The 69658-nt window shown below is 48.2% G+C and overlaps 3 protein-coding genes across 3 annotated transcripts in view; all 3 read right to left on the bottom strand.

Annotated features, from left to right (window-relative positions):
* LOC108931922 (alpha-tectorin) overlaps positions 1 to 6111 on the bottom strand; it is a 15611-nt gene extending 9500 nt beyond the window's left edge. Inside the window, exons 1-9 of the mRNA XM_029246722.1 lie at positions 5464 to 6111; positions 4436 to 4560; positions 3476 to 3754; positions 3137 to 3229; positions 2664 to 2811; positions 2084 to 2484; positions 1315 to 1894; positions 581 to 1170; positions 1 to 401 (exon numbers count right to left, since the gene is read on the bottom strand). The exon at positions 1 to 401 is cut by the window's left edge and continues 161 nt beyond it. Coding sequence (XP_029102555.1) covers positions 1 to 401; positions 581 to 1170; positions 1315 to 1894; positions 2084 to 2484; positions 2664 to 2811; positions 3137 to 3229; positions 3476 to 3754; positions 4436 to 4560; positions 5464 to 5779 — 2933 coding nt within the window. The 5' untranslated portion in view covers positions 5780 to 6111. The remainder of the gene's footprint in view (positions 402 to 580; positions 1171 to 1314; positions 1895 to 2083; positions 2485 to 2663; positions 2812 to 3136; positions 3230 to 3475; positions 3755 to 4435; positions 4561 to 5463) is intronic.
* A 41003-nt stretch (positions 6112 to 47114) lies between these two features.
* Positions 47115 to 55693, bottom strand: LOC114909214 (mucin-2-like). The gene is made up of 12 exons (XM_029246939.1): positions 55001 to 55693; positions 54685 to 54874; positions 53779 to 54456; positions 52866 to 53433; positions 51139 to 52586; positions 50895 to 51049; positions 49998 to 50296; positions 49444 to 49551; positions 48934 to 49130; positions 48565 to 48679; positions 48199 to 48306; positions 47115 to 47140 (listed from the first exon to the last, which is right to left on the bottom strand). Exons 1-12 carry the CDS (start codon positions 55627 to 55629, stop codon positions 47115 to 47117), a joined length of 4521 nt encoding a protein of 1506 aa, XP_029102772.1. The 5' UTR covers positions 55630 to 55693.
* An 80-nt stretch (positions 55694 to 55773) lies between these two features.
* Positions 55774 to 65184, bottom strand: LOC114909213 (mucin-2-like; the record flags this gene model as incomplete). The annotated part of the gene is made up of 6 exons (XM_029246938.1): positions 61762 to 65184; positions 60790 to 60937; positions 60345 to 60477; positions 59747 to 60079; positions 56861 to 57475; positions 55774 to 56215 (listed from the first exon to the last, which is right to left on the bottom strand). Coding segments are annotated over exons 1-6 (5094 nt in total), but the record flags the coding sequence as incomplete, so codon positions are not given.
* Between the last annotated feature and the right edge of the window lie 4474 nt (positions 65185 to 69658).

Genomic DNA, 69658 nt, shown 5'->3' with positions numbered 1-69658 from the left:
CTGCACTGGTCAAATGGCCCACCAGACAAAGACATGATGCTGCATGAATTCTGGTACTGACTGGTATCATTTCCTCTTTGAACTGTGTCATGAAATGTTTCAGTGCAAAGATTGGAAAGAGATCCGTTGCGCCAACTGTCTCCAAAAGCTTGAGCGCTGGTAGCTAGGGTACCGTTTGGAGTCTGAAATTCATCGGCAGGATTCCCGTTGAAGTTACCACACAGTCCTCCGAGCGTACCGTTGTAGGAACTCGGCACAGTTATGCGGATCAGGTATGGCCAGTCAACTTGTAGGGCCACACCGAAGTCTGTCTTCAACCTAATGCTTGTTACACTGCTGTGATACACAGAAATCCGACCAGGCTGTGTGCTGAAGGGAAGACTGGCTGCCTCCCCATTCACCTGTGTAAAGGAATTGTATAAAGAGGGAAAATGAGTTCTAACATCAAAATGTATCTCATGTTTATTGTTATAAAACACTGCTATTTTCATAAATGGAGGTCAAAGTGCAAATGCTTTCCAAATTTCCATATATGTGTCCATAAATATTAACCTATGCGAGAGATTAACATTGAACCTACCTTCACCAAACTGATGGGCCCAATCTCGATGGAAACTGAAATGTTGTTTGCTTCAAAATTCAATATTCTGGTAAAATCAGTGCCCTGTGGCCCACTAGGAACCATCTGAGTAGTTATTCTAAATTGCTGCTGCTGGGACCATTCCATGACCTTTGATATGACAAGTCCACAAGCTCCTGGATACTGGAATGAAGGTCCATCAAAGGTGCGGTAGAACTGATGCCCTTCCACCCAACAGGTAGAGTAGCTCAGCGGTTGACATCCTCTCACCCCATCCTGCACTCCACATGTCTCCATTGGTCCACATGAGTGGGCCGTACAAGTCATCGTACCAAGGTTACAGCTGCACTGTCGCCCGCAGTTTTCATCCAGTAGGACTGTGTCCCCCGAGCTATAGTACCGACCTTCAAAAGTGCACCCACACTGTCCTAGGGGAACACATGTCCCTGCACTCAGGACATACCCTTGGTTACATACGCAGCTTTCCCTGGGAGGAATGACGCAGTTGGAAGGAGATGTTGGGTTGGAGCATGAAGCAGGGCATCCAGTGCCATTAGATTCAAAATGACTATTAGCAGGACAAGAGATTTCTGGAAGAGAAAATCAATCATTAAAGTATCGGTTAAGTTACATTTCTTTTTACAGTGCATCGTATACTCTTGCTTTTATGTTTCCTGAGACAATCAGTTTGAATTTGTCAGATATTTTCCCAGTATGTATCTGGTGATACCTACCACAGAAACCCTGGCGCCTCCAAGGACCTGGCTGAATACCGAGTTGTTGACACTGGGTGGAGTAGGCACTGAGCGCCTGACAAAGGATTGGCTGGTATCCACCACCCACACATAAGTCTAAGACACAACTGTCTGCATAGTTCTGAGGTGGGAGCTGTTGCTGGCAGGGAGCAAAAGGCCCATTTGGGTCTTGGAGAATACCACACTGGCCTGCACTGTGGAACAGGGTTCTCTGGTCAGAGCTACAGTCAGAGCAGCCCAGCCCTACACATGGAGCTCGTTGACACTGAGGATCAGGGTCTGTGGACACTTGCCAGCTGTTGGCAAACTCTAAATCCGAGCTCATGATTTGTCCTGAGGAAGACAGGAAATCATCCCCTGGATTTAAGTTGAAGACGCCACACAGTCCACAGGTGCTGTTGTAGTAGTCATATGGAACATTGACTGTAACATAGTGGTAGGCATCGTATGTCACCAGGAGGCCAAAGTCGGTGCTGATCGCCAAGGAGAATCCAGACTGATAAACCTGGATGCTCCCATTTCTGAGGGAGAAAGGTGCTGCAACAAACGTCCCATTCACCTAAAATGAAATATAAGGTGATAGCTGCAGTAAGATTTCTGTGATGTTACAACCGGGAGCAAAGAAAAGAAAAACACGAGTATTAAGATCTTCTTTACATATGTTTATTAGTGTTTTTAAACATAATAAGCTACCATTGTTAAACAGGAGAAGGTTGCAAAAAAGTTAATCTGGAGCAAAAGTACTGACCAGAGCATGGGCTTGGTACCCTTTCACCATCTCTATTTCCTCATCATAGACGATAACCCGCACCATCCGTGTCCAGGCCACTTGAGTGCTCCCCCGGTTCTCATTCTTGCCTTCAACACGGTAATATGGCAGTGTTGTGTTACAGGCCTGTGACAGAACATAAGTGCAGGTGCCCTGGAAGTGGAAAACCTGGCCATCGAAGGTGTAATAGTGGGGGTCACCGGCGATGGTGCAGGTTCTCCTCTGCACAGGCTGGCAGCTATACCTGAAGGTATCAGGCCGACATGCCTGGGAGAAGGTGCAAGGATTGTACTGGCACTGCAGGCCACTGCGTGTACAGGTGCACTTCTCCTGGCAGGTTCTGTCACTCCAGAAAGAGTAACCCACCTGGAATGTTGCACCTATGACAGAGAAGACAGTAATTTCTCTAATTTAGGTGTACATTTTCTTATTACTGAATTTTTTCTTGCTTGGAAGGCCCAGTGAAATGCATAGCGATAAGATTTCAAAAAACATAGTTTGTAACCATTTCACAAGAAGGAAACAGTGTAGATTGTAGGACAAGATGGCATTAATTTACCATTATACTGACAGTTTCTTGCATCTCCATCAGTACGAAATGCCCAACGGCCTTGAACATTGATGTTGCTGCTGAATGCGAGATTTGTGCTGTCATAGGATGTCGGGATAGAAAAGTAATGGATGGAGTTTATTGTGTCATAACCTGCCTGTTAAATGAAAGAAAAAAAAAATACTGTCACTTCAATGGGTCAACAGAACATCATGTTTCATTTTTTGGATAGTTTCACAGTTTCTTGGAATTTCAGTGTCAAGAAATACTGTCATCTGTTTTTTTCACGCATTTAGTTTAAAGCTGTGCATGTGTGCATATTAACTCCTACAGTACTAATGACAATATGGAAAACAGCTCTTTTCACATTTTCAGTACTCCTTATTATTGCTCTTTATAAGAAAGGCCTGTTACAGTTAAGTAATTACCTCTGTATACAAAAAGAAAACAGAAATGTTGTTTTGTTCCTATGTACTCCTCACCTGTACAGGACTTCTGGGGGCAATGGCTCCATAGTTGAACAGAACAAATGATCTGTACCCATCTGAGATCAGCACTGCTTGGAAGGATGTTTCCTGAAAGATAACATTTGTCTTGATTTTAGATGTGACATTAAAAACTCCAAGGCCCCATAATGTAAAAATGCCAAAGCAGCAATCTTTTCAGATAGTGACATAGCGACATGACATACATTATTAAATATCACTATCTCACTGTGGGACAAGAGCGGTCTATAAAAATAAACTGAATTAATAATAAATTGAAAATATCTGGGGTGTAACTTCTAACCTCTCTTTTCCTGCTAACAGGGATGAACTTACTGTGTTTGTCACAGGGAAGTATGCCACCCTGTCCCATGTGGCAATGAAGACCCAGGTAGCAGTGAAGCTCAGCTGAGGAAAGTACTGGTTTATATCATTAGTGGCCTGTTGGAGAACACTGCCACTGGTGACTTGACGGTAGGAAACAACACCATGACCCCTGGTATCCAAATCCGTCCAGAAAGGAGCAATAATGTCTTTGCTACCAAAGGCTGGAAAGTGATAAGGAATGTAACTGTACCAGGCTGAGTCAAACGTCAGATCACCATTGTTATTCACCTGAAAGAAGTGAAATAATCACATAATTAGTATTTCAAAACTTCATAATTTCTACACACACTGACTGAAGCTACTTGTCCTGAGCAGGGTCGCGGCAAACTGGAGCCTAACACGGCAACATGGGGCGCAGGGCTGGGGACACACCCAGAGTGGGATGCGAGTCCTTCGCAAGGCACCCCAAGCGGGACTTGACCCCCAAACCCACCAGAAAGCAGGATCAGGCCAAGCCCACTGCGCCCATGCACCCTCCAAATCTTCAGTAGGTTATCAGAAGTTTATTGTACTTCCTCATGTAATAAACACTAGAGTACCTTAAGGAAACACTGAGATCTTCCAAGAACACAAGTGGCTGAGAACACCGAGCTGTTATTTATGATCACTGATTTGGTGGGCATCGAATATTTAAAAACTGTGATAAAGGAATTCAGATAAATTCCATTTTTTCAAGGAATTTTTAAAAAATCCAGATTTCTTTTTGAAAATGCTTAAAAGTTAGAGATACCAAGAAACACATAATGAAAAAATATAATTTTCAATCAGTGTGAATGCTTGCGAAAATGTATTCAACTGAACTGAAAAAATTGTGATATATAAAGAGAGATTTCTGATGCAATTAACCACAAACAAACAAGCATATATAAAAAACACATTTATTTTCAGTCATTGCTTTCTTTTACTTACATATATTTGGTGGTAGGCAGTTCCAAAGAAGACAAATGTCTGTTGCAATGGAATCACAGAGGAACTTCCGTCGTCTGTGCGAGGAATTACTGCGTCTCCATTACCCACACCAAATGGGTAAAAAGCTGCAAGGAACAGTGGAGAGGTCAATATAAAAATGAACGGAATGTAAAGAATAGTAAAACAATTAATGCATAGAACTTTATTTATATATGCACGATTTTAACATTAACATTAACTCCAAGGAAGCTTTGACTGTGTGCACCATTTAATATTTCTGTGCTCGCTATGAAAGGTTTAGTTCTCGATGCTAAATACAGAGCAATATTTAATATTCCATGAAGAATATTTTTACTTTTCTCACTTTCAGTATCTTTGTTTTTGTTGAATTTATTCCCACCCTTTTGCTGCAATCAGATAATAATGCAGATTTTACCAGTTTTTCTAGCACTTTTTGTGTGGCTCACTGGTTTCATGATCTGGGAGTTCATTGTATATTGCCTGTCATTCAATGTCTGATGTTTTTTAATCCTTCCTTTAAATTGAGAACAGTGGTAGATTTGTTTATCTAGTTGTTTGCTTGTTTATTTAACCTTAGCTCCTACAAAAATAACATTTATAACATGCAGTATAGTGCCTTTGTGCTTTCATTATATTGTAACGACCCACATTACTGTTTTGAGCGGGAAATGTGTTTATTGTAATTGGTTGGCATTTGGTGATGTACGGGGAATATAATGGGGTGATTGCGTCTGCTAAGGAGAGAAAGAGGAGAGAGCCTGGGGGCACTAAGCAGGCTGGGAAGACTGGCTAGACGTGCGGGTCCTGGAGGAAACGGGGTCCTCGGGCCGAGAGCGTTATTTCCCTGTGTGCCGGTGTTCTAATAAAATGTTCGACATGAACGCTCCCTCTGCGTCCTTCTTCGCCCCATCCAAACCCACAATGCTGTGCACTAGAATATATAAATCACAGTCCTTTAAGTTTTCGCCACCCATTAGCAAATTTCATTAACATAAACATTCACTGACCTCCCCAATTGACTGCGCGTGTGGTAGTTGTTGGGTACTCAGAAGAGGTCTCCACAGTGGTTATAGGTGTGGTGGTCGTTTCGGGCTCAGGCGTGGTCGTCGTTTCAGGCTCAGTAGTGGTCTCCGGAGTGGTTGTATATGTGGTGGTCGTTTCGGGTTCAGTAGTGGTCTCCGGAGTGGTTGTAGATGTGCTGGATGTTTGGGGCGCAGTTGTGGTCATCGGAGTGGTTGTTGGTGTGGTGAATGTTTGGGGGGTAGTAGTGGTCGTTGGAGTGATTGTAGGTGTGGTGGATGTTTGGGGTGTAGAGGTGGTCATTGGACCTGTTGTAGGTGTGGTGGCCAATTGGGGGGCAGTAGTGGTTGTTGGTGTGGAAGATGTTGGAGGCACAGTAGTGGTCGTCGGAGTGGTTGTAGGAGTGGAGGATGTTTGAGGTGTAGCTGTGGTCGTCGGAGTGGTTGCAGATGTGCTGGATGTTTGGGGCGCGGTAGTGGTCGTCGGGGTGGTTGTAGATGTGCTGGATGTTTGGGGCGCAGTAGTGGTCGGTGGACTCGTAGGTGTGGTTGTTGTACGGGGCGCAGTTGTGGTCGTCGGAGTGGTTGTAGGTGTGCTGGAAGTTTGGGGCGCAGTAGTGGTCGTCGGAGTGGTTGTTGGTGTGTTTGTCGTACGGGGCGCAGTAGTGGTCGTCGGAGTGATTGTAGATGTGCTGGATGTTTGGGGCGCAGTTGTGGTCGTTGGACCTGTTGTAGGTGTAGTGGCCAATTGGGGGGCAGTAGTGGTTGTAGGTGTGGCAGATGTTGGAGGCACAGTAGTGGTCGTCGGAGTGGTTGTAGATGTGCTGGAAGTTTGGGGCGCAGTAGTGGTCGTCGGAGTGGTTGTTGCTGTGGTGGATGTATGGGGCGCAGTAGTGGTCGTTGGACTTGTTGTAGGTGTGGTTGATGATTGGGGTGAGGTAGTGGTCGTTGAAATCGTTGTAGGTGTGTTCGTTGTACGAGTCGAAGTAGTGCTCATCGTATTGGTTCTAGATGTGAAGATCGCTGCAGTGCGGGAAGAATTTGTCAGTCACAACTTCCTTTAACATTTTTTCATTTGTCCAAAACTCAAATCACATGCATGTTATGGAATAACTGATGTACAACTGGCTACTAACATTGAGACTAAAAGCAAGTGTCAATTTTGCCTAAACTGCCTTTTTAATCGCATATCAGATAGGTGAAACAGGCTGTTGTCTGCAGTGTACATAAAACACTCTTCTCTTTCTATGTGTTCATGCAGACTATTTACATATAAAGCTTCATGTACATTCAGTGCAGCATAAATTAACATAAAATATGCTCTGTTTTCCCCCTCTGCAAACTGCCACCTTAATGTGGTGGAGGGGTTTGAGTGCCTGAATGATCTCAGGAGCTATGTTGCCTGGGGCTATATGCCCCTGGTAGGGTCTCCCAAGGCAAACAGGTCCAGGGTGACAGATGAGACTAAGCGTGTTTCAAAACCCCCTTATGACTATTAAATCAAGGTTCTCGTTTACCCCGCCCGGTATGGGGTCACCGGGGCCCCACCCTGGCGCCAGTCCTGGGGGGGGGCTCACATGCGAGCGCCTGATTAGCAGGTCTATGCCCACGGGGCCTGGCCGGGCTCAGCCCGAAGCCATGACGTGGAGCCGCTCTTCAGTGGGTTCACCACCTGCCGGAGAGGACGTAAGGGGCCGATGCGTTGTGATTTGGGCGGTGGTCGGGGCCGAGTGCCCGACTGACCCTAACCTCGGGCGCCAACTCTGGCTTTTGTGACTTGGAATGTCACTTCACTGGCGGGGAAGGAGCCTGAGCTAGTGCAGGAGGTTGAGAGATACCGTCTAGATATAGTCGGGCTCACTTCCACTCACAGCTTGGGTTCTGGAACCACTCTTCTCGACCAAGGGTGGACTCTCCACTATTCTGGCGTTGCCCAGGGTGAGAGGGGGCGGGCGGGTGTGGGCTTATTAATAGCCCCCCAGTTCAGCCGCCATGTGTTGGAGTCTACCCCGGTGAAAGAGAGGGTTGTCTCCCTGCGCCTTCGGGTCAGGGAACGGTCTCTCACTGTCGTTTGTGTTTATGCGCCTAGCGGCAGTGTAGAGTACCCGGCCTTTTTAGAGTCCCTGGGGGGCGTGCTGGAAAGCGCTCCCACTGGGGACTCTGTCGTTCTACTGGGGGACTTTAACGCCCACATCGGAAGCGACAGTGACACCTGGAGGGGCGTGATTGGGAGGAACGGCCTCCCTGATCTGAACCCGAGCGGTGAGTTGTTTTTGGATTTCTGTGCTAGTCACGGTTTGTCCATAACGAACACCATGTTCATGCATAAGGGTGTCCATCAGTGCACTTGGCACCAGGACACCCTAGGTCGGAGGTCGATGATCGACTTTGTAGTCGTTTCTTCTGACCTTCGGCCATATGTCTTGGACACTCGGGTGAAGAGAGGGGCTGAGCTGTCAACTGATCACCACCTGGTGGTGAGTTGGATTCGATGGCGGGGGAAAAAGCTGGACAGACCTGGCAGGCCCAAACGCATAGTGAGGGTCTGTTGGGAACGTTTAGCGGAGGCCCCTGTCAGAGAGGTCTTCAACTCCCACCTCCGACAGAGCTTCAACCAGGTCCCGAGGGAGGTGGGGGACATCGAGTCTGAATGGACTATGTTCCACGCCTCCATTGTCGGGGCGGCGGTTTGGAGCTGCGGCCATAAGGTCTCCGGCGCCTGTCACGGCGGCAATCCCCAAACACGGTGGTGGACACCGGAAGTAAGGGATGCTGTCAAGCTGAGGAAGGAGTTCTATCGGGCCTGACTGGCTCATGGGACTCCTGAAGCAGCTGACGGGTACCGGTGGGCCAGACGGAACGCGGCTCTGGCAGTCGCCGCGGCAAAAACTCGGGCCTGGGAGGAGTTCGGTGAGGCCATGGAGGAAGACTTTCGGTCGGCCTCAAAGAGATTCTGGCAAACCGTCCGGCGACTCGGAAGGGGGAAGCGGTGTTCCACCAACACTGTTTACAGTCGAAGTGGTGCACTGCTGACCTCAGCTGAGGATGTCCTCGGGCGGTGGAAGGAGTACTTTGAGGATCTCCTCAATCCCTCCGACACACCTTCCGTAGAGGAAGCTGAGGCTGGGGACTTGGAGGGGGACTCGTCCATTACCCTGGCTGAAGTTGCTGAGGTAGTCAAAAAACTCCTCGGTGGCAAGGCTCCGGGGGTGGATGAGATCCGCCCCGAGTTTCTCAAGTCTCTGGATGTTGTGGGGCTGTCTTGGCTGACACGCCTCTGCAGCATCGCGTGGAGTTCGGGAACGGTGCCTCTAGACTGGCAGACCGGGGTGGTGGTCCCTCTTTTTAAGAAGAGGGACCGGAGATTGTGTTCCAACTATAAGGGGATCACACTCCTTAGCCTCCCTGGGAAAGTCTATGCCAGGGTGCTGGAAAGGAGAATCCGACCGATAGTCGAACCTCGGATTCAGGAGGAGCAATGCGGTTTTCGCCCTGGCCGTGGAACACTGGACCAGCTCTATACCCTCACTAGGGTGTTGGAGGGTTCGTGGGAGTTTGCCCAACCAGTCCACATGTGTTTTGTGGACCTGGAGAAGGCATTCGACCGTGTCCCTCGCGGCATCCTATGGGGGGTACTTCGGGATTATGGGGTTCGGGGCTCGTTGCTACGGGCTGTTCGTTCCCTGTATGACCGGAGCAGGAGCTTGGTTCGCATTGCCGGCAGTAAGTCAGACCTGTTCCCGGTGCATGTTGGACTCCGCCAGGGCTGCCCATTGTCACCGATTCTGTTCATTATCTTCATGGACAGAATTTCTAGGCGCAGCCAGGGAACGGAGTGTGTCTGTTTTGGTGGCCGTGATATCTCGTCTCCGCTTTTTGCAGACAATATGGTCCTGTTGGCTTCATCAAGTCAAGACTTGCAGCGTGCACTGGGGAGGTTTGCAGCCGAGTGCGAAGCGGCGGGGATGAGAATCAGCACCTCCAAATCCGAGGCCATGGTTCTCAGTCGGAAAAAGGTGGATTGCGCCCTCCGGGTTAGGGGGGAGTTGCTCCCTCAAGTGGAGGAGTTTAAGTATCTCGGGGTCTTGTTCACGAGTGAGGGAAAAATGGAGCGGCAGGTTGACGGACGGATCGGTGCGGCGTCCGCAGTAATGCGGTCATTGTACCGGTCTGTTGTGGTGAAGAGGGAGCTGAGTCGTAAGGCGAAGCTCTCAATTTACCGGTCGATCTACGTTCCTACCCTCACCTATGGTCACGAACTCTGGATCATGACCGAAAGAATGAGATAGCGGATACAAGTGGCAGAAATGAGTTTCCTCCGCAGAGTGGCTGGGCGCACCCTTAGGGATAGGGTGAGGAGCTCGGTCACCCGGGAGGAGCTCGGAGTAGAGCCGCTGCTCCTCCGCATCGAGAGGAGCCAGTTGAGGTGGCTCGGGCATCTGTTCCGGATGCCTCCTGGACGCCTCCCTGGGGAGGTGCTCCGGGCTTGTCCCACTGGGAGGAGGCCTCGGGGCAGACCCAGGACACGTTGGAGAGACTACGTCTCCCGGCTGGCCTGGGAACGCCTTGGGGTTCCCCCAGAGGAGCTGGAGGAGGTGTGCGGGGAGAGGGAAGTCTGGAGGACTCTGCTCGGACTGCTGCCCCCGCGACCCGGCCCCGGATAAAAGCGGAGGAAGATGGATGGATGGATGGATGGAACTTTTTGAACACACTTGTCCATCTGTACTGTAAGACTGAACTGAAAGCTTCTATTTCATGAACTATTGTACCATTGTGCTTATAAGTATGTCAAATATCTGCTACTTAATTCAAGCAGAAGTAAATTTCCTAGAAGTTGATGGACTTACAGAGGAGGAGCAGCTGCAGCATGCACAGATTTACCAGGAAACCCATAGTGCCTCACAGGGGGTCTAGTGTGGTTAAAGGAAACAACAGGCATCTTCAAATTCATTCATTCATTCATTCATTCATTCATTAGAACATGTTAAAAAAAATTCTGCACAACATTCTGCACTTGAACAATATTGCTACTTTCTTACCCTCCAAATAACACAAATTATTCGCCTGCACAAGCATGGACTGTTCAGCTAAAAATTAGTTGGGTCAACATTACATGTTTAGTGTGAGTTTTTTTCTGTAATTTTGTTTGCCTGAACACAGTGAAACTGTAAAAACAATCTAATCAGCTCATTTTATTTCTGCAACATTAATCTCAAATTTTTGATTGCTGTAACCCTGTTACACTACCATGGTAATTAGTGCATACCATTTAACTGGATCTGTGAGGTACATATTTAATTTGTCACCATCAGTGCTTGAAGCATCTGTGAGGGAAATACAGCCCTACAAACATCTTGTATTGACATTAACAGAAAAGCTGAATTATTACGTACTGCAAACCACATTTCTAAGAACTACTCATTCGCGGGTTAAATGAGATACTTTCTTTCATTGTCTAAGTTTACATGTAAAGTGATATAACGTTATTTCCTTATGTAATTTGGATTTTCTGTCTAAAAAGGTAAGGTGCTATGGCCAGATATGCTTCTTCACGTTTATTATATATATATATAATACATTAGTACAGCAAAATACAAAATCATTCGTTCTAACAGGACCTGGACAACATTAAACAGAGTTCAGGCTCACGCTATGAAAAACTTTAGTTTCAGATCTTAACCTTTGTATAGATGTTGTCATGTTGGCAATGAATGTGAAACTTTACTGGTTATATCTTACTTTAAATTTTACAAATAAACGGACAGAATCGTGATTTAAAATTTGGTTACAGATTAATCACACAACTCTAATTAAGCAAACGATTTTTTTTTTTACACTTGATGCAGACAACCCCAAAAACATTTCAGTTAAACTATTACTATACTAAATCAATAAATATATAAATGAATAAAATCACCAGTGCTCCTTTCACAAGAAATCTGTATATGATATACTACAGAATGAATACTTTCCTTACCTGCAAGAACTATGTGATTATGAAAAATAGGTGTTGGTAGTGTCATTTATAGTCTTCTGTATGGGTGGGTTCTGGTATGAAAAAAAAATATTTCCTTGTCCGTTTACTGGAAAAGAAAGTAAAAGTAAATCCTTAGAAATCACTATATGAAAAAATTAATGTCTTCATTATGTACATTTAGTAAAGCAGTTTTTTCTCTCTCTGACACTGAAAATATTTGTGATGAAAAATAATAATATATATAAAGTTTATCACAAAAAAGCACTGAAACTGTAATTTGGTCAATTTTAATTACATCTGGGGAACAAAACTGATTGATAATAAAGTCAATAAAATATTTATATTATATTTTTCCTTTTTGAATCATAAGTGTATTGTACATTTATGTTGCAAAATAGTTCTCTCCTGGGGGTGCATCCTCAGAAAAAAAATTCCTTGCCGAACTGGTAAGACCTGATTGTAAGGATTTTTCCATCTCTGTCAACATCCACTTTGTTCAGTCATTAGAACGTGCTGCAATCCTCAATTATTTCTAAACTCCCCGCGTTTTACGAAAAGTGTCAGAGTGCTTAGAGGGCAATCAGTTTCCTATATGCGGGAAACCTTTTGTTTCCATTGTTATCATGATCCTGTGAGGACAATTCGCTCTGCTGGTAAAAGCTATAAGCACATCTAAACCTGCGTGGTGCCCAGCTCCACATGCGCCTCTGAATGCATCAATGTACCATTACAGCAATCAAGGGTTACAAGACACAAATTACAATGCCTGCTTTGATCTTTAATCTGGACTCTGGCTCAATTGTGGTGGAAGGACCTCCCAACATCGTTCAGAACTGCTGAATCTCTGTCCACATTTAAAAAGGGTCTTAAAACTCTTCTCTTTTGGAATCACTTCTCCTATCTTCTCTTACGTTCATGTAATGTGTAAATGTTCATAATCTTTAACTTTGAGATCATAACTGTTGAACATGTTGGGAATTTTGCAGAGAAGACCAGGAGACCTGGAAGTATCTTCAGCAGGATTCTTTATTGCAGATGAGAGCATCAGAGCATCGCAATGTGCTGTTTCGAGCGGTAGTCATCGAGTCTAACTAAGGGAGACATAGATTGTGGCTTTATAGGCATTCAGTGGGCAGTCCTTAAAGGTGTGACCTTACACAAAGCTTTAGAGGTGATACCTTCAAACAAGGCATCAAAGGCAAGGAAGCCTTCACAGGAATCAACCCCCGACTGCTAGCTACCCAAGACCTACATTTACATTTACATTTAATCATTTAGCAGACCCTTTTGTCCAAAGCGACGTACATCTCAGCAAAAGTACAATTTATGTGTTACATTAAGAGGAAGAGACATAGCTGCAGACATGAAAGTCTCAAGCAAACCTAGTTTGTTACCTACCACTTGCTACACCGAGGTTCATTGTTCGAGTAAGTGCATAAAACACAAGATAGACAAAACCTGACACCCTCCCACCAATTTTTTTTTTTAAATATTATAAAATACAAATAAGCAAATACAATGCCGGAGTAGTGGCTGAATAAAGGCTATATTTGGCGATGCTCATGAAGTTATGGTGCATGAACAATTACACAGTTAATGAGCCGAAGAGATCTTGGGCGAAGTGGGTCCGGATAACTTCCTTATCACCAAATGGTTTGACAACCAATAAGTAACAAGAACTGGGATATGTCAACATTCTCACACAGTTTTATTTAGATGCAAATAATCACAAGTAATCACTGTAATCACATAAACAGGCAGACCTAGTCAACTGTAAATTTGATCTAATCATCCAACAGATGTTGTTTGGAATGCCTACGAGCAATGTGCATTACCCTGATGTTTTTAAATGACAACATGGGATAGACAGATTGTCAACTGATCTTGAAGTGACCCTGAATTGTGGATTCCTGCAAACAACAGATAAAACTTCATGCAGCTACTTGTGTAATGTAATGTAAACACACACACACACATTTTCTGAACCGCTTGTCCCATACGGGGTCACGGGGAACCGGAGCCTAACCCGCCAACTCAGGGCCTAAGGCTGGAGGGGGAGAGGACACACCCAGGATGGGACGCCAGTCCGTCGCAAGGCACCCCAAGTGGTACTCGAACCTCAGACCCACTAGAGAGCAGGACCTGGTCCAACCCACGGTCCTACAGATACATCCTGCGTAATATTCGTAGGATCTGTCCCTACCTCAGTACTGACTCTGCCCAACTACTTGCACAGGCCATGGTGACTTCTCATCTGAATTACTGCAACTGTGTGGCCTGTGTGGCCTTCCTGCTACTGCCATCAAACCTCTGCAGCTTTTACATAAAGCTGCTGCACGAGTTGTGTTTGATTTGCCAAAGCGTTTCTATGTATCTCCTCTACTCATTTCTCTGCACTGGCTTCCTATAGCTGCCCGAATCAAATTTAAAACCCTGGTTACTGTGTACAAATGCATCCCAGCTATTTACAAGACTTAATTTACCGCTACACACCAGCCAGGCCCCTTTGCTTGTCTACTTTTGCTCGCTTGGTGGTCCCGCGCACGAAAGGTAAAGCTTGGAGGTTCTCGGTTCTGGGTCCGTTGTGGTGGAATGACCTTCCCCTGTCACTCAGAACTGCGGAAACTCTGTCTATTTTCAAGAAGGGTCTGAAAAGTCATCTTTCCAGATCCACTTTGCTCAAGATCTCTCCAGCTCATTTATGGTGTAACTGTTCACGCATCGTAACTCCATAAGCATCCCCAGATACAACCTTTATTCAGCCATCATTCTGGCATTGTACTTGCTTATTTGTGTATCTTCTAATATTTTTTTAAAAAATGGTGGGAGGGTATCAGGATTTGTCTATCCTGTGTTTTATGCACTTACTTGAACAATGGACTTCGGTGCAGCAAGTGGTAGGGAACAAACTAGTTTTGCTTGAGAATTTCATGTCTGCAGCTATGTCTCCTGTTAATGTAATGCATAAATTGTACTTTTGCTGAGATGTATGTCGCTCTAAACAAAAGCGTCTGCTAAATGAATAAATGTAAATTTAAATGTGAATGTTAATATGATGAACACATTGTATTTTTTATGAGATTTACGTCACTTTGGAGAAAACAGTTTGCTAAATGAATATATGTATAAAGGTAAATGTAACAGGAAAAACAGCAAGAAGCATGAATAGAATGCATTGTTTCTTGCATGGATTATGAGAAGCAACCTGTATGACAGTCACTGTAAAATAATGTTGATTCTGTTCAAACAAACGGTTGCACGTGAGCAATCCTTCTCAACCACATGGCCCGGTGTTTGACTTTCAGAAAGCAAAGAGGAAGCAATAATGAAGTATTTAAAAATTCCCACTGTGGATTGGAGTTTTTTGTTCCTTTCCTCTGTGATCAATTGGCTTACTTACATCTTCAATAATTACATATTTATTGTAATAATTTAATGCATTGCCAACCTTTTATTTGTATTATGCCTTTGATCCTTTTTTTTCAGAGCTTTCTGTCACTGTGTTAGAAGAGCTCTATTAAAAATAAATTGAAGTAAAAAATACATCTGAATGATTGCCAAAGCACAAGGAGTTCAACCTGTATTTCCAAAAACACTACTAAGCCAACTAGAAAGTTCAGATGACTACCATTTGTATTAGCTGACAGGTACAAAAGTTTAAAGATTGACAGACAGGTGTATATTGTATTTGACCGTGGGGAATCCACCCAGATCACAATGAACAGATGGAACAAGACTTTTTTGCAAACTGCATGAGCCTAAAAATCAGCATCTGAAGTTACTGTAAAAAATATCAATGCTATATGAATGCCCCCCACACACACACTTAAAATATATATATTTATATCTTCATATGGTTGTGGAAGGCTATACTTACTCTTATCATGTATCATCCTGCATGTTCCCTATGCAAGAAATAAAAAAAAAAAAAAAGAAAAACGAAACTGAAAAAATAATTCTCAAATACTCATTATTTTTACAGGATATTCTAAACTCAGCCACACTGAGGTGTTAATGTTACATTGTGATGTGAGAAAACAATCATTTCTGTTCTTTTCAGGGTATATTTCACTGAATACATTGGTTTATTTTTATTATTTTTATGCTTGGGACAAGCAGTTGTTAACATTAGTTGGCTGGTTGGTTGTCCTTCCCTGAAGCATTCCAATACATACACGCACACAGTTTGAAACTGCTTGTCCCGAGCAGGGTCGCGGAGAGCTGGAGCCTAACCTGGCAACACAGTGCGCAAGGCTGGAGGGGGAGGAGACACACCCAGGATGGCATGCCAGTCTGACGCAAGGTACCCCAAGAAGGTCTCGAACCCCAGAGAGCAGCACCCGGCTAAACCTACTGCACCCCCGCGCCCCCCAGCCATAAAACTTGATTTTTAATATAAATACATCCTTTCCCCACATGAGATTAAATCGTTCCATGAAAACAGCCCATTTTCAGAATTTTGTTTGTTTAATGGGATATAATTTAAATTTATAGGATCACTGCCCATATTTTTTACCCTCAGTTAACAGCTGATTTCAGGTTGTTTTAACTTAAGTTGTGAATTTATATACATTTCAGACACATGTACATGCTTTGTTGCACACATTTTTCTTTTTTCCAACAGGTATATATTGACTCCGCACCCTACTTCATCATTACCTGTGGGTATAAGATAACCAACCAATTTCAAGAACCACTTGTCCCAAGCAGGGTCACAGTGAGCTGGAACTTATCCTGGAGACACTGGGTGCAAGGCTGAAGGGGTGAAGGGAGCACACCTGAATGGGATGCCAGTCCAACACAAGGGCACAGCTAGGTACCCAAGCACCCAGCCAGGCAAAGGTACTGGATTAATTGCAGAGCAAGCACCTTGCTCAAGGGCACTGCAGCTGCAGGTAGGGATCAAACCTGCAACCTTCCAACCCAAAGGCAGACAGTCCAACCACAATGCCACCAGTCACCATGGGCAGAAGCACTTTCCCAAGTATAAACAAGTAAATAACTACAAGCTGTTTCGGGGCGGCATGGTTGCACAACGAGTAGCACTGGGTGGTGCGAGAGAATGTGGGTTCAATCCCTTCTCAGTCAGTGTGGAGTTTGCATGTTCTCCCAGTGTCTGCGTGGGTTTCCTCTGAGTGCTCTGTTTTCCTCCCACAGTCCAAAGACATGTTATTCAGGTTCCCCCATAGTGTATGAGTGTCAGAGAGAATGTGTTCCACTGGTGTACGGATGAGTGTCCTGTTGTAAGTAGTATGTCTAGCAGTGTAAGTTGCCTTGGTGAATAAGATGTGCAGGCTAGTAACACTACACAGAGTTTGTAAGTTGCTTTGGGTAAGAGTGTCTGTTAAGCAAATAAATGTAAGCAGTACAGTAGATTCTATATGTAGAGCTCCAAAATCAATCAGAAAAGAGAGATAGATGAATGATAACTGCATGTACAGTGCTGGTGTTTAACTTTCCTTTTCATTTTAATAGACTGGATAACAATACATTCCAAACACTGTGCGTGACAAGCACTGAGACCGTAATTGTGACAACACCAGTGCTTGCTATATGAGTAGTACTTTCCTTTTTGGATTCCCGGTTGTGCTTTTCAGTAGTTGTGAAAGTACGGTGTGTTAATGAGAAATGTTCAGGCGGGGAATGTAAGAATGGAGGAAGTGATTATTTCTAAAAAGTTTAATATGCAAGTTATGTTGCAGCAGTTCTTTCATTTCCAGGCAATGAGCTCACAACATCAGTTTTTTTGTAGATGTGCAGACATGTGTATTTCAGTTTAGTAGCAATGAGAATTTTTAAGCTCTTGAGTGCCATCAAAGCAATAAGTCAGCTGAAGGTAAGGACATCCTGTCACTGTTGCTCTTATTTTGTATATAACAGACACAACATTTACATTAACTATCTCTCACACAAAACATGCTCTTCACAACAGAGTTCTGTTGAAGTGCAAAATGGTCTGATCAAAAGAGATTTCATAGGACCTCAGGAACAGAGTCATTAACGATCATAATTACTGATGGTATAAACGGTGCTTTTGAGGGATCGAAACCACTGGAACGAATGATTGAGAAATAGATTCAAACTGGCGAAACGTTCAGATCCTCACGTCACATATTGGGCTGAAAAATGTCTCCTCATTCATCTTCCTTGACAAACACACACACACATTTTCAGAACCGCTTGTCCCAGGGAACCGGAGCCTAACCCGGCAACACAGGGCGGAAGGCCGGAGGGGGAGGGGACACACCCAGGATGGGACGCCAGTCCGTCGCAAGGCACCCCAAGCGGGACTCGAACCCCAGACCCACCGGAGAGCAGGACTGCGGTCCAACCCACTGCGCCGCTGCACCCCCCTCTTCCTTGACAAACACTACATATTTAACGTAAAACATTTTTAAAGCTCAAAAGACCAATTTTTAAAAAACTTACATATATATTTCAGTGTATGAAATGTGCCATACTGCATACAGAAGTTAGAGCACCTGATACTGTGCACTACCTTCAGAATCAGGATGCTTTGAACAGACATGTCACCACATTGTCGTTGTATTATTACAATTATTATTGCATTGTCTGGAGTTCAAGTCCTGCTAGGGGTCCCTTGCGACGGACTGGCATCCCATCTTGGGTTTGACCCTTCCCCTTCCAGTCTTGCGCCCTGTGTTGCCGGGTTAGACTACAGTTCGCTCAGAACAAGCAGTTTCAGACAGCATGTGTGTGTGTTATTGGATTGTGGTCTCAAAAAAGACCAGAATGGAAGACGTCTATGACATGAAGGCAGATCAACCACAACAACTCAGCTACTTCATCAGATTTGCCTGTGACACCCACCCAATCCTGAAACTTTTGCCAGCAGGTACGACTCCAAAGAGAAATGCCCCCTCTGAGATGTCCCAAAAGCAAGCCCCCCACACACCCTGTCTAGCTGTCGAACTGACTAAGTCCTGTGGAAGCTGGTGGAGCTCCTGGACACAAGTGAAGAAGGGTCAAACACAGGTCATCCACCTAGCTAATTTTCTTTGTCAAGCAAGGACAGGTAGAACAGGGCATCAGACGGAAGGAAAAGAGAGCAATCTTTGCTCCTGGAAACATGAGAGTAGATCTCCATCAGCAGTTTTTGTTTCCCAGGAAAATTGTGAAAAACCCCTCTAGCCAGATATTGTTAAAAGGTCAGAACAGTCAGAACAGTTGTGATGATAAGCTTACCAACTCGTGTGAGGAAGGGTTGGAAGCAGCCCACGAGAGGAAAGGCAGAAATACTTAGAGCTTGTAGCCCAATACATAGAAGAGAGACGGGGGGCAATCATCTACTTAGTGGAGCTGGAACACCGAAGCTTTGGGGGGATTTCTACTCAGCGTCAACTGAGGGACATTTGAGTGAAGTGTGTACGCAACTGCCTTCACATATAAGGGTTTTAAAGAAGATTACAGTAACACATCACATCAAATCTGGCAAAAATTGCAAAGGAAAATAACCACTTCCTGAAGCTGCATTTGTAGGAAAATGTGTTCTTCAACAGCCAAACCGGTAAAACCTGATTTGTACCAAAATTTTTGTAGGCCAACAATGGGCTAGTTTGTTAAGCTGTGATTCTGCTGCATACATTATGAAACCCTGATACTGAGTTATCGTTAAGCTCCAGGTTGCAATGGCAAAAGTTTATGTTTCATCAGTAACAAAGACTTCTGTGGTTTTGAGACCTGGAGCAACTCAGTAGGTCTCTAAAAACTTGATTCCTTTGAGATCTTGAATTGCTGGTCAAGGTCTTCAGGAGCATCTTCATTCGTCTAAACAGTGTTGGGATATTCATTGCTGCTGTGCACATTCCCATATGCACTCGTGTAAAACTGTAAATTATAGCAAGTGCTTACTGCATGAGAAGATTTTCCAGCTTTTATCACTGACTCTGTGAAAGAGATTAGGGTAAACAGGAAAGTTTAGGCTGACTGGGGCAGCTAACCCAGATTTTACATTTATTTATTTAGCAAACACTTTTATCCCAAAGCGACTTCCCACTTCCAACTCTATGTAGTGTTATCAGCCCACACACTCTATTCACCACGATGACTTACACTGCTAGATGTACTACTTAATAGTGGGTCACTCATCCATACATCAGTGGAACACATTCTCTCTATCACTCACACATTATGGGTGAACAGCATGTCTTTGGACTGTGGGAGGAAACCAGAGCACCCGGAGGAAACCCACACAGACAAAGATAGAACATGAAAATTCACAGCACAGTAAAAGGTAAAAAGACTGAAGTTCTCTACATCTCTTGAAGAGTAGGCTTTGATAAGGGCTGTCACTTCCAGCATGTGGTCTCTTAATATGGGGTTTATATTCCTTTTTCAATGTCAACAAAAATATTTCTTTTTAAAATAGACTTTCAATACCACAAGATTTAGTTAAATAAATTCAAACTTAAGACTTAAATAGAACCGCGTCTCATTAACAGTATTCTGCCCCTTCCTTTATCCACACTTATGAATCTCACAGCCTGGAATATTTTATTTGTTGGGCACACTTGTATGTTAACAGCATCCCCTAGACAAAAGAAAACATGAAGTAGTAAAAATTTAAAACCTCAGATACTAACAATTTAGTAAGTATTTATATTCCATGGAAATACTGAGTTGAAGGTTCTGTTTTCTCAGGGGTGGGGAGTCACTGGGACTTTTAGGGGTTGACTTTTCGCCCTTTTTTGTTTTGGGTTTTTTTTTTCCTCTCCTCAACTGCTAGCTGGCTCCTCCTTATAGTGAACTATAACCGGTGTTACTCTGCATTGTATCTTTTCATTGTATTCTGTAGTGTATCCTCAGTGTTGTTCAAAGCTCTGTATCAGTGTGAAAAAAAAGTAATTGAATCAGAAATTGAAACAAATCAAATAACTTGAAGTGAATTGTTGAAAACTTTGTGTAGGTAACCCAAAGTAATAAGTGTAACTACTTCTCTTCAAATTCAGTCACAGACTCAAGCAGAACTGTCCTGTGTAACGTTTTATTTTCAGTGATATAATTATTGATATTAAAATCTATTTTCAGGATTGCATGTATTATACTGTATTCTAATTATTTATTACTGCAAGTAGGGAAAGAAAAGAACAGAAACTTTGTAGGTGGATATGAAACTTTTGATGAGATACTAGTACATGAATAAAAATTATTAATCTTGAAGTTAACAACTGACTATCAAGCAAAAAATGTGTGAAAGAAAGGCAATTTCTTTCAAAAATAAAAAAGAAACAAAGTCACTTCTAAGTATCGGTCTGGTCCTTTCTGTTATGAACTCTAATAACCAGCAGAAAGAGCCAATGCTCCAGGGTTCCACACAATCTTCCATTAAATAATTTTTTTTAATAAAATGTCAATTTAAAAATAGTTATAAAATTTGTCAGTCCATTCTTTATCTTTTCAAACTGAAAAGATATACAGGTAGATTACATGATTGTCTTGTCACTGAATGGGAAAGAGCAACAGCCTCAAGTGCAGTGCTCAAAGGAGTTAGGCAAAACAGTAGTCAAAGAACAAACAAGGGTCATGCGAGGGGTGCACATCATCAAAAGGGGTACACAGAATTGTAGTCGGTAAAGCCAGGTGAGAAATCAGAGAACCAGAAAGACTAACTCTGAGAGAGTGCAGCACAAAGCAGGAACAGAGTATAGCTCTGCACAGAAGAGCTTCCGGGGCATTCTTTTAACTTGTGTTCCCCTGAGGGGCTGCAGGTGGAGCTGATAGACGTTTCTGTCACCAAGACAAATTCCTTGTATGTGTGAACATACTTTGGCAATAAAGCTCGTTCTGATGGACCAGCGGATGTGACAGGATCATGGGGCCTTCCTGGACTTCAGCCTTGGCCCAGACAAGGTGGCAATGGATCCTATCAAAGTTCGGGCAGTACTAGATTGGCCTCATCCAACCTCTATAAAGACTCTACAGAGGTTCTTAAGGTTTGCGAATTTCTACCGCCAATTCATCCAAGGATAGTATCACTGCGCCCCTCACCCCCCCCTGCTCAAGGGAAAGGGGCCCTGGCTCATGTGGCAGCCAGAGGCCCTAGACGCATTCCAGGAGCTGAAACAACGGTTTGCAACTGTCCCGGTGCTCCGGCACCCTGAGTCATTGTTGCCTTTTGTTGTTGAAGTGGATGTTTTGACTGTAGGCATAGGGGTGGTTCTTTCACAGAGACAGGGGATCCCTGCAAAGCTCCATCTTTGTGCATACTTCTCCCATAAGCTATTGCCCACCGAGTGCAATTATGACATCAGGAATAGGGAGCTACTGGTCATAAAGTGGGGGTGTGGTGGTGCAGTGGTGCTGAGGGTTGGACAGGGTCCTGCTCTCTGGTGGGTCTGAGGTTCGAGTCCCATTTGGGGTGCCTTGTGACAGACTGGCGTCCTGTCTTGGGTGTGTCCCCTCCAGCCCTACGCCCTGTATTGCTGGGTTAGGCTCCGGCTTCCTGTGACCCCCATATGGGACAAGCGGTTCAGATGGTGTGTGGTCATAAAGTTAGATCTAGAGGAATGGAGGCACTGGTTGGAGGGGGCTGCTCACCCATTCATGGTCCACCAGAACCTGGAATACTAATGAACTGCTTGTCGAGTAAATCCTTGACAAGCCTGTTAGGCTGCCTTTTTCACCAGGTTCTGGTTCACCATGTCGTATTGCCCAAGCTCAAAAAACACCAAGGCTGATGCCCTGTCCAGGTTTTAAGAAAAGGACTCAACTTCTGCCTTGCCGAAGACCATCCTGCCAAAGTCATGCTTTCTGGCCTTGTTCAGCATAAGTTTACGCAGGATCTTCAAAGGACCCAAGAGGAGGATCCAGTACCAGTAGGGACCTCGAGGGCAAGAAGTATGTCTCAGTGAGGGTGCAGTCACAGCTGCTCCACTGGGTACATGATGCCCCAGTGGCCGGTCACCTGGGAAGCTGACAGACCCTTTCCCTGCTAGAAAAGAGGTACTTGTGGTTCTCCCTTTGCGAGGATGTACAAGAATTTGTGGAGGTGTGCAAGGTTTTTGCCCAGGACAAAACCCCAAACCAAAAGCTCACTGGATTGCTGGAACCGCTGCTGGTTCCATCCCAGGCCTGGTCCCACGATGCTGTAGATTTCCTCACGGGCTTACCTCCCTCTTCCAGTAACACATTACGTGATACATTGATACATTGTGTGCTAACAGGACAAAACTCCGGGCTGCAAAGCGATGATGGTGAAAATCCAAGACTTGCACAGACATGGATATCTACAAACAACTCTTAGCTGCTTTTCACTCTGCTGTCTCCTTCGCTAAAACAACCTTTGTCCACAACAAAATATCAGAATCAGAATCGGAACGAGCTTTATTGCCAAGTATGTTCACGTATACAAGGAATTTGTCTTGGTGACAGGAACTTCCACAGCACAGACAGAATGACAGTGGCAAGATAGATGAGAAGATAGAGCATGTGAATAAGGGATGAAAAATATATAAAAATATACAGTACCCAATATTATATACAAAAATAGTCACTAGTTACAAATGCAAGGGAGTGTGAGAAGAGATATGATGTGATAAAAAGTTATAAATATAAATAGAAACAGCGTTATGTATTGCACTGGTTTACTCTCTAGGGGAGAGATTTAGGTGTTCATGAGGTAGATGGCCTGAGGAAAGAAACTTTTCTTATGCCTGGCTGTCCTGGTGCTCAGTGCTCTGTAGCACCGGCCAGATGGCAAGGGTTCAAAGAGGAAGTGGCCTGGATGTGAGGGGTCTAGAATGATTTTGCTAGCCCTTTTACTGACTCTGGACGAGTGCAGTTCTTGGAGAGCTGGGGGGGATGTGCCGTTGATTCTTCCAGCAGTCCGAACTATCCGCTGCAGTCTTCTGATGTCTGACTTCGTAGCTGAGCCGAACCAGACAGTTATAGAGGTGCAGAGGACGGACTCAATGACTGCAGAGTAGAATTGCAGCAGTAGCTCCTGTGGCAGGTTGAACTTCCTCAGCTGGTGAAGGAAGTACAACCTCTGCTGGGCCTTCTTCACAATGGAGTCTATGTGGGGCTCCCACCTCAGGTCCTGTGAGATGGTGGTGCCTAGGAACCTGAATGACTCCACTGTTGCCACAGTGCTGTTCATGATGGTGAGTGGGGATAATGCTGAGGTGTTTCTCCTGAAGTCTACGATCATCTCCACTGTTTTGAGCGTGTTCAGCTCCAGGTTGTTATGACTGCACCAGACAGCCAGCTCTTGGACCTCCTGTCTATAGGCAGACTCGTCGCCATTCCGGATGAGGCCGATGAGTGTGGTGTCGTCTGCAAACTTCAGGAGTTTGACAGAGGGGTCCTTAGTGGTGCAGTCGTTGGTGTACAGGGAGAAGAGCAGTGGGGAGAGCACACATCCCTGGGGGTCGCCAGTACTGATCGTGCAAGTATTGGATGAGAATTTTCCCAGCCTCACTATCTGCTGCCTGTCTGTCAGAAAGTTGGTGATCCACCGACAGATGGAGGTGGGCACAGAGAGTTGGGTTAATTTGGACAGGAGGAGGTGTGGGATGATGGTGTTGAAGGCTGAGCTGAAGTCCACAAACAGGATTCTCGCATAAGTCCCTGGTTTGTCCAGATGTTGCAGGATGTAGTGTAGTCCCATGTTGACTGCATCATCCACAGACCTGTTTGCTCGGTAAGCAAACTGCAGGGGGTCCAGCAAGGGTCCAGTGATGTCTTTCAGGTAGTCCAACACCAGTTTTTCAAGTGACTTCATGACCACAGACGTTAAGGCGACAGGTCTGTAGTCATTCAGTCCTGTGATTTTGGGTTTCTTTGGAATGGGGATGATGGTGGAGCGTTTGAAGCAGGAAGGAACTTTGCACATCTCCAGTGATCTGTTGAAGATCTTTGTGAAGATAGGGGCCAGCTGGTCAGCACAGGTTTTTAGGCAGGCCGGTGAGACGCCGTCTGGGCCTGGTGCTTTCCTTGTCTTCTGTTTGACGAAGACCCGACGCACCTCCTCTCAAAGGTGCAGGAGGGGGGAAGGTGGGGGTTACTGGAGGTGTTAATTGATTGGTGGAGAGAGGGTCTGAATGGGTGTGGGGTGTGAGACAGGGTTTATCAAACCTGCAATAAAACTCATTCAAATCGTCGGCTAGTTGTTGAGTTGACACGGTGCCGGGGGGTGGCGTCTTGTAATTTGTGATGTCTTTCAGGCCTTTCCACACTGATGCAGGATCGTTGGCTGAAAACTGTTTCTTCATCATTGTTGTATGTTAAACGAGTCCTGGTAGGGATGCACATATCCTCGCAGAAGCTGACATATGATGTTACAGAGTCTGTGAGCTCATCTAGATCGCTAGCAGCAGCCTCAAAGACACTCCAATCGGTGCACTCGAAGCAGGCTTGTAAGTCCTGCTCTGCTTCCCCAGTCCATCTTTTAACAGTCCTTATTACAGGTTTAGCTGATTTCAGTTTCTGCCTGTAGGTCGGTATAAAATGAACCAGGCAATGATCAGAGAGCCCCAAAGCTGCCCGTGGAACAGAGTGATATGCATCCTTTACTGTGGTGTAGCAGTGGTCCAGTATATTACCGTCTCTGGTGGGACATGTAATATGCTGTCTGTATTTTGGCAGTTCACGGGAGAGATTTGCTTTATTAAAGTCCCCGAGAATGATTATAACAGAGTCCGGGTGTTGTTGCTCTGTGTCTGTGATCTGGTCGCCCAGCTGTTGCAGCGCTGCGTTCACGCACGCTTGCGGTGGAACGTAAACACTTACGAGGATGAACGAGGAAAACTCCCGCGGCGAGTAGAAAGGCTTGCAGTTGATGAAGAGCGCTTCTAGGTCGGGACAGCACATCTTCTTCAATGCTGTTACACCTGTACACCACCTTTCGTTGATGTAGAAGCATGTCCCACCGCCACGTGATTTCCCCGCTGATTCCGCATCGCGATCCGCTCTGAACAGCTGGAGGCCCGGCAGATGTAGCGCGTTGTCCGGGATGGCTTCATTCAGCCAGGTTTCCGTGAAACACAGAGCAGCAGAGTTTAAAAAGTCCTTGTTTCTTTGGGACAGGAGGAAAAGTTTGTCCATTTTGTTGGGTAAGGACCGGAGGTTTGCCAGGTGGATACTAGGCAGCGCTGTTCTATATAGTCTGTAACTACAAAAACCACGCAGATTCCTTGCCACCTTTTCACCCCTACTGTGTCCTCCACCTCCCCCTCCTCCTCCTTCTCTCACTCTCAATGACTGTGCTTTGTTTTTCAGAAACAAAGTCAATGCAATCGTGGACAAGCTCTCAGCGTCACCCTGCCCTGTTTGTGCTGAACTTCCTTACGAAGTCACGCTTTCAGAATTCAAGCCACTCTCCAAACCTACAGATAAGTCTTCCTCCTCTTATTCCTCTCTAAAACTCTAGATCGGGTGGCCTATGATCAACTATCAGAATTCTTCACCTGGACCCATCTTCTCAATGGATATCAATCTGGATTCAAAGTTGGTCACTCCACGGAGACCAACTACCTATCTCATAGATCTTAACAAGCGGTCTGGTGAGGTTGCCATTCTTCTCCACTACCTCTCTCAACTGGTGTCCCGTAGAGCTCAGTACTGGGTCCTCTGCTCTTCTCCATCTACACCTCCTCCCTTGGCCTTGTCATCGCCTTCCATGGATTCATATACCATTGCTACACTGATGATACAAAGCTATTCCTCTCCTTTCCACCTGGAGCATCAGACATTTCCACACGCATTGCTGCCTGCCTATCAGACATTTCTGCATGGATGTCTGATCACCACCTCCAACTCAACCTTTCCGAAACAAAGATCCTACACCTCCCAGCTGGCCTGTGTTCCTGTCACGATCTCCCGATCAAACCTGACAACTCACTCATTTTGCCTAACTCCTCAGCTAAGAATGTGAGAGCAATGACTGATTCAAGTCTATCTTTCTCTCAGCACATCAAAGCCACAACCTGGACCTGCAGATACATCCTGCATATCATCCGCAGGATCCGTCCTTATCTCACAGCTGACTCTGCACAAATACTTTCCTGGGCCATGGTAACATCCCGTCTGGACTACTGCAGCTCTCTCTTGTCTGGCCGTCCGCTACTGCCATCAAACCTCTACAGCTGATACAGAATGCTGCTGCCCGAGTTGTGTTTGGCTTGCCGAAATGTAACTCCTCTACTCGTTTCTCTGTACTGGCTTCCTAGAGAAGCCTGGATCAAACTTAAGATCCTGGTTATAGCCTAACATGCATCTGTAGAACTTCTCCCAGCTATTTACAAGACTTGATCAACCACTACACCCCAAACAGACAACTACACTATTCCACATCTGCCCGCTTTAGATACCCTTTAAATTAATTTTGTGGCTGATTTTTTTTGTGCTGAAATCAAAAAGTGAGCATCAAAAGCCAGGAGCCGTTATACTGAAATTCTGGATAATGACAGTTTGTTAATTGTGGGATGCCTGTCTTGTATGCAAAGAAAAAAAAAATCATCATGTACAACCTTAGTTAGCCTGAAGCTTTAAAAGTTGGTAACTGGAGTCTTGACACAGTTACTAAAAGACACAGAAATATGAGACGTTAAAAATTACTTTTCACATATCCGCAATCAGAAATTTACATTACCACAAATGCAATATGCACTGGCACACGTTACATTTTTTACATTTATTCATCTAGCTGATTCTTTCCTCCAAAGCGAATAACAGTATTACAAAGTATTATGTTTTTGTCTTATTGGTTTAATTTTGCCATGTTCCATGTCTGGGTTAGAAAGGACGGACCCAAGTGCAAGATGAACAGGACGTTTATTAGGGAACTCCAAAGTCGTTGTCTCAGAAAGGCAAAGGTCACCGAGGGGCTAACATCGTTCAAAGGGATGATCCAGGAAGCGAAGTCGAGAGGGAGGCAAGGAGCTGGTAAACAGGAAAGCCAATCAGGTAGAAGGGAACTGGGATCGGGGAACAAGGAAAACCGGGCGAGGAGCGGGGCAGTAGAGCAGGTGTCTCGTGGGAAACTTGGGCTTGAGGCGAACAAGGTTCCGCATCAGACTTGGTTTCGGCATTGCCTTTTATGCACCCGCCCTGACTGGTTCCCAGGTGCAGCTCGTTGTGCCAGTAGCGCTGACGTGGCAAATTTAATTTCTTTTTATCTAGTTTTAGGACCTGTGTGAAAATCTGATCATGTATTAGCTCAAATTTATACAGAAATAGAAGAAATTCTAAAGAGTTCACAAACTTTTAAGCACCAATGTATTTATTCTGGTCATCTGCTTTCTTTGACTCTTGCTTGTTTACAAACCATAATGGACACCATGTAAACTAATTTTTGTTTATTAACTTCCGCACTTAAATTCAGAAGCAAGTTTCATATGAGCTATTTCAGGGAAATGATCTTATGTTGGAATCACAGTCTAAGCTCCTTGGGACGCTGTGCCAACCCCACCAGTGCAGGTGGATGGGGCCCTAGTGCACATGGTACGGGAGCTGCTGGACTCCTGGCGTTGGCATGCAGTACCTAGTCAATTAGGAGGGTTATGGACCGGAGGAGAGATGTTGGGTACCCGGCAGTGACATTCCAAAGCACGCCTTAATTTCCACCTTCCACAGGGGCCACTGAGACCGGCCGACACCCAGATCAAAGGGGCTCTTACAAGGTTACTAGGGCAGCAGGAGGCACCTGTTGGGGGGCTACTGTAAGGAGTTTACTGGAGGGTAGAAGAGGCAGCGCTGTCTCACAAGCTGCTGGAAGCTGAGTCCACCACTCCTCTTCCAATAGCCAAGTGATGACCACTTGCTCCTCCTAGTCCCTCTTCATCCTTTTTCCCTGATTCTAATCCTCTCAGTTCCAGACCTCCTGATTTGTCTCCTAGATCTCAATTCACATCTCACCCCATGGATGATGTCTGCATTTCCAGCAATCTTTGCCTGTCCCTGACTACAATTCTTGCCTGCTCCTTTGTTTAACTGCTTAAGAATAAATAACCCATGATTGAGTTTTTGCCCTCTCCTCATTCTCCTGTCCTCATCACTGACACCCACAAAAGGCTGGGCTTGCAAAAAATTTTTTTTTTTTTAAATGAAAATTGGACTCTTGAAGCATCTGCTGCCAGTGTCACAGGACTGTGTAGATAACTTGTATGTAGCACCACAGTTCTGGAGGAATGTTGTTTCATTTCACTGTGTACGCTACTAGCTCTATATAGTTGAAATGACAGTAAAGCCTCTACTCTTGAGGTGTGACACATGAACAGAACACAGATGCACTGGAAACAGAAGTTTTCTGGCTTCTGTCATAGGAAGAAGCCTTCTGCATATTGCTCCACAGCTGCAAACTGGCAAAAGTAAAGTGAACAGACCTCACTCTGTCACAATAAACCTTACGGTGCATCACTGCATTCCTACACCCTTTAACCCCCTCTTTAATTCTGTAAACATTCCTAGTAACACACTTCTGTCCCCTCAGTCAACAATTAAGGCAGTTTTGCTTCTACAATAACTTGGCTTCAGTGCAAATTCAAACACACTGAGGTTGTCTTACCATGACCACATCTTAAAAAGGCTGGACTTCTCAACAATAATGGACACATTAAAATCTTGGAATAAGTAGATTCCAATATGTGATCAGCTAGAACTGATGTTGACTCAATGACACTGAACAACACCACACACACGTTGAAGCCACTTGTCCCGTATGGAGTTGCAGCAAGCCGGAGCCTAACCCAGCAACACCGGCCATAGGGCTGGAGAGGGAGGGGACAAACCCAGGACAGGACGCCAGTCCGTCGCAAGGCACCTCAAGCAGGACTTGAAACCCAGACCTAGGGAGCAGGACCCAGCCAAACCAGCTGCTCCACTGCTATCCTAAACATAATTGTCAATGAGACATCTATATGTATTGGAAGGCTTTAGGGAAGAGAATTGGTTTTTAAAAACTAAGTTGAGATTATTTTGACAGTGTCCTGAAGTTGCACATTTGCTTACGATGCAAATTGCCAACTTCTCCTTACAATCTAATTCACAAACTTTTTCCCCCAACACAACTCAGGTAAAGATTGAGGGGTTTCCAAGTGAAGGCTCGAAGGACATAATGTATGTGAATCCCAATAAACATGGAGACCTCAGTTCTGGAAATATATTAGCAATGATCCACAGACTAGCAGTCCTTACAGGGGGAAGACAAATTAAAGGTACAAAATGTTGATTTATTAGGGATTAATAAATCAGGTCTTTCCCAGGAAGTAGCATTATAAAGTTGCCTCCAGCCCTTCTAGCTTCTTACCCCCCCTAGTTATCACCGAATGTCATGTTTCCATCCGGAAAGTGAGTCATCAGACTCAAGTGCAGCTCAGAGGCACACAAGGCGATGGGAGGATCTGAAAGTCGTGGTCAGGAAACTAGCAAGGGTCACCAAGAAGCAGAAGTCATTACAAGGAGAATCCAAAAACAGTAAGTCAAAGATCAGGGAATGAGACTAAGGAAACAAGGAGAGTCAGAAGGAAAAGAGCTAGGACAAGGACCTCAGGAAGGTTACTCAGAGCACTACAAGAAGCACTGGTAAGCAGTAAGACTGAATGTGATTCTACAATGTTTTGAGCTCCGGGCTGTCCTTTTATGCACCTGGACCCTGATCAGCGGCAGGTGTTCCTCGTTGCCGAGGTGGGAGGTGTGATACTGGATCCCATGGCCATTCTGATACATTACACTCAACATCCAACATGACCCCATTAACTGCTCCTGTACTAGCCTCAAGACAACTGATACAACTGTAAAAATAGCAATAAGAGCCCACCCATCATGATAAATCGTGTGTTAATTAAACAATTAAAATTCGTTCTAATTTAATTTAATAAGCCCATTAAAGTGCCAGTATAACCTTCATTGGTCCAGAATTAATCCATTACTGAAAAACATGCTTTCCCTTGAATTAAACCACCAGAACTTGTTTTTGGATGTTGGAAAACTGAAGCATGTTCTTCAAGCCACAACAGATATTGTTGTTTACAGTGTTTTCACTTTACAGTGGTCACTCTTCTACCAGCACCCTATTTATGCATGAAGAAAAGAAACTACTGAGTTTTTTGGTTCATCCAGCATTCCTATAGATCTATAGCTCAGCAAAGGCATCTTTCTTTGGATAGAAAGTTACTTGAATTATAACTGCGATAGAATCCTGACCAGATCTCTTGAGATCGAAACCCAGACCAATACCAAACATCAGCAGGACTCATTCTCATAAGAACAAGATGAAAACAAGATAGAAATCTGGTGAGATGTGACTCTGAAGATTGAGATCAAAATAAAAATTGTGCATCTATCAAGCAGATACCACACATTAAGTTTTGCACCAGTGTACCTGCTACAAAAAGTGTCACTCCCTCCACCTCCGTGCAACAGGGAACACCTGCGATTGATCATGAAACGTGCACATAAAAGGGAGCTTGGAGCAGAGCAAGATGTAGAAGCTTCGTTCCCTGGCTCCCTATTCTATGCCTCCTGGATTTCCTGAACCTGCTGCCTGTCTTTACAGATTATGTCTTTCGGATTGCCCATGTGCTTACGTTTGCGCCTCAGCGACCCCTGCCTCTTTCTTGCCGATGAGATTGGAATTTCCCTTCAATAAAACCATCCTGTGTTCCGCACTTGGGTCTGACGTCTGCCTTCCGGCAAGATATCTTCACACATATCTTCTGAACCACTTGTCCCATTCAGGGTCGTGGGGAGCCAGAGCCAAACCTGGCAACACAGGGTGTAAGGCTGGAGGGGGAGGTGACGCACCCAGGACAGGATGCCAATCTGTCTCAAGGCACCCTAAGCGGGACTTGAACCCCAGACCCACTGGAGAGCAGGACCCGGTCCAACCCACCGCGTCCCCCCCCAGTAGGATATCATGATGAAAATAAATTTAGTATGCAGAAGTGTTCATTGTTTTTTTTTTTTAATGCTTGTTACACATTGACAAATTTAATCAGAATTTTTCTGCTGTATCTTTATTAATCATTCCAAGCTACATAAAATATTTGCTTTACAGAGTGCAGTATATAACTGAAGCCTATCATAACTGACTATAAATATGAAAAGAGTTTTGTATAGGCAGTGAGTCATGTGTCATTCCTTCCACTAAAAAAATTAAATTTGTACAACACAGAATACATTAGCTCTTTTATTTTACAGTTTCACATATGTTCATAATGAAACTGAAAAAATCATGATGATAAAATTCTGCTCACTTATACTTAAAAATGACAAAACTGAAATCATGTAAACAAGGTATGAGCACATCTAAAAGCATAGTTAAGGGTTTCATATCGTAGTTTATCTGAAAATCCAACCCGTGTTCTTGTAAAAAAAAAAAAAAACAAAAGAAAAAAGTACAATAAATTCTTTGCAGATAGGCCTTTATATCAAATTTAAAAGGTAAGACCCTTCCCACACTATTTTTAGTTTGCATTTGAAGTAACTTACCAGTATTGTCACGCCCTCCACCTCAGTGCAATGAGGCACACCTGCAACACATCTGGGGACAGACATGTAAAAGGAAAGCACGGAACATGCACATTTGCGGAACCTTGTTCAGCCCTGCTACTCACTCGCGCTTCTTGTTATTGATCTCCTGACCTCCCTTATTCCTCGTCCTCGACTTGCTGGTTTATCATGACTCTTCGCCTGTCTACCAGATTACGACTCTTGGATTCTCTTGTCGGATTTCGCTCGCACATCAGTGACCTTTTGCCTGTTTCACGACCATGTCTTTTGGATTGTCCCATGAGAATGCTTCCTGTGCTCCGCACTTGGGTCCGACGCATCTGCTCCAGGGGAACACCATGACAAATATAATTGTGTCATAGTTTCGTTCGATGACAGACTCAAGTGCAGAGTTCTTCAAATCGATGTTTATTATAGCAGACAAACGTAATCCAAGAGAGAAGTCGGGGACAGGCGAAGGTTGGGAGATCGGCAAACAGAATACACAGGGCAAGGCGAGAATCATGGTCAAAGAATAAACAAGCAAAGGTTGAGGTAGGAAGGAGTCACAAGTAACACAGTCAGGCGTGCAAGAGAAGTTGCTGAATATGGTTCCGCATTGTTTCCTCCTCGGCGTCCCTTTTTATCTTCTGTTCCATCAGGGAAGAACAGGTGTCGCCGATGCGCTGGTTGATGGAGACGTGGCAGCACCTCCCCCCGACAGGCGGCTCTGGAAGCCCCAGGACGGGATGGCGGCCGCCCCCTGGGGCGAGGGACCAGGCGCTCGGGATGACCCTGTGGAAGTCAGAGATGAGTGAGGGGTCCAGAATGTCCGATGCTGCCACCCAGGATCGCTCCTCCGGTCCGTATCCCTCCCAGTCGACGAGGTAGTGTAGCCGACCCCACCGCCTGCGAGAGTCCAACAGGGCCCGGACCGTCTACATTCGGTCCCCATAAACTGGTAAAGGAGGGGACCAAGCTGGATCGACTGGCGGTTGGTGGAGGGACACTCCTACAAGCTTTAGGAGAAATACATGAAATGTTGGATGTACCCGGAGATCCGGGAGTAACTGCAGGTGGTAGGTAACAGGAGTCACTCGGCGCAAAACCTTGAAAGGATCAATGTACCGGGGCCTGAGCTTCTTAGAAGGGGTCTTGAGATGAAGGTCCTGAGTGGAGAGCCACACTTTTTACCCAGACACGAAGGAAAGGGTACGCCTATGTCGGTCTGCTTGACGTTTGTACCTTTTGGCACTGCAGAGCAGGTGGTTCTGGACCGTCAACCACACACGGTTGCTTTCGCGGTGCCAGGGCTCCACGACCGGGACTGGACTCTGTGGAGACTCTCTAGGGAATAGAGCAGGCTGATACCCCAACATACACTGAAACGGCAAGATACCTGTTGACAAGTGTTGAGCAGAGTTGTGGGCATATTCCGCCCACGACAGGTAGAGAGCCCATTAGTGTGGTTGTTGAGAACAGTAGGCCCGTAGATACCTTGCTATATCCTGTTGCATGTGTTCAACCTGTCCGTTGGCCTGCGGGTGGTATCCTGATGTAAGGCTTATTGTCACACCAAACCTATTCTAGAAGGCTTTCCAGACTCGGGAGGTAAACTGTGGTCCTTGGTCTGAGACAATGTCTTCAGGAAGTCCATACAATCTGAATACCTGCTCGAATAGGATTTCTGCAACCTCAAGAGCGGTGGGCAACTTTGGAAGGGGTATCAGTCTACAGGCTTTTGAGAAACGATCCACAACTGAGAGTATCACGGTCTTACCCTCAGCGGCAGGTAGGGCGATCAGCAAGTCAAGCGTGACGTGTCCAGGGTCGTGTTGATGTGGGAAGTGGTTCCAAGAGGCCAGCGGCCTTCTCGAGCAGGGTCCGGGTCTGAGCACAGGTTACACAAGCTTGGACGAAGTCCCAGACGCCGTCTGTCACGGACGGCCACTAAAATCGTCCCTGTAAAAGAGAGAGGGTGCACCGGATACCGGGGTGCCCCGCCTCTGGGGACTCATGTTCCCACTTCAGTACTGCGAGGCGGAATGGACTGGGCACATACACTCTTCCTTCGGGTCTCCTGGGTGGCTCCGGCTCACTGGCTTGGGCATCTTGAATATTCTGGAGGAGTTGCCATTGGATTGGGCCCACGATGCACACCTTGGGGAGAATCCTCTCAGGGGTGGTCGGACTTGGTTGAGTCATGAAGTCGGGACAGGGCATCAGCCTTTGTGTTCTTCGAACCTCGTCTATAGGACACAGTGAAATTAAACCTGGTAAAGAACAAAGCCCAGCGAGCCTGGCGGGAGTTTAGCCTTTTAGCGGTTTCAAGGTACTTGAGGTTTCAGTGATCCGTAAGGACAAGAAATGGGTGGACAGCCCCTTCCAACCAATGTCACCACTCCTCGAGCGCAAGTTTGATGGCAAGGAGCTCCCGGTTCCCGATATCATAATTATGTTCTGCCGGGGTCATCTTTCGGGAGAAGGCAGCACAGGGGTATAGCTTCGGCAGGTCCCCTTGTCTCTGGAACAGGACTGCTCCCACATTGACCGAGGAGGCATCGACGTCCACCACGAAGGGTAAAAGGTCTGGTTGTCTCAGCACCAGGGCAGATGTGAACCGGGTCTTTAGCTCCTGAAACGCCCTCTCCGCTTCCTCTCCCCACGGGAGCCAACGTTCCTTACTGGTGGTGAGTGCAGTAAGAGGAGCGGCCATGGTGCTGAAACCTCAGATAAAATGACAGTAATAATTGGCAAAGTCAAGGAAGCATTGGAGCGCTCTTACCGTGATTGGCCTGGGCCAGGATGTCACCGCACAGACCTTCTGGGGGTCCATGGAGATCCCTTCCCGGCTCAAAATGTACCCCAGGAAGGAGATCTAGCGTTGATGGAATTCACATTTCTCCCCCTTGACATATAGTCGGTGCTGTAAGAGGTGCTTTAATACTGCACGTACTTGCCGGATGTGTTTGTCTCGGGTCTGGGAGTAGATCAGGATATCGCTAGGTATACAATAGCACAGTCAGTCGAGCTTTATTGTCATTCCACTACATGTGTGGACATACACTGGGACGAAATGTCATGTCTCGCAGGACCACAGTGCTGTGTAAATAAGCATAAATATAAACATACAACACTAGACATAAGGACAGCTTTTAGACCTACATAACTAATTTACTAAGTTGGTAATCTGAAATTAATGCAAATATACATATACTATAAACAGTTAACTATACAAGTACTTACATAATAACTGTACATGATATTGTGCAATAGAGGTATTTAAGAAGGAATAGTGCAATATGATTTGTAGTGCATTCACAAGTAAACATTTGTGTTATCTTATTAAGTCCTTGTAACATTGGGGGTTTTATAAGAAAGTGTCTGGTGCATATAGAGAAAAAAGTGTGTTTCTACAGTTGGTTTGCACATGGAAAGGAAAAGAGTGTGTTTCCACAGGAGGTTTCCAACAGTTTACATGTGGTGCGTGTGGTGTGGTGGGTTGGGGGGGAGAGTGGATCCTGGTTTCAGGAGCTAAGGTTGTGGATGAGGTTTCAGAGGGTGGCAAGGTGATTGCAATTGAGGGCTCTCACAGCCTGGGGGAAAAAGCTGTTGAGCAGTCTGGCAGAGCGGGCTCTGATGCTCCGATACCGTCTTCCTGATGGCAAGAGCTGGAAGAGACTGTGAGAGGGATGAGTGGGGTCTTTCACGATACTGGTGGCTTTACTGGAGCATCGTGCAAGGAAAATGTCCAGAATGGAGGGGAGAGGGGCACCGATGATCTTTGCAGCTGTGTTCACTGTCCGCTGTAGGGTCTTGCGGTCTGCTGCACTACAGTTCCCGTACCAGACAGTGATGCAGCTGGTTAACACACTCTCAATTGTTCCCCTATAGAATGTGGTGAGGATGGGAGGAGGGAGACTTGCTCTTTTAAGTCGGCGTAGGAAGTGGAGCCGCTGTTGCGCCTTCTTGGAGAGTGATGTAGTGTTGGTGGTCCAGGTGAGGTCTTCTGTAATGTGCACCCCCAGGAATTTAGTGCTGCTGACTCTCTCCACAGTCGAGCTGTCTGGTCAGTGGGGGGTGGTCAACAGAGTTCTTCCTGAAGTCCATCACAACCTCCTTTGTCTTACTCACATTGAGGGATAGGTTGTTTGCACCACACCATTCAACTAGTTGTGCCACTTCCTCTCTGTAGGGTGTTTCATCATTGTTGCTGATGAGACCTACCACTGTTGTGTCATCAGCAAACTTGATGATGTGGTTGGAGCTGAACTTGGCAGTGCAGTCGTGGGTCAGCAGCGTAAAGAGCAGCGGGCTGAGCACACAGCCTTGTGGGGCACCTGTCCTCAGTGTGGTAGTGCTGAAGGTGTTGTGGCCGACACGGACTGACTGAGGTCTTCCGGTTAGAAAGTCCAGGATCCAATTACAGAGGGAGGCATTTAGGCCCAGCAGGTTTAGTTTGCTGATGAGCTGTTGTGGGATTATTCTGTTGAATGCTGAGCTGAAGTCGATGAACAGCAATCTAACATAAGAGTCTTTGTTTTCCAAATGGGTAAGAGCCAGGTGGAGAGTGGAGGAGATGGCATCGTCCGTAGAGCAGTTTGGACGGTATGCAAATTGGAGCGGGTCAAGTGTGTTGGGGAGATTGGATTTGATATGGTGCATGACTAACCTCTCAAAGCACTTCATCATGATTGGGGTCAGTGCTATGGGACGATAGTCATTCAGGCAGGACACAGGTGACTTCTTTGGTACTGGGATGATGGTGGTGGACTTGAGACATGTGGGGACAACTGCTTGGCTTAATGAGATGTTAAAGATGTCTGTTAAGACATCTGTCAGCTGTTCAGCACAGTCCCTCAGTACTCGGCCTGGTATGTTGTCAGGACCTGCAGCCTTGCGTGGGTTAACCCTAGATAGGGTCTTCCTTACATCGACTGGAGACAGATAGAGCACCTGGTCATTGGGAGGTGTGGTTAGTTTGTGTGCAGACTTGTCATTCTGCATTTCAAACCGTGCATAGAACTCATTAAGTGCATCTGGGAGGGATGTGTCATCATCACAGGCCTGTGGCAGGGGCTTGTAGTCTGTGATGGTCTGAATAGCTTGCCACAGACTCCGTGTGTCCTTGCTGTCACTGAAGTGATTATTGATTTTTAGTGCATATAACCGTTTTGCTTTCTTGATGCCACGGGACAGGTTAGCTCTTGCTGTTTTGAGGACTGCTTTGTCTCCCGATCTGAATGGGTCATCACGGGTCTTTAGCAGCCCACAGACCTCTGCTGTCATCCATGGCTTCTGGTTGGCACGTGTGGTGATGGTCTTGGTGACTGTCACATCATCAATGCACTTTTTGATGTAAGCAGTCACTGTTTCAGTGTATTCTTGCAGGTCTGTGTGGTCATGGTAAGTGGCTGCCTCTTTAAACATGTTCCAGTCTGTGTCCTGGAAGCAGTCCTGTAGTGCTGAGGTAGCATCATCTGGCCATACTGTGATCTGCTTTTGGACTGGTTTGGCAAGTTTGAGAAGTGGTTTGTATGCTGGAATTAGCATAACAGAGATGTGAGTACCCGAAATGGGGGTGGGGTGCAGCTTTGTACGCATTCTTTACTGTTGTATAAACCAAGTCCAATGTGTTGTTTTCTCTTGTTGCAAAGTTCACGTGTTGGTAGAGCTTTGGCAAGACTGTCTTTAAGTTTGCATGATTAAAGTCACCGGATATTATGAAAAAGCCGTCAGGGTTATTTGTCTGTTGCTCGCTGATAGTGCTGTACAGTTCGCGAAGCGCGTCCTTAGCGTTTGCACAAGGGGGTATGTACACAGCAACGATGACAATGGCTGTGAACTCCCTCGGCAGATAGAAGGGTGGGCACTTCACAATTATAAACTTCACCAGCGATGAGCAGTGTTTTGAAACTAACACAGCATTGTTGCACCATTCCTTGTTAATATATACACACAAGCCGCCACCGCGAGTCTTACCAGACAGTGCTGTATCTCTGTCCGCTCGGTAGCATGTTAGCCCGTGCAGCTGAATGGCGGAGTCTGGGATGTTGTTGTTTAGCCATGTTTCGGTAAGAACAAACACGCAGCACTCTCTTGTCTCACGCTGTGTAGTCCGGCAGAGTCGAATTAGGTCCAGTTTATTTTCTAGTGAGCGTACATTTGACAGCAAGATTGTTGGAAGAGCTGGTCTTGTGGGGTTAGCATTTAGCCTAGCTCGTATGCCTCCGCGCTTACCGCGTTTGCGTCCCCTCTCACACCGCTTGCGGCACCTCCTTGTGTGGGTAGCAGCCTTAGGCGAGTCCGCGGTCTCGGGGTCTGGCTTCCGCAGTAAACAAAGGCCTCTTAGCTTCTCAGTAGTCATTGGTGATGGATGATGGTTACCTGCATTGCCGATTTCCAGAAGACGCTGGCAATCGTAGACATATTGCAGTGTAGCTTTCTGATGTTTCTGTTGTATTTCCTCTGGTTTTGAGGACGAGGGGACAAGACTAACTGACATTAAAACATCGTTTTTAGGACCCGGAGCAGCCGCTGCGTCTGACCGCGTCGCCATCTTTTTTGTCTATAGTGATTAATGAAATCCCCCAGCACATGGTTCTGAAATGCTTGGAAGACCAAGGGGGCGTTTACTAGGATAAACAGCATAACTCGATACTCATAATGACCTAGAGTGGTGAAAAATGCCGTCTTCCACTCATCTCCCTCGCGGATCCTGATCAAGTTGTACGCGCTTCAAAGGTCTAACTTGGTGAACCAGGTAGCACCTTGAATGCCTTCCAAGGCAGCCATAATTAAGGGCAATGGATAGGGATATTTGACCGCGATTGTGTTTAACCCCTGATAGTCTATACATGGCTATAGACCCCCATCTTTCTTGCTGATGAAAAAGAAACCAGCCGCTGCAGGAGAGGTGGGTGGTCTGATAATGCCTGAAGCGAGAGCCTCGTTAATGTACTCCTGCATGGCTCATTGTTCTGGCAAAGACAGAGGATACACCCGGATCCAGGGCGGTGTGGTACCTGGCAAGAGGTTGATTGTGCAGTCCCAGGGTCGATGCGGAGGCAATTCGACTGCTCGGGCTTTGATGAAGATCTCCCGCAGGTCCTCGTAGTCCGGGGTATCTGCCATTGGGGGAGGCCCTCCACACCCTCAACCGAAGTAGCACAGCAGGGGAGAGTCAGACAGGAAGAGTGACAGGTCTTTCCCCAAGACACCAGTTCATTAGTGCTCCAGTGGAATACTGGATCGTGTCGCGTCAACCAGGGGTAGCCTAGAATAATCGGGGTGTCGGGGGCCCTGATCAGGAAAAAGGTCAGTACCTCTTGGTGACATGCTCCTGTTTCTAGCTGGAGTGGAATGGTCTGAGTGTCCACCACACCGGATTGAAGTAAGTAGCTGGCCATCGAGCGCTTTAACTCGAAGTGTGACCTCACAGGTTTTAAGGGGAACACGGTGCTTCCTGGCAAAGCCCCACTCCATAAAACACCCAGCTGCACCAAAGTCTATCAGAGCACTTGCATGTACTCGGTTCCCCTCCCAGGAGATACACACTGGCAATCGTAGTTGTCCCCGGTGTTCCCCGGAACTCACCTTTGATTCCCTGGAAGCCCCCTGTGGTGGTCGTACTGGACAGGCTGCACGGAGGTGTTCCGGGGAGCCACAGTAAAGGCATAGGTTCCCCACCAGGCAACATCTCCGTTCATCAGGGCCTAGGCGACTGGGCCCCACCTGCATGGTTTCTGGTTCCTCTTCATACCTGGACACGGGGAGAGTCTGACCCCCACAGCTCTGTCGGCTCCGGCTAGGTTGTCAATCGCGATGGCGGTCTTCACAAAGTGATCAAAGGTCCAGTCCTCCCCGCAGTAGGTTAGCTCAGCCTGGATGCGAGGGTGAAGCCGTTGCAGAAACGGGTAAGGAGAGCAGCGGAGTTCCAACCTTCTTGCGGCAAGGGAACGGAACTTGAGAGCATATTCAGCTATGGTCCTGTTTCCTTGGCTCAGGTGCCAGAGACGGTCACCAGCAGAGCGACCAGCATGAGGGTGATCAAACACTGGGGAGCATTCAAACACTAATTCACACTGCATCAGAAAGTCCTGGCACTGATCAGGTGAGCCATCATACCTCTCAGGAATGGCGATGGTTGTATCGAGTCCACTTTCCTCAGGAGCTGCGGGTGGTGCAGGATCGGCTGGAACCACGGGCATGGTGGTCACGGGGCACTGGATAATCCCTGCCGTTTGCAGGGCTTGATGCAGCCTCTTGATTGTGTCTTCCAGTTGTGCCCATGACTGCTCATGCGCACCAATGATCTCCCCCTGGACAGCGAGCATGTTGCACATCTGGACGAGTTCTGCTGAGTCCGGATATGAGGCGGAACCTTCTGTCATAGTTTCGTTCCACTCGATGACAGACTCAAGCACAGAGTTCTTCAAAGCGATGTTTATTATAACAGACAGACATAATCCAAGAGAGAAGTCGGGGACAGGCGAAGGTTGGGTGATCGGCAAACAGGATACACAGGGAAAGGCGAGAATCGTGGTCAAAGAACAAACAAACAAACAAACAAAGGTCGATGCAGGAAGGCGTTACAGGTACCACAGCCAGGCATGCAAGAGAAGTCATTGAACATGGTTCCACATTTTCCTCCTCAGCGTCCCTTTTTATCTTCTGTTCCATCAGGGAGCAGCAAGTGTCGCCGATGCGCTGGTTGATGGAGATTATGAAAGATTTTTTATTTTCAATGGAATTAAAGTTTAAAATCATTTCTTCACTTCAGCATCTATTTCTTAAAAATTAATTGTCACGCCCTCTACCTCCGCGCAACAGGAACACCTACGACTGATCACCAGACGTACACATTTTAAAAGGCAAACTTGAAGCGCAGCAAGATGCGGAACGTTGTTTAGCCTTGTTACTCACTTGCATTTCTTGCTTTAGGTTTTCTGACTTCACTGATTCCTCATCTTCATCCTCGCCCTCTTCCTTGTTTCCCTGTGCCCTCTCCTGTATCTCCACGACTCCCTGGCTCACCACAACTTCTTGCTTGTTTACCGGATTATGGCTCTTGGATTCTCCCTGTACAACATTTGCTCCTCAGTAACCCTCGCCAGTTTCTCGGACAACGATTTTCGGATTACCCTCAGTGAAGTACACCTCCACTCTGCACTGAGGTGCAACGATTCACTTCCCGGACAGAAACATAACATTAATTCCAATCTTTGCCTCTTTTTCATACAAAATTGCAGTTCAATCAAAAGAATTTTTACTAGGGGACATAACCAAAATAAAAATTGCATGGTTTAAAAGCATGTGTGAAAAAGTTTTTAAACTTACTGTAAATATTTTGAGTTTGTGTATACTAAGTCTCCAGTCTTTATGTCTGGATGCACTATGGATGTATTTAGGACTATATCTATATTTTGATGACTGAATAATCCCTGGTATTCAGACAGTAAAGAAAAGTAAGGAAAAATTGTAATGCAGCCATGGAAAAGATTCCAGTTATTATTCTCACAATACAGTTCTGCAGCATTAGCACCTCTGTGTGGCTGAGTTCTGGACATTGCAGAACTGAAAATTAGAAAGATCTGATGTCAGATCTAGGAAACACACACACACATTTTCAGAACCGCTTGTCCCATACGGGGTCACGGGGAACCGGAGCCTACCCGGCAACACAAGGCGTAAGGCCGGAGGGGGAGGGGACACACCCAGGACGGGACGCCAGTCCATCACAAGGCACCCCAAGCAGGACTCAAACCCCAGACCCACCGGAGAGCAGGACTGTGGTTCAACCCCCTGTGCCACCGCGCCACCCCTATCTAGGAAACATACAAAAGTAAACAGTGTTGCAGCGCTTTATGTGCAGATTCACACAAAGACAGCCACATGGGCTCACAGTCCCTGGACTTTCATACTGTGGCTATAAACACTGCAAAGGTGTGCAACCAGAAATTCAGGAAATATTTATAGGTTTATGCATTGGCAATTTAGATTTGTGTGTCTGTAACACACAATCCGTAAAATAATCTGCATGATTTACTGATGAACATTGAATGAATAAAGGATTTATTTTTATAATGTTACATCTCCATCAACCAGCGCATTGGCGACACCTGCTGTTCCCTGATGGAACAGAAGATAAAAAGGGACGCCGAGGAGGAGACAATGCGGAACCTTGTTCAGTGACTTCTCTCTTGTGCTCCTGACCGTGTTACTTGTAATTCCTTCCTTCCTTCCTTCCTTCCTTCCTTCCTTCCTTCCTTCCTTCCTTCCTTCCTTCCTTCCTTCCTTCCTTCCTTCCTTCCTTCCTTGGCCTTTGCTTGTTTATTCTTTGACCACGATTCTCATCTTGCCCTGTGTATCCTGTTTGCCGATCGCCCGACCTTCGCCTGTCCCCAAGTTCTCTCTTGGATTACGTCTGTCTGTTATAATAAACATCGCTTTGAAGAACTCTGCACTTGAGTCCGTCATTGAGTGGAACGAAACTATGACATAATATATGTCCAACCCGACTTGGTAAATGCCGTAATGTGACAACATCAGCTGGTATTGCAAACCCAAATGGGGAAAAAAAGGGAATATTCCTTTTTTCCTCAACCGCTGCCTTACCATGACCGCACGCTACAATTTGCAAACACGATACTAAAATGGTAATTAGTGTATATAATTTAACTGGACCTGTGACGTACATATTTAATTTGTCACCATCAGTGCTTGAGTTGTAGTGTGAGGGAAATACAGCCCTACATAGATCTTGCATTGCATTGCATTGCATTGAATGTCAATGATTGATATTAAGAAAAGATGAATTATTCTGTACTGCAAACCATGTTTCTAAGAACTGATTTGCAGGATCAATGAGATACTTTCTTTCTTTATGTAAAGTTTATAAGTAATGTGATATCGTGTTACTTCCTTATGTAATTTGTATTTTCTGTCTAAAAAAGGTAAGGTTCTATGGCCAGATATGCTTTCCCACATGTTTATTATACTCAGTGCTGCACTAATACTCAAATTCATTTGATGTAAAAGGCCCTGGACAACATTAAACAAATTCTAGGCTCATGCTAAAACTTTTATTTCAGATCTTAGCCTTTGTATAGATGTTGTGGTGTTGCCATGGCAAGAAGCCAGTGAACATCTTTTTACACTTGCTTAATGCAGACAGTCCCAAAAACATTTCAATTTAACCATTACCATAGTCAATAAATAAATACATTAATGAATAAAATCACCAATGTCTCCTTTCACAAGAAATCCATATATGATAAATTACAAAAGGAATACTTTCCTTACCTGCAAGAACTATGTGATTATGAAAAATAGGTGTTGGTAGTGTCATTTATAGTCTTCTGTATGGGTGGGTTCTGGTGTGAAGAACAAACTATTTCCTTGTGTATTTACATGAAGAGAAAGTAAAAGTAATCCCTTTGAAATCACTGTCTAAAAGAATTATTACCTTAATTATGTACATTTAGTAAAGTAATTTTTCTCACTTGAACACTGAAAATATATGTGATGAAAAATAATAATATATGATGTTTATTACAATATCCACTGAAACTGTAATTAGGTCAATTTTCATTACACCTGGGGGGAAAAAAACAAACTGACAATATCCTAAATAAGATGTTTATGTTGTATTTTCTTTTCTGAATCATAGATAGGTGTGCCTTACAATTATCTTGCAAAACAGTTCTTTCCTTGGGAGGGGCATCCTCAGAAAAACATTCCTTGCCAACTGGTAAGACCTGATTGTAAGGATTCTCCCACCTCTGTCAACACCACTTTGTTCTGTCATTAGAACAAGATGTGATAGTCCATTTTCTGTAAACTCCCCCCATTCTCCGAAAAGTCTCTGAGTGCTTGCAGGGCAACCAGTTTCCTATATGCAAGAAACCTTAGGTTTTGATTGTTATCATGATCCTGTGAGGACAATTTGCTCTGGTGGTAAAAGCTATGAGCATATCTACACTTCTGTGGTGCCCAGCTCCACATTCGCCTCTGAATGCATCTATGTACAATTACAGCCATCAAGGGTTACAACACACAAATTATAATGCCTGCTTGGATTTTTAATTTCAGTTCTGGCTCCGATGTGATGGAAACTCCCCCTCTCACTCAGAACTGCTTAATCTTGGTCCATGTTTAAAAACGGTCTTAAAAGTCACCTTTTCCAGACTCACTTCTCCCATTATCAAACTTCATGTAATGTGTAAATGTTCATGTTCTATAACTTTGAGATCATAACTGCTGAACAATAGATAGAACTTCATGCAGCTACTTGTTCAATGTAATGTAAATGTTAAAAAAACTTATTATTAGGAATGTGGAACTGTCAATATTCTGAGTTTTATGCAACTACTCGTGTGATGAACATTGGTTCATATGGTGTAAAGTAACAAACCTACTGTATGTAAGAATCATGCGTCAGCATGTAAGTATCTCTGATAATGAAAACGTATTTTCTATGAGATGTACGTCGCTTTGGAGAAAAGCGTCTGCTAAATGAATACATGTATGAATGTAAATGTAATACATGTACAAATGTAAATGTAATAAGAATAAAGCAAGAAGCATCAATAGAATACATTACTTCATGCAAGGATAATGAAAAATAACCTGTCTATGACAGTCACTGAAAAATAATGTTGGTTCTACTCAAACAAAGGGTTGCATGGGAGCAATCCTTCTCAACCACATGACCCTTGATCTATACCACAGAACGTGAGGGACTTTTTCAGAGTGTCCTCGCATCGCTTCTGTAGTGCCCCTTGGTCGCAATAACCTGCGGACAATTCACCATAGAGTATAATCTTGAGCAGGTGATGGTCATCCAACCTGGAGACATGCCCTGCCCAACACAGCTGTATCCTGAGGAGCATGGCCTCTATGCTAGTGCACTCTACTCTTTGAAGGACTTGGATGTTGGTGAGATGATCCCTCCAATGGATGTTGAGAATAGCACGGAAACAGAAAAAAAGGTGAAAACACTCAAGAAGTCGTAGTTGGCAACGGTAGGTGACCCAAGACTCAGTGCCGTACAACACGGTGGCCAGGATGATGGTTTTGCATACCCTGACTTTCGTGTCTGCTTTGAGGTTTTTGTTGTTCCAGAACCGTCCGGAGAGTTGCCAAAAGCACTATTGGCTTTGGCCAGTCTGTTATCCATCTCTTTGTCGATTTTGATATCGGAGGATATCACACACCCCAGGTAGCAGAACTGTTGGGCTGATTTTAGCTCTGTCTGCCTGATGAAGATGCTGGCGGACTTATACTCTTCTTTGGCTGCGGGTTGATGGAAGAATTCTGTCTTTTTGAGGCTGACCTCCAGTCCAAAGAGCTTAGCAGCCTCTGCAAAGCAGGATGATGTTCAACGCAGGGCGGATTCAGTATGAGCAACAAGGGCAGCGTCATCAGCAAACAGAAGCTGTTCTCTGGTTTTTGTGTGGGTGGGCAGTCGCCTCAGATTGAATAGGCTGCCATCAGTGTGGAAGCAGATGTGAATTCCGTCATCGTCATTGATATCTTGGACGGCCTGCTGGAGCATCATACTTAAGAATAGGATGAACAGAGTGGGGGCAAGTATGCAGCCTTGTTTTACACAATTTGCAATTTGGAAAGTCTGCAAAATGGCCGTTCATTAGTTCCAGGAAGTTTCTGGAGTTGAGTCATCTGCACAGCTTGAGACTTCGAGTCTCACTTGTAGGCTTTCTTGAAACTGTGCCTTAATTTCAGCAGTCTGGAGGCAGTTTAATTTCAGTTTTTTCCATGGGATGCCTCTTTTTCTTGGCTTAAGCTTAAAATGGAAGTTGAGCTTGCAGCGAACGAGATGGTGGTCTGTGTGACACTCTGCACTGGACATCATTCTAGTATGTCAAACATTTTTCAGGTCACATTTGGTGCACTAGGATATAGTCTATAAGGTGCCAATGAAGAATAGTTTTAGTTTTCTCACTTTCAAAGTGTCATTGTTTTTGTTGAATTTAACCCCACCCTTTCGCTGCAATCAAGACACTAATGGAGATTTTACCAATTTTCCAGTTTTTGATCCGGGAGTTCATTGTACATTGCCTGTCATTCAATGTATGATGTTTTGAATCCTTCATTTAAATTGAGAACAGTAGTAAATTTATCTAGATGTTTGCTTGTTTATTTAATGTCAGCTCCTATGAAAATGACATCTATAACATGAATATAGGGTCTTTGTGTTTTCATTATATATCAACAGAGTCCTTTAAGTTTTCGTTACCCACTGGCAGACTTCATTTACACAAACGATCACTCACCTCCACAAGTGACTATGTGTGGTGGATGTATGGGGCTCAGTAGTGGTCTCCGAAGGGGTTGTAGATGTGGTGGTTGTTTAGAGTGCAGAAGTCGTAGTCACAATGGTTGTAGCTCTGGTGGTTATATGGGGCACAGTAGTGGTCATCACAGTGGTTGTAGCAGGTGGTGGTCATACAGGACGCAGTTGAGGTTCGCAGGTATGGTGGTTGTTCAGGGGGCAGTGGTGAAGTAGTGAAGTGGTTGTAGATGTGTTGATCATTTGGGGTGCAGTAGTGGTCACTGGAGTGGTTGTAGATGTGTTGGTCATTTGAGGCGCAGTAGTGGTCGCCGGAGTGGTTGTAGGCATGGTTGTTGTATGGAACGCTGTAGTCTTAGTCGGAGTGGTGGTTGCGGAAGATGTAGATGAAGCCTTTACACAGCCGCTACTTCTGTTCTGTATGTAAATGTTTGTGTACCTTTTAAAAAAATAATAATAATTTGTGGGAAGGTGATGAGGATTCAATTCCTACTTTTATGCACCTTCTCATGAGATGAACATCAGTGCATAAAGTGGAAAAAAACAACTAACTTTACTTAAGAATGACATGTCCGCAAGTATGTCTCACTTTCTCCTAATGTAATGCACAAACTCTGAGGTGTCCATCTCTTTGAAGAAAAAAAAGGATCTGCTAAATGAATGAATATAAATGTAATGTAAATATAGATTGCGGTGCAGAATTGGTCGTCAGAGTGCTTGTAGATGTGGTGTTCGTATGGAGAGCAGTAGTGGTGGTCAACGTGGTCATAGGAGTGGTGGTCCTTGGGGGCTGAGTACTGGTTGTCACAGTGGTTGTAGGTGTTGTGGGCATTTAGGGTGCAGTAGAGTTTCTCGGAGTGGTTGTAGATGTGATGGTGGTACGGGGTACAGTTGTGGTCGTCACAGTGGTCGTAGCTGTGGTGTTTCTACGGGATGCAGCAGGGGTTGTCAAAGAAGATGTAGATGTGGTGGTTGTTTGGGGCGCAGTAGTGGTCGGAGTGGTAGAAGATGTGCTGGAAGGTTGGGGCGCAGTAGTGGTCGTCGGAGTGGTTGTAGGTGTGGTGGATGTTTGGGGTGCAGTAGTGGTCGTTGGACTTGTTGTAGGTGTGGTGGCCAATTGCGGTGCAGTAGAGGTCGTCGGAGTGGTTGCAGATGTGCTGGATGTTTGGGGCGCAGTAGTGGTCGTCGGAGTGGTTGAAGATGTGGTGGATGTTTGGGGTGAAGTAGTGGTCGTCGGAGTGATTGTAGATGTGCTGGATGTTTGGGGCGCAGTAGTGGTCGTCGGAGTGGTTGAAGATGTGGTGGATGTTTGGGGTGCAGTCGTGGTCGTTGGACTTGTTGTAGGTGTGGTGGCCAATTGGGGTGCAGTAGAGGTCGTCGGAGTGGTTGCAGATGTGCTGGATGTTTGGGGAGCAGTAGTGGTTGAAGGTGTGGTGGATGTTTGGGGTGAAGTAGTGGTCGTCGGAGTGATTGTAGATGTGCTGGATGTTTGGGGCGCAGTCGTGGTCGTTGGAGTGGTTGTAGGTGTCGTGGCAAATTGGGGTGCAGTAGTGGTTGTCGGTGTGGTTGTTGCTGTGGTAGATGTTGGCGGTGCAGTAGTCGTTGTTGGTGTGGTTGATGTTTGGGACATAGCAGTGGTTGCTGGACTTGTTGTAGGTGTGGTGGTCGTACGGGGCGCAGTAGTGGTCGTCGGAGTGGTTGTAGATGTTTGGGGTGCAGAAGTGGTCGTCGGAGTGGTTGAAGATGTGCTGGATGTTTGGGGCGCAGTTGTGGTCGTCGGAGTGGTTGCAGGTGTGGTGGATGTTTGTGGTGAAGTAGTGGTCGTCGGAGTGATTGTAGATGTGCTGGAAGTTTGGGGCGCAGTAGTGGTCGTCGGAGTGGTTGAAGATGTGGTGGATGTTTGGGGTGAAGTAGTGGTCGTCGGAGTGATTGTAGATGTGCTGGAAGTTTGGGGCGCAGTAGTGGTCGTCGGAGTGGTTGTTGCTGTGGTGGATGTATGGGGTGCAGTCGTGGTCGTTGGACTTGTTGTAGGTGTGGTGGCCAATTGGGGTGCAGTAGAGGTCGTCGGAGTGGTTGCAGATGTGCTGGATGTCTGTGGTGAAGTCGTGGTTGTAGGTGTGGTTGTAGGTGTGCTGGAAGTTTGGGGCGCAGTAGTGGTCGTCGGAGTGGTTGTAGGTGTGGTGGATGTTTGGGGTGAAGTAGTGGTCGTCGGAGTGGTTGCAGATGTGCTGGATGTTTGGGGCGCAGTAGTGGTCGTCGGAGTGGTTGTTGGTGTGGTGGATGTTTGGGGGGTAGTAGTGGTCGTTGGACTTGAAGGTGTGGTGGATGTTTGGGGTGCAGTAGTCGTCACCGCTGTGGTTGTTGGTGTGGTAGAAGATCGGGGTGTAGAGGTGGTCGTTGGACCTGTTGTAGGTGTCGTGGCCAATTGGGGTGCAGTAGTGGTCGTCGGAGTGGTTGCAGATGTGCTGGATGTTTGGGGAGCAGTAGTGGTTGAAGATGTGGTGGATGTTTGGGGTGAAGTAGTGGTCGTCGGAGTGGTTGTAGGTGTTGTGGCCAATTGGGGTGCAGTAGTGGTCGTCGGAGTGGTTGCAGATGTGCTGGATGTTTGGGGCGCTGTAGTGGTCGGTGGACTTGTATATGTGGTTGTTGTACGGGGTACAGTAGTGGTCGTCGGAGTGGTTGTAGATGTTGTGGATGTTTGGGGCGCAGTCGTGGTCGCTGGAGTGGTTGTAGGTGTCGTGGCCAATTGGGGTGAAGTAGTGGTTGTCGGTGTGGTGGATGTTTGGGGTGAAGTAGTGGTTGTCGGTGTGGTTGTTGCTGTGGTAGATGTTGGCGGTGCAGTAGTGGTTGTTGGTGTGGTTGATGTTTGGGACATAGTAGTGGTTGCTGGACTTGTTGTAGGTGTGGTGGTCGTACGGGGCGCAGTAGTGGTGGTCGGAGTGGTTGTAGATGTTTGGGGTGCAGAAGTGGTCGTCGGAGTGGTTGAAGATGTGCTGGATGTTTGGGGCGCAGTTGTGGTCGTCGGAGTGGTTGCAGGTGTGGTGGATGTTTGTGGTGAAGTAGTGGTCGTCGGAGTGATTGTAGATGTGCTGGAAGTTTGGGGCGCAGTAGTGGTCGTCGGAGTGGTTGAAGATGTGGTGGATGTTTGGGGTGAAGTAGTGGTCGTCGGAGTGATTGTAGATGTGCTGGAAGTTTGGGGCGCAGTAGTGGTCGTCGGAGTGGTTGTTGCTGTGGTGGATGTATGGGGTGCAGTCGTGGTCGTTGGACTTGTTGTAGGTGTGGTGGCCAATTGGGGTGCAGTAGAGGTCGTCGGAGTGGTTGCAGATGTGCTGGATGTCTGTGGTGAAGTCGTGGTTGTAGGTGTGGTTGTAGGTGTGCTGGAAGTTTGGGGCGCAGTAGTGGTCGTCGGAGTGGTTGTAGGTGTGGTGGATGTTTGGGGTGAAGTAGTGGTCGTCGGAGTGGTTGCAGATGTGCTGGATGTTTGGGGCGCAGTAGTGGTCGTCGGAGTGGTTGTAGGTGTGGTGGATGTTTGGGGAGCAGTAGTGGTTGTAGGTGTGGTGGATGTTTGGGGTGAAGTAGTGGTCGTCGGAGTGGTTGAAGATGTGCTGGAAGTTTGGGGCGCAGTAGTGGTCGTCGGAGTGGTTTAAGATGTGGTGGATGTTTGGGGTGAAGTAGTGGTCGTCGGAGTGGTTGAAGATGTGGTGGATGTTTGGGGCGCAGTAGAGGTCGTCGGAGTGGTTGAAGATGTGGTGGATGTTTGCGGTGCAGTCGTGGTCGTTGGACTTGTTGTAGGTGTGGTGGCCAATTGGGGTGCAGTAGAGGTCGTCGGAGTGGTTGCAGATGTGCTGGATGTTTGGGGCGCAGTAGTGGTCGTCGGAGTGGTTGTTGGTGTGGTGGATGTTTGGGGGGTAGTAGTGGTCGTTGGACTTGAAGGTGTGGTGGATGTTTGGGGTGCAGTAGTCGTCACCGCTGTGGTTGTTGGTGTGGTAGAAGATCGGGGTGTAGAGGTGGTCGTTGGACCTGTTGTAGGTGTGGTGGCCAATTGGGGTGCAGTAGAGGTCGTCGGAGTGGTTGCAGATGTGCTGGATGTCTGTGGTGAAGTCGTGGTTGTAGGTGTGGTTGTAGGTGTGCTGGAAGTTTGGGGCGCAGTAGTGGTCGTCGGAGTGGTTGTAGGTGTGGTGGATGTTTGGGGTGAAGTAGTGGTCGTCGGAGTGGTTGCAGATGTGCTGGATGTTTGGGGCGCAGTAGTGGTCGTCGGAGTGGTTGTAGGTGTGGTGGATGTTTGGGGAGCAGTAGTGGTTGTAGGTGTGGTGGATGTTTGGGGTGAAGTAGTGGTCGTCGGAGTGGTTGAAGATGTGCTGGAAGTTTGGGGCGCAGTAGTGGTCGTCGGAGTGGTTTAAGATGTGGTGGATGTTTGGGGTGAAGTAGTGGTCGTCGGAGTGGTTGAAGATGTGGTGGATGTTTGGGGCGCAGTAGAGGTCGTCGGAGTGGTTGAAGATGTGGTGGATGTTTGCGGTGCAGTCGTGGTCGTTGGACTTGTTGTAGGTGTGGTGGCCAATTGGGGTGCAGTAGAGGTCGTCGGAGTGGTTGCAGATGTGCTGGATGTTTGGGGCGCAGTAGTGGTCGTCGGAGTGGTTGTTGGTGTGGTGGATGTTTGGGGGGTAGTAGTGGTCGTTGGACTTGAAGGTGTGGTGGATGTTTGGGGTGCAGTAGTCGTCACCGCTGTGGTTGTTGGTGTGGTAGAAGATCGGGGTGTAGAGGTGGTCGTTGGACCTGTTGTAGGTGTCGTGGCCAATTGGGGTGCAGTAGTGGTCGTCGGAGTGGTTGCAGATGTGCTGGATGTTTGGGGAGCAGTAGTGGTTGAAGATGTGGTGGATGTTTGGGGTGAAGTAGTGGTCGTCGGAGTGGTTGTAGGTGTTGTGGCCAATTGGGGTGCAGTAGTGGTCGTCGGAGTGGTTGCAGATGTGCTGGATGTTTGGGGCGCTGTAGTGGTCGGTGGACTTGTATATGTGGTTGTTGTACGGGGTACAGTAGTGGTCGTCGGAGTGGTTGTAGATGTTGTGGATGTTTGGGGCGCAGTCGTGGTCGCTGGAGTGGTTGTAGGTGTCGTGGCCAATTGGGGTGAAGTAGTGGTTGTCGGTGTGGTGGATGTTTGGGGTGAAGTAGTGGTTGTCGGTGTGGTTGTTGCTGTGGTAGATGTTGGCGGTGCAGTAGTGGTTGTTGGTGTGGTTGATGTTTGGGACATAGTAGTGGTTGCTGGACTTGTTGTAGGTGTGGTGGTCGTACGGGGCGCAGTAGTGGTCGTCGGAGTGGTTGTAGATGTTTGGGGTGCAGAAGTGGTCGTCGGAGTGGTTGAAGATGTGCTGGATGTTTGGGGCGCAGTTGTGGTCGTCGGAGTGGTTGCAGGTGTGGTGGATGTTTGTGGTGAAGTAGTGGTTGTAGGTGTGGTTGTAGGTGTGGTGGATGTTTGGGGTGAAGTAGTGGTCGTCGGAGTGATTGTAGATGTGCTGGAAGTTTGGGGCACAGTAGTGGTCATCGGAGTGGTTGAAGATGTGGTGGATGTTTGGGGTGAAGTAGTGGTCGTCGGAGTGATTGCAGATGTGCTGGAAGTTTGGGGCGCAGTAGTGGTCGTCGGAGTGGTTGAAGATGTGGTGGATGTTTGGGGTGCAGTCGTGGTCGTCGGAGTGGTTGTAGGTGTGGTGGCCAATTGGGGTGAAGTAGTGGTCGTCGGAGTGGTTGAAGATGTGGTGGATGTTTGGGGTGAAGTAGTGGTCGTCGGAGTGATTGTAGATGTGCTGGAAGTTTGGGGCGCAGTCGTGGTCGTCGGAGTGGTTGAAGATGTGGTGGATGTTTGGGGTGAAGTAGTGGTCGTCGGAGTGATTGTAGATGTGCTGGAAGTTTGGGGCGCAGTCGTGGTCGTCGGAGTGGTTGTAGGTGTGGTGGCCAATTGGGGTGAAGTAGTGGTCGTCGGAGTGGTTGAAGATGTGGTGGATGTTTGGGGTGAAGTAGTGGTCGTCGGAGTGGTTGTTGGTGTGGTGAATGTTTGGGGGGTAGTAGTGGTCGTTGGACTTGAAGGTGTGGTGGATGTTTGGGGTGCAGTAGTCGTCACCGCTGTGGTTGTTGGTGTGGTAGAAGATCGGGGTGTAGAGGTGGTCGTTGGACCTGTTGTAGGTGTCGTGGCCAATTGGGGTGCAGTAGTGGTCGTCGGAGTGGTTGTAGGTGTGGTGGATGTTTGGGGAGCAGTAGTGGTTGTAGGTGTGCTGGATGTTTGGGGTGAAGTAGTGGTCGTCGGAGTGATTGTAGATGTGCTGGAAGTTTGGGGCGCAGTAGTGGTCGTCGGAGTGGTTGTAGGTGTGGTGGATGTTTGGGGCGCTGTAGTGGTCGGTGGACTTGTATATGTGGTTGTTGTACGGGGTACAGTAGTGGTCGTCGGAGTGGTTGTAGATGTTGTGGATGTTTGGGGCGCAGTCGTGGTCGCTGGAGTGGTTGAAGGTGTCGTGGCCAATTGGGGTGAAGTAGTGGTTGTCGGTGTGGTGGCCAGCTGGGGTGCAGTAGTGGTTGTCGGTGTGGTAGTTGCTGTGGTAGATGTTGGCGGTGCAGTAGTGGTTGTTGGTGTGGTTGATGTTTGGGACATAGTAGTGGTTGCTGGACTTGTTGTAGGTGTGGTGGTCGTACGGGGCGCAGAAGTGGTCGTCGGAGTGGTTGTAGATGTTTGGGGTGCAGAAGTGGTCGTCGGAGTGGTTGCAGGTGTGGTGGATGTTTGTGGTGAAGTAGTGGTTGTAGGTGTGGTTGTAGGTGTGGTGGATGTTTGTGGTGAAGTAGTGGTCGTCGGAGTGATTGTAGATGTGCTGGAAGTTTGGGGCGCAGTAGTGGTCGTCGGAGTGGTTGAAGATGTGGTGGATGTTTGGGGTGAAGTACTGGTCGTCGGAGTGATTGTAGATGTGCTGGAAGTTTGGGGCGCAGTAGTGGTCGTCGGAGTGGTTGAAGATGTGGTGGATGTTTGGGGTGCAGTCGTGGTCGTCGGAGTGATTGTAGATGTGCTGGAAGTTTGGGGCGCAGTAGTGGTCGTCGGAGTGGTTGAAGATGTGGTGGATGTTTGGGGTGAAGTAGTGGTCGTCGGAGTGGTTGTAGGTGTGGTGGATGTTTGGGGAGCAGTAGTGGTTGTAGGTGTGGTGGATGTTTGGGGTGAAGTAGTGGTCGTCGGAGTGGTTGAAGATGTGCTGGAAGTTTGGGGCGCAGTAGTGGTCGTCGGAGTGGTTGAATATGTGGTGGATGTTTGGGGTGAAGTAGTGGTCGTCGGAGTGATTGTAGATGTGCTGGAAGTTTGGGGCGCAGTAGTGGTCGTCGGAGTGGTTGAAGATGTGGTGGATGTTTGGGGTGAAGTAGTGGTCGTCGGAGTGATTGTAGATGTGCTGGAAGTTTGGGGTGCAGTAGTGGTCGTCGGAGTGGTTGAAGATGTGGTGGATGTTTGGGGTGCAGTCGTGGTCGTTGGACTTGTTGTAGGTGTGGTGGTCAATTGGGGTGCAGTAGAGGTCGTCGGAGTGGTTGCAGATGTGCTGGATGTTTGGGGCGCAGTAGTGGTCGTCGGAGTGGTTGTTGGTGTGGTGAATGTTTGGGGGGTAGTAGTGGTCGTTGGACTTGAAGGTGTGGTGGATGTTTGGGGTGAAGTAGTCGTCATCGCTGTGGTTGTTGGTGTGGTAGAAGATCGGGGTGTAGAGGTGGTCGTTGGACCTGTTGTAGGTGTCGTGGCCAATTGGGGTGCAGTAGTGGTCGTCGGAGTGGTTGTAGGTGTGGTGGATGTTTGGGGTGAAGTAGTGGTTGTCGGTGTGGTTGTTGCTGTGGTAGATGTTGGCGGTGCAGTAGTGGTTGTTGGTGTGGTTGATGTTTGGGACATAGTAGTGGTTGCTGGACTTGTTGTAGGTGTGGTGGTCGTACGGGGCGCAGTAGTGGTGGTCGGAGTGGTTGTAGATGTTTGGGGTGCAGAAGTGGTCGTCGGAGTGGTTGAAGATGTGCTGGATGTTTGGGGCGCAGTTGTGGTCGTCGGAGTGGTTGCAGGTGTGGTGGATGTTTGTGGTGAAGTAGTGGTTGTAGGTGTGGTTGTAGGTGTGGTGGATGTTTGGGGTGAAGTAGTGGTCGTCGGAGTGATTGTAGATGTGCTGGAAGTTTGGGGCGCAGTAGTGGTCGTCGGAGTGGTTGAAGATGTGGTGGATGTTTGGGGTGAAGTACTGGTCGTCGGAGTGATTGTAGATGTGCTGGAAGTTTGGGGCGCAGTAGTGGTCGTCGGAGTGGTTGAAGATGTGGTGGATGTTTGGGGTGAAGTAGTGGTCGTCGGAGTGGTTGTAGGTGTGGTGGATGTTTGGGGTGAAGTAGTGGTCGTCGGAGTGGTTGAAGATGTGGTGGATGTTTGGGGTGAAGTAGTGGTCGTCGGAGTGATTGTAGATGTGCTGGATGTTTGGGGCGCAGTAGTGGTCGTCGGAGTGGTTGAAGATGTGGTGGATGTTTGGGGTGCAGTCGTGGTCGTTGGACTTGTTGTAGGTGTGGTGGCCAATTGGGGTGCAGTAGAGGTCGTCGGAGTGGTTGCAGATGTGCTGGATGTTTGGGGCGCAGTAGTGGTCGTCGGAGTGGTTGTTGGTGTGGTGAATGTTTGGGGGGTAGTAGTGGTCGTTGGACTTGAAGGTGTGGTGGATGTTTGGGGTGCAGTAGTCGTCACCGCTGTGGTTGTTGGTGTGGTAGAAGATCGGGGTGTAGAGGTGGTCGTTGGACCTGTTGTAGGTGTCGTGGCCAATTGGGGTGCAGTAGTGGTCGTCGGAGTGGTTGTAGGTGTGGTGGATGTTTGGGGAGCAGTAGTGGTTGTAGGTGTGGTGGATGTTTGGGGTGAAGTAGTGGTCGTCGGAGTGATTGTAGATGTGCTGGAAGTTGGGGGCGCAGTAGTGGTCGTCGGAGTGGTTGTAGGTGTGGTGGATGTTTGGGGAGCAGTAGTGGTTGTAGGTGTGGTGGATGTTTGGGGTGAAGTAGTGGTCGTCGGAGTGATTGTAGATGTGCTGGAAGTTTGGGGCGCAGTAGTGGTCGTCGGAGTGGTTGTAGGTGTTGTGGCCAATTGGGGTGCAGTAGTGGTCGTCGGAGTGGTTGCTGATGTGCTGGATGTTTGGGGCGCTGTAGTGGTCGGTGGACTTGTATATGTGGTTGTTGTACGGGGTACAGTAGTGGTCGTCGGAGTGGTTGTAGATGTTGTGGATGTTTCGGGCGCAGTCGTGGTCGCTGGAGTGGTTGTAGGTGTCGTGGCCAATTGGGGTGAAGTAGTGGTTGTCGGTGTGGTGGCCAGCTGGGGTGCAGTAGTGGTTGTCGGTGTGGTTGTTGCTGTGGTAGATGTTGGCGGTGCAGTAGTGGTTGTTGGTGTGGTTGATGTTTGGGACATAGTAGTGGTTGCTGGACTTGTTGTAGGTGTGGTGGTCGTACGGGGCGCAGTAGTGGTCGTCGGAGTGGTTGTAGATGTTTGGGGTGCAGAAGTGGTCGTCGGAGTGGTTGAAGATGTGCTGGATGTTTGGGGCGCAGTTGTGGTCGTCGGAGTGGTTGCAGGTGTGGTGGATGTTTGTGGTGAAGTAGTGGTTGTAGGTGTGGTTGTAGGTGTGGTGGATGTTTGGGGTGAAGTAGTGGTCGTCGGAGTGGTTGAAGATGTGGTGGATGTTTGGGGTGAAGTAGTGGTCGTCGGAGTGGTTGTAGGTGTGGTGGATGTTTGGGGAGCAGTAGTGGTTGTAGGTGTGGTGGATGTTTGGGGTGAAGTAGTGGTCGTCGGAGTGATTGTAGATGTGCTGGAAGTTTGGGGCGCAGTAGTGGTCGTCGGAGTGGTCGTCGGAGTGGTGGATGTTTGGGGTGAAGTAGTGGTCGTCGGAGTGATTGTAGATGTGCTGGAAGTTTGGGGCGCAGTAGTGGTCGTCGGAGTGGTTGAAGATGTGGTGGATGTTTGGGGTGAAGTAGTGGTCGTCGGAGTGATTGTAGATGTGCTGGAAGTTTGGGGTGCAGTAGTGGTCGTCGGAGTGGTTGAAGATGTGGTGGATGTTTGGGGTGAAGTAGTGGTCGTCGGAGTGGTTGAAGATGTGGTGGATGTTTGGGGTGAAGTAGTGGTCGTCGGAGTGATTGTAGATGTGCTGGAAGTTTGGGGCGCAGTAGTGGTCGTCGGAGTGGTGGATGTTTGGGGTGAAGTAGTGGTCGTCGGAGTGATTGTAGATGTGCTGGAAGTTTGGGGCGCAGTAGTGGTCGTCGGAGTGGTTGCAGATGTGGTGGATGTTTGGGGAGCAGTAGTGGTTGTAGGTGTGGTGGATGTTTGGGGTGAAGTAGTGGTCGTCGGAGTGATTGTAGATGTGCTGGAAGTTTGGGGCGCAGTAGTGGTCGTCGGAGTGGTTGCAGATGTGCTGGATGTTTGGGGCGCTGTAGTGGTCGGTGGACTTGTATATGTGGTTGTTGTACGGGGTACAGTAGTGGTCGTCGGAGTGGTTGTAGATGTTGTGGATGTTTGGGGCGCAGTCGTGGTCGCTGGAGTGGTTGTAGGTGTCGTGGCCAATTGGGGTGAAGTAGTGGTTGTCGGTGTGGTGGCCAGCTGGGGTGCAGTAGTGGTTGTCGGTGTGGTTGTTGCTGTGGTAGATGTTGGCGGTGCAGTAGTGGTTGTTGGTGTGGTGGATGTTTGTGGTGAAGTAGTGGTTGTAGGTGTGGTTGTAGGTGTGGTGGATGTTTGGGGTGAAGTAGTGGTCGTCGGAGTGATTGTAGATGTGCTGGAAGTTTGGGGCGCAGTAGTGGTCGTCGGAGTGGTTGAAGATGTGGTGGATGTTTGGGGTGAAGTACTGGTCGTCGGAGTGATTGTAGATGTGCTGGAAGTTTGGGGCGCAGTAGTTGTCGTCGGAGTGGTTGAAGATGTGGTGGATGTTTGGGGTGCAGTCGTGGTCGTCGGAGTGATTGTAGATGTGCTGGAAGTTTGGGGCGCAGTAGTGGTCGTCGGAGTGGTTGAAGATGTGGTGGATGTTTGGGGTGAAGTAGTGGTCGTCGGAGTGGTTGCAGATGTGCTGGATGTTTGGGGCGCAGTAGTGGTCGTCGGAGTGGTTGTAGGTGTGGTGGATGTTTGGGGTGAAGTAGTGGTCGTCGGAGTGGTTGTAGGTGTGGTGGATGTTTGGGGAGCAGTAGTGGTTGTAGGTGTGGTGGATGTTTGGGGTGAAGTAGTGGTCGTCGGAGTGGTTGAAGATGTGCTGGAAGTTTGGGGCGCAGTAGTGGTCGTCGGAGTGGTTGAATATGTGGTGGATGTCTGGGGTGAAGTAGTGGTCGTCGGAGTGATTGTAGATGTGCTGGAAGTTTGGGGCGCAGTAGTGGTCGTCGGAGTGGTTGAAGATGTGGTGGATGTTTGGGGTGAAGTAGTGGTCGTCGGAGTGATTGTAGATGTGCTGGAAGTTTGGGGCGCAGTAGTGGTCGTCGGAGTGGTTGAAGATGTGGTGGATGTTTGGGGTGAAGTAGTGGTCGTCGGAGTGGTTGAAGATGTGGTGGATGTTTGGGGTGAAGTAGTGGTCGTCGGAGTGATTGTAGATGTGCTGGAAGTTTGGGGCGCAGTAGTGGTCGTCGGAGTGGTTGAAGATGTGGTGGATGTTTGGGGTGCAGTCGTGGTCGTTGGACTTGTTGTAGGTGTGGTGAATGTTTGGGGGGTAGTAGTGGTCGTTGGACTTGAAGGTGTGGTGGATGTTTGGGGTGAAGTAGTCGTCACCGGTGTGGTTGTTGGTGTGGTAGAAGATCGGGGTGTAGAGGTGGTCGTTGGACCTGTTGTAGGTGTCGTGGCCAATTGGGGTGCAGTAGTGGTCGTCGGAGTGGTTATAGGTGTGGTGGATGTTTGGGGAGCAGAAGTGGTTGTAGGTGTGGTGGATGTTTGGGGTGAAGTAGTGGTCGTCGGAGTGATTGTAGATGTGCTGGAAGTTTGGGGCGCAGTAGTGGTCGTCGGAGTGGTTGTAGGTGTTGTGGCCAATTGGGGTGCAGTAGTGGTCGTCGGAGTGGTTGCAGATGTGCTGGATGTTTGGGGAGCAGTAGTGGTCGGTGGACTTGTATATGTGGTTGTTGTACGGGGTACAGTAGTGGTCGTCGGAGTGGTTGTAGATGTTGTGGATGTTTGGGGCGCAGTCGTGGTCGCTGGAGTGGTTGTCGGTGTGGTGGCCAGCTGGGGTGCAGTAGTGGTTGTCGGTGTGGTTGTTGCTGTGGTAGATGTTGGCGGTGCAGTAGTGGTTGTTGGTGTGGTTGATGTTTGGGACATAGTAGTGGTTGCTGGACTTGTTGTAGGTGTGGTGGTCGTACGGGGCGCAGTAGTGGTCGTCGGAGTGGTTGTAGATGTTTGGGGTGCAGAAGTGGTCGTCGGAGTGGTTGTAGATGTGCTGGATGTTTGGGGCGCAGTTGTGGTCGTCGGAGTGGTTGTAGATGTTTGGGGTGCAGAAGTGGTCGTCGGAGTGGTTGTAGATGTGCTGGATGTTTGGGGCGCAGTTGTGGTCGTCGGAGTGGTTGCAGGTGTGGTGGATGTTTGTGGTGAAGTAGTGGTTGTAGGTGTGGTTGTAGGTGTGGTGGATGTTTGGGGTGAAGTAGTGGTCGTCGGAGTGATTGTAGATGTGCTGGAAGTTTGGGGCGCAGTAGTGGTCGTCGGAGTGGTTGAAGATGTGGTGGATGTTTGGGGTGCAGTCGTGGTCGTCGGAGTGGTTGTAGGTGTGGTGGCCAATTGGGGTGAAGTAGTGGTCGTCGGAGTGGTTGAAGATGTGGTGGATGTTTGGGGTGAAGTAGTGGTCGTCGGAGTGGTTGTTGGTGTGGTGAATGTTTGGGGGGTAGTAGTGGTCGTTGGACTTGAAGGTGTGGTGGATGTTTGGGGTGCAGTAGTCGTCACCGGTGTGGTTGTTGGTGTGGTAGAAGATCGGGGTGTAGAGGTGGTCGTTGGACCTGTTGTAGGTGTCGTGGCCAATTGGGGTGCAGTAGTGGTCGTCGGAGTGGTTGCAGATGTGCTGGATGTTTGGGGTGCAGTAGTGGTTGTCGGAGTGGTTGCAGATGTGCTGGAAGTTTGGGGCGCTGTAGTGGTCGCTGGAGTGGTTGTAGGTGTCGTGGCCAATTGGGGTGAAGTAGTGGTTGTCGGAGTGATTGTAGATGTGCTGGAAGTTTGGGGCGCAGTAGTGGTCGTCGGAGTGGTTGAATATGTGGTGGATGTTTGGGGTGAAGTAGTGGTCGTCGGAGTGATTGTAGATGTGCTGGAAGTTTGGGGCGCAGTAGTGGTCGTCGGAGTGGTTGAAGATGTGGTGGATGTTTGGGGTGAAGTAGTGGTCGTCGGAGTGGTTGAAGATGTGGTGGATGTTTGGGGTGAAGTAGTGGTCGTCGGAGTGATTGTAGATGTGCTGGATGTTTGGGGCGCAGTAGTGGTCGTCGGAGTGGTTGAAGATGTGGTGGATGTTTGGGGTGCAGTCGTGGTCGTTGGAGTGATTGTAGATGTGGTGGAAGTTTGGGGCGCAGTAGTGGTCGTCGGAGTGGTTGAAGATGTGGTGGATGTTTGGGGTGCAGTCGTGGTCGTCGGAGTGGTTGTAGGTGTGGTGGCCAATTGGGGTGAAGTAGTGGTCGTCGGAGTGGTTGAAGATGTGGTGGATGTTTGGGGTGAAGTAGTGGTCGTCGGAGTGGTTGTTGGTGTGGTGAATGTTTGGGGGGTAGTAGTGGTCGTTGGACTTGAAGGTGTGGTGGATGTTTGGGGTGCAGTAGTCGTCACCGGTGTGGTTGTTGGTGTGGTAGAAGATCGGGGTGTAGAGGTGGTCGTTGGACCTGTTGTAGGTGTCGTGGCCAATTGGGGTGCAGTAGTGGTCGTCGGAGTGGTTGTAGGTGTGGTGGATGTTTGGGGAGCAGTAGTGGTTGTAGGTGTGGTGGATGTTTGGGGTGAAGTAGTGGTCGTCGGAGTGATTGTAGATGTGCTGGAAGTTTGGGGCGCAGTAGTGGTCGTCAGAGTGGTTGAAGATGTGGTGGATGTTTGGGGTGAAGTAGTGGTCGTCGGAGTGATTGTAGATGTGCTGGAAGTTTGGGGCGGAGTAGTGGTCGTCTTAGTGGTTGTTGGTGTGGTGAATGTTTGGGGGGTAGTAGTGGTCGTTGGACTTGAAGGTGTGGTGGATGTTTGGGGTGAAGTAGTCGTCACCGCTGTGGTTGTTGGTGTGGTAGAAGATCGGGGTGTAGAGGTGGTCGTTGGACCTGTTGTAGGTGTCGTGGCCAATTGGGGTGCAGTAGTGGTCTTCGGAGTGGTTGTAGGTGTGGTGGATGTTTGGGGAGCAGTAGTGGTTGAAGGTGTGGTGGATGTTTGGGGTGAAGTAGTGGTCGTCGGAGTGATTGTAGATGTGCTGGAAGTTTGGGGCGCAGTAGTGGTCGTCGGAGTGGTTGTAGGTGTTGTGGCCAATTGGGGTGCAGTAGTGGTCGTCGGAGTAGTTGCAGATGTGCTGGATGTTTGGGGCGCTGTAGTGGTCGGTGGACTTGTATATGTGGTTGTTGTACGGGGTACAGTAGTGGTCGTCGGAGTGGTTGTAGATGTTGTGGATGTTTGGGGCGCAGTCGTGGTCGCTGGAGTGGTTGTAGGTGTCGTGGCCAGCTGGGGTGAAGTAGTGGTTGTCGGTGTGGTTGTTGCTGTGGTAGATGTTGGTGGTGCAGTAGTGGTTGTTGGTGTGGTTGATGTTTGGGACATAGTAGTGGTTGCTGGACTTGTTGTAGGTGTGGTGGTCGTACGGGGCGCAGTAGTGGTCGTCGGAGTGGTTGTAGATGTTTGGGGTGCAGAAGTGGTCGTCGGAGTGGTTGAAGATGTGCTGGATGTTTGGGGCGCAGTTGTGGTCGTCGGAGTGGTTGCAGGTGTGGTGGATGTTTGTGGTGAAGTAGTGGTTGTAGGTGTGGTTGTAGGTGTGGTGGATGTTTGGGGTGAAGTAGTGGTCGTCGGAGTGATTGTAGATGTGCTGGAAGTTTGGGGCGCAGTAGTGGTCGTCGGAATGGTTGAAGATGTGGTGGATGTTTGGGGTGAAGTAGTGGTCGTCGGAGTGATTGTAGATGTGCTGGAAGTTTGGGGCGCAGTAGAGGTCGTCGGAGTGGTTGAAGATGTGGTGGATGTTTGGGGTGCAGTCGTGGTCGTTGGACTTGTTGTAGGTGTGGTGGCCAATTGGGGTGCAGTAGAGGTCGTCGGAGTGGTTGCAGATGTGCTGGATGTTTGGGGCGCAGTAGTGGTCGTCGGAGTGGTTGTTGGTGTGGTGAATGTTTGGGGGGTAGTAGTGGTCGTTGGACTTGAAGGTGTGGTGGATGTTTGGGGTGCAGTAGTCGTCACCGCTGTGGTTGTTGGTGTGGTAGAAGATCGGGGTGTAGAGGTGGTCGTTGGACCTGTTGTAGGTGTCGTGGCCAATTGGGATGCAGTAGTGGTCGTCGGAGTGGTTGCAGATGTGCTGGATGTTTGGGGCGCAGTAGTGGTCGTCGGAGTGGTTGTAGGTGTGGTGGATGTTTGGGGAGCAGTAGTGGTTGAAGGTGTGGTGGATGTTTGGGGTGAAGTAGTGGTCGTCGGAGTGATTGTAGATGTGCTGGAAGTTTGGGGCGCAGTAGTGGTCGTCGGAGTGGTTGTAGGTGTTGTGGCCAATTGGGGTGCAGTAGTGGTCGTCGGAGTGGTTGCAGATGTGCTGGAAGTTTGGGGCGCAGTAGTGGTCGTCGGAGTGGTTGAAGATGTGGTGGATGTTTGGGGTGAAGTAGTGGTCGTCGGAGTGATTGTAGATGTGCTGGAAGTTTGGGGCGCAGTAGTGGTCGTCGGAGTGGTTGAAGATGTGGTGGATGTTTGGGGTGCAGTCGTGGTCGTTGGACTTGTTGTAGGTGTCGTGGCCAATTGGGGTGCAGTAGTGGTCGTCGGAGTGGTTGCAGATGTGCTGGATGTTTGGGGCGCAGTTGTGGTCGTCGGAGTGGTTGTTGGTGTGCTGGATGTTTGGGGCGCTGTAGTGGTCGGTGGACTTGTATATGTGGTTGTTGTACGGGGTACAGTAGTGGTCGTCGGAGTGGTTGTAGATGTTGTGGATGTTTGGGGCGCAGTCGTGGTCGCTGGAGTGGTTGTAGGTGTCGTGGCCAATTGGGGTGAAGTAGTGGTTGTCGGTGTGGTGGCCAGCTGGGGTGAAGTAGTGGTTGTCGGTGTGGTTGTTGCTGTGGTAGTTGCTGTGGTAGATGTTGGCGGTGCAGTAGTGGTTGTTGGTGTGGTTGATGTTTGGGACATAGTAGTGGTTGCTGGACTTGTTGTAGGTGTGGTGGTCGTACGGGGCGCAGAAGTGGTCGTCGGAGTGGTTGAAGATGTGGTGGATGTTTGGGGTGAAGTAGTGGTCGTCGGAGTGATTGTAGATGTGCTGGAAGTTTGGGGCGCAGTAGTGGTCGTCGGAGTGGTTGTTGCTGTGGTGGATGTATGGGGTGCAGTCGTGGTCGTTGGACTTGTTGTAGGTGTGGTGGCCAATTGGGGTGCAGTAGAGGTCGTCGGAGTGGTTGCAGATGTGCTGGATGTCTGTGGTGAAGTCGTGGTTGTAGGTGTGGTTGTAGGTGTGCTGGAAGTTTGGGGCGCAGTAGTGGTCGTCGGAGTGGTTGTAGGTGTGGTGGATGTTTGGGGTGAAGTAGTGGTCGTCGGAGTGGTTGCAGATGTGCTGGATGTTTGGGGCGCAGTAGTGGTCGTCGGAGTGGTTGTAGGTGTGGTGGATGTTTGGGGAGCAGTAGTGGTTGTAGGTGTGGTGGATGTTTGGGGTGAAGTAGTGGTCGTCGGAGTGGTTGAAGATGTGCTGGAAGTTTGGGGCGCAGTAGTGGTCGTCGGAGTGGTTGAAGATGTGGTGGATGTTTGGGGTGAAGTAGTGGTCGTCGGAGTGGTTGAAGATGTGGTGGATGTTTGGGGCGCAGTAGAGGTCGTCGGAGTGGTTGAAGATGTGGTGGATGTTTGCGGTGCAGTCGTGGTCGTTGGACTTGTTGTAGGTGTGGTGGCCAATTGGGGTGCAGTAGAGGTCGTCGGAGTGGTTGCAGATGTGCTGGATGTTTGGGGCGCAGTAGTGGTCGTCGGAGTGGTTGTTGGTGTGGTGGATGTTTGGGGGGTAGTAGTGGTCGTTGGACTTGTTGTAGGTGTCGTGGCCAATTGGGGTGCAGTAGAGGTCGTCGGAGTGGTTGCAGATGTGCTGGATGTTTGGGGCGCAGTAGTGGTCGTCGGAGTGGTTGTTGGTGTGCTGGATGTTTGGGGCGCTGTAGTGGTCGGTGGACTTGTATATGTGGTTGTTGTACGGGGTACAGTAGTGGTCGTCGGAGTGGTTGCAGATGTGCTGGATGTTTGGGGCGCTGTAGTGGTCGGTGGACTTGTATATGTGGTTGTTGTACGGGGTACAGTAGTGGTCGTCGGAGTGGTTGTAGATGTTGTGGATGTTTGGGGCGCAGTCGTGGTCGCTGGAGTGGTTGTAGGTGTCGTGGCCAATTGGGGTGAAGTAGTGGTTGTCGGTGTGGTTGTTGCTGTGGTAGATGTTGGTGGTGCAGTAGTGGTTGTTGGTGTGGTTGATGTTTGGGACATAGTAGTGGTTGCTGGACTTGTTGTAGGTGTGGTGGTCGTACGGGGCGCAGTAGTGGTCGTCGGAGTGGTTGTAGATGTTTGGGGTGCAGAAGTGGTCGTCGGAGTGGTTGAAGATGTGCTGGATGTTTGGGGCGCAGTTGTGGTCGTCGGAGTGGTTGCAGGTGTGGTGAATGTTTGTGGTGAAGTAGTGGTTGTAGGTGTGGTTGTAGGTGTGGTGGATGTTTGGGGTGAAGTAGTGGTCGTCGGAGTGATTGTAGATGTGCTGGAAGTTTGGGGCGCAGTAGTGGTCGTCGGAGTGGTTGAAGATGTGGTGGATGTTTGGGGTGCAGTCGTGGTCGTTGGACTTGTTGTAGGTGTGGTGGCCAATTGGGGTGCAGTAGAGGTCGTCGGAGTGGTTGCAGATGTGCTGGATGTTTGGGGCGCAGTAGTGGTCGTCGGAGTGGTTGTTGGTGTGGTGGATGTTTGGGGTGCAGTAGTCGTCACCGCTGTGGTTGTTGGTGTGGTAGAAGATCGGGGTGTAGAGGTGGTCGTTGGACCTGTTGTAGGTGTCGTGGCCAATTGGGGTGCAGTAGTGGTCGTCGGAGTGGTTGCAGATGTGCTGGATGTTTGGGGCGCAGTAGTGGTCGTCGGAGTGGTTGTAGGTGTGGTGGATGTTTGGGGAGCAGTAGTGGTTGTAGGTGTGGTGGATGTTTGGGGTGCAGTAGTGGTCGTCGGAGTGATTGTAGATGTGCTGGAAGTTTGGGGCGCAGTAGTGGTCGTCGGAGTGGTTGTAGGTGTGGTGGCCAATTGGGGTGCAGTAGTGGTCGTCGGAGTGGTTGCAGATGTGCTGGAAGTTTGGGGCGCAGTAGTGGTCGTCGGAGTGGTTGAAGATGTGGTGGATGTTTGGGGTGAAGTAGTGGTCGTCGGAGTGATTGTAGATGTGCTGGATGTTTGGGGCGCAGTAGTGGTCGTCGGAGTGGTTGAAGATGTGGTGGATGTTTGGGGTGCAGTCGTGGTCGTTGGACTTGTTGTAGGTGTCGTGGCCAATTGGGGTGCAGTAGAGGTCGTCGGAGTGGTTGCAGATGTGCTGGATGTTTGGGGCGCAGTAGTGGTCGTCGGAGTGGTTGTTGGTGTGCTGGATGTTTGGGGCGCTGTAGTGGTCGGTGGACTTGTATATGTGGTTGTTGTACGGGGTACAGTAGTGGTCGTCGGAGTGGTTGCAGATGTGCTGGATGTTTGGGGCGCAGTCGTGGTCGCTGGAGTGGTTGTAGGTGTCGTGGCCAATTGGGGTGAAGTAGTGGTTGTCGGTGTGGTGGCCAGCTGGGGTGAAGTTGTGGTTGTCGGTGTGGTTGTTGCTGTGGTAGTTGCTGTGGTAGATGTTGGCGGTGCAGTAGTGGTTGTTGGTGTGGTTGATGTTTGGGACATAGTAGTGGTTGCTGGACTTGTTGTAGGTGTGGTGGCCAATTGGGGTGCAGTAGAGGTCGTCGGAGTGGTTGCAGATGTGGTGGATGTTTGGGGCGCAGTAGTGGTCGTCGGAGTGGTTGTAGGTGTGCTGAAAGTTTGGGGCGCAGTAGTGGTCGTCGGAGTGGTTGAAGATGTGCTGGAAGTTTGGGGTGCAGTAGTGGTCGTCGGAGTGGTTGTAGGTGTGGTGGATGTTTGGGGAGCAGTAGTGGTTGTAGGTGTGGTGGATGTTTGGGGTGAAGTAGTGGTCGTCGGAGTGATTGTAGATGTGCTGGAAGTTTGGGGCGCAGTAGTGGTCGTCGGAGTGGTTGTAGGAGTGGTGGATGTTTGGGGTGCAGTCGTGGTCGGTGTACTTGTTGTAGGTGTGGTGGATGTTTGGGGTGAGGTCGTGGTCGTTGAAATCGTTGTAGGTGTGTTCGTTGTACGAGTTGAATTAGTGCTCATCGTATTGGTTCTAGATGTGAAGATCGCTGCAGTGCGGAAAGAATTTGTCAGTCACAACTTCCTTTAACATTTTTTCATTTGTCCAAATCTCAAATCACATGCATGTTATGGAATAACTGATGTACAACTGGCTACTAACATTGAAACTAAAAGCAAGTGTCAATATTGCCTAAACTGCCTTTTTAATCGCATATCAGATAGGTGAAACAGGCTGTTGTCTGCAATGTACATAAAACACTCTTCTCTTTCTATGTGTTCATGCAGACTATTTACATATAAAGCTTCATGTACATTCAGTGCAGCATAAATTAACATAAAATATGTTCTGTTTTCCCCCTCTGCAAACCGCCACCTTAATGTGGTCCAGGGTGACAGATGAGACTAAGCGTGGTTCAAAACCCCCTTATGACTATTAAATCAAGGTTCTCGTTTACCCCGCCCGGTATGGGGTCACCGGGGCCCTACCCTGGCGCCAGGCCTGGGGGGGGGCTCACATGCGAGCGCCTGATTAGCAGGTCTATGCCCACGGGGCCTGGCCGGGCTCAGCCCGAAGCCATGACGTGGAGCCGCTCTTCGGTGGGTTCACCACCTGCCGGAGAAACCGTAAGGGGCCGATGCGTTGTGATTTGGGCGGTGGTCGGGGCCGAGTGCCCGACTGACCCTAACCTCGGGCGCCAACTCTGGCTTTTGTGACTTGGAATGTCACTTCACTGGCGGGGAAGGAGCCTGAGCTAGTGCAGGAGGTTGAGAGATACCGTCTAGATATAGTCGGGCTCACTTCCACTCACAGCTTGGGTTCTGGAACCACTCTTCTCGACCAGGGGTGGACTCTCCACTATTCTGGCGTTGCCCAGGGTGAGAGGCGGCGGGCGGGTGTGGGCTTATTAATAGCCCCCCAGTTCAGCCGCCATGTGTTGGAGTCTACCCCGGTGAAAGAGAGGGTCGTCTCCCTGCGCCTTCGGGTCAGGGAACGGTCTCTCACTGTCGTTTGTGTTTATGCGCCTAGCGGCAGTGTAGAGTACCCGGCCTTTTTAGAGTCCCTGGGAGGCGTGCTGGAAAGCACTCCCACTGGGGACTCTGTCGTTCTACTGGGGGACTTTAACGCCCATGTGGGCAGCGACAGTGACACCTGGAGGGGCGTGATTGGGAGGAACGGCCTCCCTGATCTGAACCCGAGCGGTGAGTTGTTTTTGGATTTCTGTGCTAGTCACGGTTTATCCATAACGAACACCATGTTCATGCATAAGGGTGTCCATCAGTGCACTTGGCACCAGGACACCCTAGGTCGGAGGTCGATGATCGACTTTGTAGTCGTTTCTTCTGACCTTCGGCCATATGTCTTGGACACTCGGGTGAAGAGAGGGGCTGAGCTGTCAACTGATCACCACCTGGTGGTGAGTTGGATTCGATGGCGGGGGAAAAAGCTGGACAGACCTGGCAGGCCCAAACGCATAGTGAGGGTCTGTTGGGAATGTTTGGCGGAGGCCCCTGTCAGAGAGGTCTTCAACTCCCACCTCCGACAGAGCTTCAACCAGGTCCCGAGGGAGGTGGGGGACATTGAGTCTGAATGGACTATGTTCCACGCCTCCATTGTCGGGGCGGCGGTTCGGAGCTGCGGCCATAAGGCCTCCGGCACCTGTCAAGGCGGCAATCCTCAAACACGGTGGTGGACACCGGAGGTAAGGGATGCTGTCAAGCTGAGGAAGGAGTTCTATCGGGCCTGACTGGCTCATGGGACTCCTGAAGCAGCTGACGGGTACCGGCGGGCCAGACGGAACGCGGCTCTGGCAGTCTCCACGGCAAAAACTCGGGCCTGGGAGGAGTTCGGTGAGGCCATGGAGGAAGACTTTCGGTCGGCCTCAAAGAGATTCTGGCAAACCGTCCGGCGACTCGGAAGGGGGAAGCGGTGTTCCACCAACACTGTTTACAGTCGAAGTGGTGCGCTGCTGACCTCAACTGAGGATGTCCTCGGGCGGTGGAAGGAGTACTTTGAGGATCTCCTCAATCCCTCTGACACACCTTCCGTAGAGGAAGCTAAGGCTGGGGACTCGGAGGGGGGACTCGTCCATTACCCTGGCTGAAGTTGCTGAGGTAGTTAAAAAACTCCTCGGTGGCAAGGCTCCGGGGGTGGATGAGATCCGCCCCGAGTTTCTCAAGTCTCTGGATGTTGTGGAGCTGTCTTGGCTGACACGCCTCTGCAGCATTGCATGGAGCTCGGGAACGGTGCCTCTAGACTGGCAGACCGGGGTGGTGGTCCCTCTTTTTAAGAAGGGGGACCAGAGATTGTGTTCCAACTATAGGGGGATCACACTCCTTAGCCTCCCTGGGAAAGTCTATGCCGGGGTACTGGAGAGGAGAATCCGACCGATAGTCGAACCTCGGATTCAGGAGGAGCAATGCGGTTTTCGCCCTGGCCGTGGAACACTGGACCAGCTCTATACCCTCACTAGGGTGTTGGAGGGTTCATGGGAGTTTGCCCAACCAGTCCATATGTGTTTTGTGGACCTGGAGAAGGCATTCGACCGTGTCCCTCGTGGCATCCTGTGGGGGGTACTTCGGGATTATGGAGTTCAGGGCTCGCTGCTACGGGCTGTTCGTTCCCTGTATGACCGGAGCAGGAGCTTGGTTCGCATTGCCGGCAGTAAGTCAGACCTGTTCCCGGTGCATGTTGGACTCCGCCAGGGCTGCCCTTTGTTACCGATTCTGTTCATTATCTTCATGGACAGAATTTCTAGGCGCAGCCAGGGAACGGAGTGTGTCTGTTTTGGTGGCCGCAGGATCTCATCTCCGCTTTTTGCGGACAATGTGGTCCTGTTGGCTTCATCGAATCAAGACTTACAGCGTGCACTGGGGAGGTTTGCAGCCGAGTGCGAAGCGGCGGGGATGAGAATCAGCACCTCCAAATCCGAGGCCATGGTTCTCAGTCGGAAAAAGGTGGATTGCCCCCTCCGGGTTAGGGGGGAGTTGCTCCCTCAAGTGGAGGAGTTTAAGTATCTCGGGGTCTTGTTCACGAGTGAGGGAAAAAATGGAGCGGCATGTTGGCAGACGGATCGGTGCGGCGTCCGCAGTAATGCGGTCATTGTATCGGTCTGTTGTGGTGAAGAAGGAGCTCTCAATTTACCGGTCGATCTACGTTCCTACCCTCACCTATGGTCATGAACTCTGGATCATGACCGAAAGAATGAGATCGCGGATACAAGTGGCAGAAATGAGTTTCCTCCGCAGAGTGGCTGGGCGCACCCTTAAGGATGGGGTGAGGAACTCAGTCACCCGGGAGGAGCTCGGAGTAGAGCCGCTGCTCCTCCGCATCGAGAGGAGCCAGTTGAGGTGGCTCGGGCATCTGTTCCGGATGCCTCCTGGACGCCTCCCTGGGGAGGTGTTCCAGGCATGTCCCACTGGGAGGAGGTCTCGGGGCAGACCCAGGACACGTTGGAGAGACTACGTCTCCCGGCTGGCCTGGGAACACCTTGGGGTTCCCCCAGAGGAGCTGGAGGAGGTGTGCGGGGAGAGGGAAGTCTGGGGGGCTCTGCTTGGACTACTGCCCCCGCGACCCGATCCCGGATAAGAGGAGGAAGATGGATGGATGGATGGATGTTCTGTTTTCCTTATCCTCATGCATTAATACTCTTAACAGAGTTTATTAATTAAGGAAGAAGGTTTTAAAGGGAGTGACAACAGAAAATAGGCCTTAAATGAAAGATTTGACATTTTTCCATGATTACCTGAGAGAACAGGCAGATTACCTGGTGTGTGTGTGTGTGTGTGTGTGGCCTTTTCATTCCTTTTCTTTATGTTTAAGAAGTGTCGCACCAACTTTGACTTTTGTGCCCCCTATTACTATTTCTCCTCACCCACAGTTCACATATTGCATGATTTGTGGACGGCTTATTTTTGTTTTGAAGTATCAAATGTCATTTTATAGGATTTATAGGATACACTATATTAATTCATACACACAACTGGATTTTTCTTTGGACCCTCTCTAGGTGTGGGT

Source organism: Scleropages formosus, chromosome 20 (assembly GCF_900964775.1).
Source record: "Scleropages formosus chromosome 20, fSclFor1.1, whole genome shotgun sequence".
Taxonomy (NCBI): Eukaryota; Metazoa; Chordata; class Actinopteri; order Osteoglossiformes; family Osteoglossidae; genus Scleropages; species Scleropages formosus.
This window is presented reverse-complemented; position numbering and strand designations above follow the sequence as displayed.

Bases quoted from the DNA above. Each gene is read 5' to 3' on its own strand.
- LOC114909214 (XM_029246939.1), bottom strand. From the start codon at position 55,629: ATGTCCCAAACATCAACCACACCAACAACCACTACTGCACCGCCAACA. The intron at 54,457-54,684 runs ACCACTACTGCG...AGCACATCTACA, and splicing joins CATCTTCAACCACTCCGACG to ATCACTCCGACGACCAGTAC. The intron at 49,552-49,997 runs GTCCAACGACCA...ACTTCACCACAG, and splicing joins GGCCACCACACCTACAACAA to ACATCCAGCACATCTGCAAC.